Below are 69,450 nucleotides of genomic sequence, written 5' to 3'. Positions count from 1 at the left end.
CTTTGCACACTCTTGGCATTCTCTCAACCAGCTTCACGGGGAATGCTTTTCCAACAGTCTTGAAGGAGTTCCCACTTATGCTGAGCAAATAGGGCTATCTTCTGTATACCACCCCTCCCTTGTCATAACACAACTGATAAGCTCAAACACATTTATGAAGAAAATAAATTCCACAAATTAACTTTAAACCAAGCACACCTGTTCATTTAAATGCATTCCAGGTGACTACCTAATGAAGCTATTTGAGAGAATACCGAGAGTGTGCAAAGCTGTCATCAAGGCAAAGCACCCTACTTTGAAGAATCTCAAATATTACATATATTTTGATTTGTTTATCACTTTTTGGTTATTACATGATTCCATAGGTGTTATTTCATAGTTTTGATGACTTCACTATTATTCTACAAGTAAAGAAAAACCCTTGAATGAGTAGGTGTGTTCAAACTTTTGACTGGTACTGTACATTTTTTTATCCAGTTGGAAAAACACTCCAAACAGCCTACCCGACCTCTCTGAGGCGTCCGCATGGTCCTAAAGCACACTCTCACCCCGTTTTGGCAGCGCTAAACCCGAATCAGTTTTCTTTCCCGGCTGTTTAACTCCTATATCATCTCCACATTGAATCGAAATATGAAATGACAAATTCTGAAAAGTTTATGGAAGTATTGCTGGCTATTTTCAATGCAGAAGGCCTTATTGCATGTCATTTTGAATATGGTTGTGATTCATGTTGCTGCTACTCTAATGCATTACTAATCAAAGCCATGCATTACTAATCAACACTTTCAACCAATGGTTGAGACGGGCTTTGCTTGTGCTGCGCTTGTGCATATTCATGTGGTTTCTGTATATTCATGTGCTACTGCTTGCTAAACTGCAGATAGGTCTAGGGCTCAGACACAGTATCTGGTCTTAAATGTTTACCTTCTATGTGTTTACGTTGCATGAAGGGAGACGATATTTAAACCCAACGCTCCTACAGTGATGACACATCTGTCATTCACACATGGCCATTGTCAATTCAAATCTGGATAACCACATTATACAGTAAAGTCACCTCCAGGGCCACGGAGCCAAACATTGTTCAACACTGCAGATAGAAATGTCACGAAGAGCCAACATTTTTCATTATTCTACATGTCAGAGAGGCAAGTTTTTTTCTACATAGCATGTTTCTATCCGAACATTCCAAATCATTGAGTCCTGCTGTACGTGCCCCAGATTATAGTTTAAAAAGAGTCAGCTGTCTATATCTATTGGCCAGAGTTCACATCCTAGGCTTAATTGTGTGACTAATACTGACAAATTAGCCCATCCCTAGTCCCATAGAAACGTACCAGAACGGCTATGTCTCCCCAGAAATGTTCACTTTACTTTATGTCATACACTGGTTCTCCAGCTGAGGATGGAGTGAGTAGGCACACATCAGAAACTGGATTTTACATGAGTGTCTTGCATAATAGTAAACATGATAAACTAGCAGTGGGGGAAAAATGCCTATAATCAATTATATTTCCTGCATAGTATAATGTCACATTTGATCCGTACAAGTGTATAATTAGGTTGAAATGATAAATTAGCGTCACTGTGAAATATTCAATATGCTGCTGATTAAATTCCTATCTTTTTCTCGCTGCATGCTACATTACTACTATTGTTATGCAGCACCATATCCCACACTATTTGTAATGAGCACAAATTGCACACAGTAAATGAGGCAAGCACTACTGATTATGTTAATGACAAAGTAAATGGGTGAATAGGTAAATAAATATACTTAACAACTCTCAACTAGAGACCTTAAGTTAACCTTAAATACCAGAGGGGAAGAATTGACCTTTAGCATTTCCTATGTCCTTCCCTTGGGAATGTCTGTAGTACTCAAGCGAAAATTACCCACTCTAAAATCTGATAAATATCTGCTTGTATTTTTTTTTATTAGTCTCACAGAAAATGACTGTGTCCGGAATTCACCACGGCAGATTTGAGGGTAGTATGTTCTCAGGGTGGTGTGCACTTGTATACTTGAGCTTCCCATAACTTTACACAATCTTGTTTACAAAAACGTACCAATGGGAATTGTAGTAAACCTCAAAGAATTTATGGTCCGAGTCTCAGACCCCCATTGTTAGTCTCGCTTGTATTGCAAAAGGGCGATGGATGACTATACAAGAAAGTATTTTGAGACGATTTCTGCCATGCTTGGTGAGACAGTTCCCCAAGCGGAGTAATGGGACTACAGCTTGGACAGTGTCCAACTGGGGCTGTACTCTACATTAGAGATGCATTAAACAGCCCAAATGCTTGTGGGCTTGTGGGCACCACAGTTTAGAGTTTTCCAGTTTTCCATGTAAGGGGAGTAATCTAATTGGTCTGAAATATTCAGCTTGGCTGTAAAGTTGACTGGTATCGTCGGGCAGAAAATTACATGACAAACATAACACTGTGAAGTGTGGTTAACCTTGACATTCAGTAAGTATTTTTCCAAGTAAGAAATAAGATATTATTGGTAAAACACATACCACAGCTTGATACATCTCCCAACATGCACTCCTTTATGTCTGGGAAAGCAGAATGGTTGACACGGTGGATCCGATTTACTGCGAGGATCGCGGTTGCAAAAGAATTAGCCAAACCAAGACCTACGGAATAAAATGTGTTTGAGCTAGGCATTGACACTAATACCTTGTTCAGATATTACAAATATTCATCCAGAAATCATTTTTCTACCACTTTCAAAAGTCTCTCAATGCTGGGATAACATTGCCCCATTGATGTAGCAGAGCATACTGACTGGCACCTAATTAAATGACTTCTAAATTGACTTTGGATTCTTGTTTGAGTAGTCTATATCTGTGCCTTCCTTCCTGTTTTCAGGGGCCCGTACCTTTGCTGTATGGAAACCCTTGTCCTGTTGATCCCCATACTCCACTAACTCATATCATGTTGATCCCCCCCCCTACTTCACTAACCCATATCATGTTGGTCCCCCAACTCCACTAACTAATTTCCTGTTGATCCCCCTACAAGTTCTGCCCCTGAACAGGCAGTTAACCCACTGTTCCCTGGCCGTCATTGAAAATAAGAATTTGTTCTTAACTGACTTGCCTGGTTAAATAAAGGTCAAATAAATAAAAATACAAATAAAAACTCCACTAACTAATTTCCTGTTGATCCCTACTCCACTAACTCATATCCTGTTGATCCCCTACTCCACTAACCCACATCCTGTTGATTCCCCTACTCTACTAACTAATTTCCTGTTGATCCCTACTCCACTAACTAATTTCCTGTTGATCCCTACTTCACTAACTCATATCCTGTTGATCCCCCTACTCCACTAACCCACATCCTGTTGATCCCCATACTCCACTAACCCACATCCTGTTGATCCCTACTCCACTAACTCATATACTGTTGATCCCCCTACTCCACTAACTAATTTCCTGTTGATCCCTACTCCACTAACTCATATCCTGTTGATCCCTACTCCACTAACTCATATCCTGTTGATCCCCCTACTCCACTAACCCACATCCTGTTGATCCCCATACTCCACTAACCCACATCCTGTTGATCCCTACTCCACTAACTCATATACTGTTGATCCCCCTACTCCACTAACTAATTTCCTGTTGATCCCCCTACTCCACTAACCCACATCCTGTTGATCCCCATACTCCACTAACCACACCCTGTTGACCCCCCTACTCCACTAACCCATATCCTGTTGATCCCCCTACTCCACTAACCCACATCCTGTTGATCCCCATACTCCACTAACCACACCCTGTTGACCCCCCTACTCCACTAACCCATGTCCTGTTGATCCCCCTACTCCACTAACCCGCATCCTGTTGATCCCCATACTCCACTAACCCACATCCTGTTGATCCCCATACTCCACTAACTCTTGTCCTGTTGATCCCCATACTCCACTAACCCACATCCTGTTGATCCCTACTCCACTAACTCATATCCTGTTGATCCCCCTTCTCCACTAACCCACATCCTGTTGATCCCCATACTCCACTAACCCACATCCTGTTGACCCCCCTACTCCACTAACCCATGTCCTGTTGATCCCCCTACTCCACTAACCCACATCCTGTTGATCCCCATACTCCACTAACCACATCCTGTTGATCCCTACTCCACTAAATCATATCCTGTTGATCCCCCTACTCCACTAACTAATGTCCTGTTGATCCCTACTCCACTAACTCATATCCTGTTGATCCCCCTACTCCACTAACCCACATCCTGTTGATCCCCCTACTCCACTAACCCACATCCTGTTGATCCCCATACTCCACTAACCCATATTCTGTTGATCCCCCTACTCCACCAACCCATATCCTGTTGATCCCTACTCCACTAACCCATATCCTTTTGATCCCCCTACTCCACTAACCCATATCCTGTTGATCCCCATACTCCACTAACCCATATCCTGTTGATCCCCATACTCCACTAACCCATATCATGTTGATCCCCATACTCCACTAACCCATATCCTGTTGATCCCCCTACTCCACTAACCTACATCCTGTTGATCCCCATACTCCACTAGCCCATATCCAATTGATCCCCCTATTCCACTAACCCACATGCTGTTGATCCCCATACTCCACTAACCCATATCCTGTTGATCCCCATACTCCACTAACCCATATCCTTTTGATCCCCCTCCTCCACTAACCCATATCCTGTTGATCCCCATACTCCACTAACCCATATCCTGTTGATCTCCCTACTCCACTAACCCATAACCTGTTGATCCCCATACTCCACTAACCCATATCCTGTTGATCTCCCTACTCCACTAACCCATAACCTGTTGATCCCCATACTCCACTAACCCATATCCTGTTGATCCCCCTACTCCACTAACCCATATCCTGTTGATCCCCATACTCCACTAACCCATATCCTGTTGATCCCCCTACTCCACTAACCCACTAACCCATATCCTGTTGATCCCCCTACTCTACTAACCCATAGCCTGTTCATCCTCATACTCCACTAACCCATAGCCTGTTCATCCTCATACTCCGCTAACCCATATCCTGCTGATCCCCACTAACCCATATCTTGTGTGTCCAGTGTGTCACTTGGTGACAGTTTCCCATATACCACATGCACAATACCGTGTCTAATTCGCTAAAGTATCTCCTCTGGAAGCCCCTTTTCTTAGACATATGTCGGTGTTATTAATTGCTCCGGAGGAAAGTAATTGGGACTGCGCAAACTTAAATGAATAAATAATTATATTGGACTTGTATGATCTTTTTGACTTGGGAAATGGCTAGGCCATTGTGTTTCCTTCCCATGCGTATCTTTCACGTTCGGATGTAGTTCAGACAATGGCATGACTTTGCTCTTATGGGTTCATTCCATGTGAAACTGGAACTGGAATGCCCTATGAAATTGTGTATTTTTCTTCAGTACAAATATGTCTTTTGGAGGAAGGATCTTTGACATATACTTGGCATTTCAATTCAAAATTATTATGGAGACATACACTACCGGTCAAAAGTTGTAGAACACCTACTCATTCAAGGGTTTTGCTTTATTACATACTATTTAATATATTATAGAATATTAGTGAAGACATCAAAACTATGAAATAACACATATGGAATCATGTAGTAATCAAGAAAGTGTTAAACAAATAGAAAAATCTATTTTATATTTGAAATTCCCTTCCCTTCCCTTTGCCTTGATGACAGCTTTGCACACTATTAGTGATCTAAGTTAGGATATCCCAGAAAAAGTGGCCTTACCAAAGCCTTAACAAAATGAATACGGAATGATTCTTTGCCAAACAGGTCCGATTTATGACTTGTAGCATCCAAAACAATACTAATTTATCTGCGATCTGACAGACCACATGGTAATCATACCATTGTATGGCATGAAGAGGAAAAACAGTACATAATACAACAGTCATGACATGACAGCACTGAAGGGAGATGATTATTAAGATAGTCTATTCAACCCCCTGGCTAGTTATAATGTGGTTCTTTAAGAACTCTGGCCTACAGTTTGAGCTGAATAACACATTATTGATAGAACAAAATACTCAAGATTACAGAGCAGAGGTGCCAAGAAAAAAGGTTCTGCACTTTTCAGTCGTTCTTAGCTCAAGGTTCGAGGGGAATTTATTAAGGAAGCCTTCATAAACCATATTCAGTACTGACTTTCTTGAAATATAAATTCATTCTGTGTTTACAATCTTTAAAACAATCTTTTTTTATCCTACAGGCCTTTTTACACAAACACAATATAGCAAGTAAGATATGCCTTTCTTTGACATCAACTTTTCTGTTCACATTAAGTTTTGCTCAAATAGAAGGGGCATATGTCCCTTGTGATTCATTGGGTTGGCGCGCCTCTGCTGAAGGTGTATACTTAATTAACAAACTGTATATAAACTGCCACGCCCCACTCTGTGTCAAAGAAAGCCCTCTGTCTTTGCATTGTTTACATGAGCAACCAAGACGATGTTTAGCTGAGTCAGTATTTAAAGAGAGACTTGACTTGGTGAATGATTACGTAAAAGAGAGAGGTTTAGAATATTTTGTCACAAAGGTGCTTAAGGAATATGAGCACATGGAGAGAAAGTAAGCCTTTAATCTTCGTCTTGGAAAGAAAAAATAGCAATGACTGTACATGGGTATTATACCCTGTCCCTTTTCTCAGAAAATCCAACACATAGAAGGGTTATTAGCAAATCAACCTGTTCTTGTTTATTGAAATCTTTCAATTACTTTATGGGCCAATAGGTCTAGTCATTTATTTTTCCTGAAGGGGATTGTCAAAGAATTGCCAATGGCGACACAGTTAAGCTTGTTCGACAGGAAATGATGAGCAAATGATATCTGTTTTAATGGAAGATAGTCAACCAGAAGTCACACTGTCATTCAACACTGTCATTCAAGGCTTTCTGGCTTTCTGGGGTGGTTATTTTGGCTTTGTTTAGTCTTGACAGGTGGTTTAAATGTGCCAAAGGCACTAAGAAGGTGAATTATACCTAATTCACATAGGATATTTGGTGTGTTGCCTGAAAAGATTATTGGGCATAATTGGTCCCCTTAGAGATTTTTTTTTCACCACAATCTTGTCAGCATTCATCTTTTATATCGCCATTGCTTGCCACAACTGATCAAGAGACCTTTAAAGATGCACTAAATCACTCTGCCATTTTTTGATTGCTAAAATTCTACGACAAAACAAGCAGTCATTGTGTCATTTATTCCTCTTATGGTGAATAAAAAGTTGGCTACAGTTAAAGTCAAACTGTTGTCAGATAGGTTCTGGTAATTTTATTGGGTCTTTTTGTGCAAAAAAAATTGCACGTGATTTTGCTATTTGGACCAGGTTGCTGCGATGTCATACAGACTACCATTTTGTTTATGCTTTTTCATAATGAAAAGGACAAGTTTGATGTCTGACAAAAACAGCAGAATGTTCATGGTTTAATGCATGCCAAAGATGGTAAAATGAAAGGTGATGTTTATACTGAGGGGTTGACATTACCGCAGTCATGACTACAGGCTTTGTTGTCTGCAATACCTTTCAGATTTAAAGAAAAGTTGACAAAAAGCTGGAGGGATGCTAAAGTTGGCGGAAAAACGTCTTGGTTTGAAAGGTATATTAGCTAAGGAAATTAGTTGGAAAATGAGTTAGTTAGGGGAATCAACAGTATTCTCAATTTGACCCTTTCTTAACGCAAGTACAGTGTGGTTTCAGACAATAAGGTGTGAGGCTGAAAATGATGAAAGAGCTATATTAAGTGATAAACAGTATGTGACCAATACGTTTGAAACCCAACAATTTAGTACACAAGGCATTTACTTTACTGCAGCTAAATCAATACAAATCCTTGTGGTATTGACTGAGATATGTAATTCATACACTTTCATCCCAATCCGTATGCAGTGATTAATAACAATTTCCTATTTCAGTTTATATGGTGATTCTCTGCACCTTCAATGCTAAGGAAAACATGTCATTTGAACCAGGAAACGTTATCATGCCCCGTGCAAGGGTATTTGTATTTATTTAGCATGCTAACCATCCTCAGAATCATCTATGACTCAGAGGCATATGTGACTACAATGGCTGGCATTGTAGTTTGTCATTTATGCAAAAATAAAGGGAGAAGTGTCATAGTATGCAGAGTTAAATAGAGTACTGGAGAGGAATGTCCTGGGGCTGCTCATTGTACCACAAGGGCCTCTGCTTTCCAGTCTTGAAATGCACTTAAAAGCAACAAGCCAGTGAGAATAATTAAAATGGACATAAAAAAAGCACTGTGGTTAGCATTCCTTTTCTGTTTCCGTCTTCTCTCTGGCGTACATTTGTTTTGATTTACATAATCCGGCTATAATAATTTGTGATGAATACTCCCAAGGTTTATGTATAGTAACGTGATGCCTCGTCCATGAGAAGTTAAGTCATGTCAATCTTGAGTGTAATCCAAAATGGGTTTCCTTCCACTAATAGTTCAAATGTTTTATAAAAGAAAATGTACTTTAATTTCATGAATTGAGAAGATGTAATAGCCCTCTTTGCTTTGTGTTTTTTCCAAGTAAGGCTTAGATTTAATCAGATCAAGCGTTAACCGGCAACAGCATACACCCGCATAGCTGATGTTTTGACGGTGTCGGAGGTGTTCCTGCGTTGGAGCTATCCAATCGGTGAGCAGCTGCTCTTGTGATCATTGTTACAAAGCCACACCCACCCCACTTGCATTAGAAGTTTAGAACGATAAAGAGTAGGCTATATAGAAATAATGATGCTCAAATTGAAAATCATTCGACGAAATAAGGGTGATTTATATCAGCCTAATCGAGGTGTAGATTATGTCTCACATTCCAGAGTTTAAACTTGTAAACAAGGCTGCATGGGATTTCTCTTAATGCGATTGCGTGCAGCAAAGCTTTAGGTATAATGCTGGGAAACGCTTGTAGCTCTAACACAGTTCCACCTCCGACACGTAAAAGCAACCACTATATGGGTGTCAGCTAGTGCGAATCTGATAGAATCTAGCCCAAACTGAGCACAATTTTCCATTGTACATTTTTCAAACGACCACGTTGGAACTTCACTAGTCTGACAAAAATGGAGCAAGACTGTCTCAGCATAAAAATGTGCATATGAGCGCTTCTGTGGTCTTACTAAATAATCCAAAATGGAGTCAATTTCTCTCCACTAATTGCATGTTACCACAAACAGACTATTAGCTGGCAATCATGAGAACCAGTGTGTGTGTGTGTTAGCGTGTATGTAGATTAAACTAAACTGTACACAGAAACTGAGAAAGAAGAAAATCACAATATATTATTTTCCCCAACAGACTTTTCAACACCAATAAGTTACAATGTTAAAAAAGTAGGCAACATGAAGGGCACAACACACACAGGTCATGTGAAGACACAGAAAGTGGAATTTAAAGCAAAATCATCTTTGTACAGAAATTAATGGCCTTACTTTTGTAATTAACTTTGTCAGTTACCAGTCATTAAAGTTTTGACTAGCTCAAAAATTAAGTTATTAAACGTAATCAAAAAAATACCATATAGTAATTCAATTAATTAAGTGTTGTGAACTTCAAGATTTCCGCTTTGGAACTTCTTTGCAATTAATCTCTTGTGGTAAAACAAAAAAAACAAAAATAGTTGACCTGGGAATGGCAATGTTGACTGCAATCTGTCTAAATAAAAAAAGTAAGAAAGAGCAAAGTACCTGTCCAATGTTTAGCATGTAAGCACATAGCTGTCAAAATCAATTTTTTATTTCAAATTGCACTTGGATGCTATAGCCTGAAGGAAATGTAGTATTTTTGCCCCACTAAACCACTCCAGACGATGTCTCAGCATGGAACCGCTAATGCTCCAAATTACCACTAATTCCTTATATACTACATTACCTTAGTTCTTATGGATGAATGGCTAACCAAAGACATGGTATCTAAGTGAAAAGGGAAACAAGACACTGAGGTATCAGATTCTTCGGAGTACAGTCAGTGTGCACTGAAAGAAAATTGTGAAAAATTCATCTAACTTTTGCCAAGTGAGCTGTGTCAATAAAAATAAAACAAACAGCAAAACTATTATTAAGAAGGTGCAATTCGTAAGTTCGATTTTCTGTTTAAAAAAAAGTGGACTCCAACGCTCTTGGAGAGCACTGCAAGCAACCACCAAGAATGAGGAGGAAGAGGGTGCACTACTTAGCATTATTTTGTATTTGTTTTAGGTTGATTGTGGTTGCAGTTCCTCTTGTTGGGACAGATAACTTACAAATTGCACCTTTAACCTCCTATCAGTATGACAATTCAATCCCTAATTATGTTTAAAGCTCATCCTTACTTGTTTTTGTGAAGGGACAAGCAGCTATGGTTTAGTGAGGTGTACATGCATTAGACAAAAAGGAATTTGGTTTTATGATACAAAATAGCACAACTGTGAATAGTTGCCCTTTGTAAAACCACTTAAATGTCACTGTGACATCACTGTAGAACACTTAGCAGCAGGAAAAGAATGTAGGTCATCAAGGGAACAAATCATAATTTAAAAATGTTATCAAAGTTACCATGCCAACTGTATTTGATTTGATATGAATTTGAAATCTTGACAGCGCTAGGCAAAAATAACCCTCTGGTCTTTGTCTGCGTTTGTATTAGCCTCTTAGCCACACAGAGCTATCCAAAGCAGTAGTACTCATCGGAGTCCACTCTGAGTCGCATTGTTGGCTTGCTGAAAGTCTCGTCCTCTATAACAGGTTTATCAGAGAATAGATCAAGGTCCGTCGGAGAAGTGTGTTCCGAAAGGTCTTCGGCTAACTCATCCAACGTATCCAGATAACTGCCCACGGATATCCCGTCCAATCCATCGCTGTGTCCGTCGTGCAGACTGGTGAAGCTGCCGCGTGAAGAGGTGTCATCTTGGCTGTCCAATAGGCTGTACAGGCTGCCTGTCAGGCTGCTTTCACGACTGGCTAGGCCCTCCTTGTCCTCCATCACCCATTTGATGGATTCGATGCCGTCGTTGATGGACATTAGCTGCTGCATCAGCTTGACATCGATGGCACGGAGGTGGGCCTGCGTTTGGTGTGAGAAGGAGATACATTTAAGGCCTTTATCGTTATAGATTTGGACTAGAAACTGGACAACTTGAAACCCACATGTATTATAAAGTCACACAATAACACACTTCCAACAAGTAGGCCTACAATATTGTTTAAAAATATATATATATTGCTTTCCTATTCCATTTTTGTGAGATGCCAACACCAGCATGTATTTTGGTAATAGTGAAAAGCAAATTGCCCCTGGGGGATAGTAAAGACACCACTCTACTCTTTGGAAATGACATGTAGACAAAGACAAACAGAACAGGATGCCACAGGAAATCCTTCCATCATAGGCATGTAACAGTAGTGGCCTGTGACTGCATAGAAGGACATTCTCGCCCAGATGCCTATACAGTACCACCATTGATTTACCACCGCAGCATGACAATCCCCATAGAGTCGGGGTGGGGGGAAGTTGTCTATGGTCTCATTCTGAAAGATTCTCCCAGGCTACCAGCGACAAATAGCCAGCCATTTACGCCAATGGATAGTTAGTGGCAGCAGTCAAAAAGCATTACGCCTGATGTCTGATACAATGTTCCCGAACAACTGGCTTTATAAAAAAGAGCCATTTCTTGGGAGTGGATCGCGACAGGCCCCGTTCAGCTCATAATTCTGCCAGTGTTTGCTTTGCTGATATAACCCGTCCTCCATGTGTGCACACATGTTGAGCTGGAGCATAGTGGAATTTTACAACAGTATTAGCAGTGTCAATTAAAGTTGGTTCGAATGGGGTATTGAATCACAAGATAGGTTTAGCTAATGTGATTTACTGCTGCTTGCTTTTTAGATGGTAGTCATTACACTGTATTGATTTAGCCACCCTCCAACAATACTTACAAGCGTTACGTTTAAGATATTTTCTGAACTTCGCTTAAAACAAGTTTCATTATTCTGGGCTTTGTCTAAAATGGGGCTATAGGCTATTTTTTTCAACAAAATGTTTTTATACCTATGTTATAACAATATACATCATTTTAATGCAATATTTGTTGAGGAATACACAAGATTTACATGGATACAGACAACTGGTTGAGTACCACCATATGAGTCATAAAACATTTACATTACATTTTACATTTAATATAAAACCCGGAAAAGGTTCCATTCATTTTTTCATGTGGGACTGCTTCATATAAGGAGCAGCCTGATTGGATTAAAGAATAAATTGAGATTGTAAGAGGTGACAACAGCACAAAAGCCTTAGATGGCCCAAATGGGGCATTCCCTATAGTAGGGAGGGAACACAGCAGAGTACTCTTGTTGTCTTACAGTGCAATTAGAAAGTATTCCGAATCTTTTACTTTTTCCACATTTTGTTATGTTACAAACGTATTCTAAAATGGATTAAAATATCACGTTTCTCATCAACCTACACACAATTCCCCATAATGACAAAGCAAAAAGAGGTTTTATTCAATTTTAGCAAAAGAAAACTGAAATATCACATTTACATAAGACCCTTTACTCAGTACTTTGTTGAAGCACCTTTGGCAGCGATTACAGCGTTGAGCCTTCTTGGGTAAGACAGGTGTGTGCCTATAGACAGGTGTGTGCCTTTCCAAATCATGTCCAATCATTTGAATTTACCACTGGTGGACTCCAATCAAGTTGTAGAAACATCTCAAGGATGATCAATGAAAACAGGATGCAGCACGTGAGCTCAATTTTAAGTCTTATGTAAATAAGGTATTTGTTTTTTTATTTTTAATACATTTGCCAATATTTCTAAAAACCTGTTTACATTTGTCATTATGGGGTAGTGTGTCGATTGATGAGGAACATTTTTTTTATTTCATGCATTTTAAATAAGGCTGTAACGTAACAAAATGTGGAAAAAGGGGAAGGGGTCTGCATACTTTTCGAATGCACTGTATATATATATTTCCTGCTGATATGAAAGATATGTTCCTTATGTTTCCAGAACCGTACCGCAAGCGATGCGTGTTAACATTTATAGCAAGTGTCAGGGCTCTTAACAAATCTCCCCCAGCCAGAAGATACTACCGTCAAAAGGTGCTAACGGTAGTTAGCATCTATGAATGGGCTAACATGCGATCACAATTATAAGTAATCCATAAACTTCTGAGAAGACAAAAGTATAGCCTATGAACACAAGGGCAATAAAAGTTGGATTGCCATCAGGCGTCTGGAAGTTATTGCATAACATGCTGAGTGAAGATATCATAGGTCAGTGAACGTTCAATATTGCCTAAAGCATAACCTTGTGGACAACAACCAGACTACTGCAGCTGAAAGCTCTTTTGTTAGCGTGGATAAATTCATATACATTAAAACCAGTAGACAGTGAAAGCCCTGACAAATCCACGTATTCCTCTGGAAAACTCACGATGGCGCATGAAAACCGGTAGTATTTGAATTTGAAGCACGCCATGTTGTTGAATGGCAAACATTTGCAAAGGTGGCTGTAACTAGCAAAGGATCCTGGTCTATGTAGTCATTTTCATCCTGCTTAGAGCTGCTAGATAAAAAATAAAAATTATTAGAGCTGCTAGATGCAGCCCCTGTGTGACGTCACCTGTAGTAGTATAATGGATCACTATTTCATTAAATATCTTGATTTGTTGTGAAATAATTCACTGCGAGGATAGAACTTGATCATAATAAACTAATTTTAGAGCCCAAAGTGGCCATCTATTATTTATTTATTTATATATATATTTTTTTTTCCACCTTTCTAGCGATCCTAATTTACATATTCTTTCTAGGAAGACCAGGGCTTTTGGCACCACTCCGTTGCAACCAATAATTTATATACACACTAGATGACTATCTGGGAGTGCTGTGTTGAAGCCACCATGCCTCCATCTTGGCACTCCCTCACCGATGTTAAAAATATTTTGGAAGCTATAGAAATGCATTTACATTCTACATTTGTTTTTGCCTAATTTGTTTTATTACAGACACCTTAATGCATATTATGTGCGCTAAACATACAATTAAAAAATGAAATAATATATTTTAATAAATGTCCTTAAAGTAGAATTATTTTAAATGACTAATGTTACTCTTTCCACTACACCAACAAAATGCTTAAATACATGTTAATTTAGTCTTTAATTGAAATACTGTTTCATTCATTTAATTTATTCATTCCTATGAAGGACTGCTCCTACTGGGGAGTGCCAATATGGCTGACCAGCGGTTCAAAGCCTCTCAATGGCCAACACATATCCTCCGAAATCCAGGGTTTATATATATCATTGGTTGCTATGCAGTAGCCGATTAGCAGAGACTTCACGCTCCAGACCAGACACTGGGGGGCTGGTGTAAATTGCACTTAATGCAATGCATCACTGAATATAAAGAAAGGTTTTGAAAATGCAGTGAACAGACTTGAAAAAGCCTGGTCGAATTGCAACAGTACCTGTTTTGGATGTCTGCTTCGGTAGTCAAAAAACGTTATCAAAGGCTTACTGTATGAAGCACAGGAGGCTGGTGAGGGGAGGATGTTTCATAATAAATGCTGGAACGGAGACAATGGAATGGCACATGAAAAATATGTGTTTGAAACCATTCCACTAATTCCGCTCCAGCTATTACCACGAGCCAGTCCTCCTCAATTAAGGTGCCACCAACCTCCTGTGGTATGAAGAAACTCAGTGATCCAAACCGACAGGGACAGACTGAATTAAATATATTTGTAAATATAGACGCATCTTTGGGACAATCACTTACCATTTCCTGTCTCAAAAATAACATCTTGCTCTCCAGTCGTTTCAAATCAGCAGAGTTCGACTGGTTTTTCGGTGTCGCCAATTTTGTATCCTCATGTTTGTCATGATGATTATTTCCTCCTGCAAGGGAACGAATGAGACTTTCAGGAACTTTGCGACCCAACTTTGTCTCGATATCTTTAAAATCGCGTAAGACGTGTTCCCCGTCCATTGTAGAATTACAGTAAGACTAGGCCTATAAACAAAAAAAAATATATATATGCTACGTTTTTCAAAATGTGCAATAGGAACAACCGAGAGAGCAAATTATAGGGTTCAGTGGCTTGAGGACTCGCGCTGACTTCACGTTCAAAGAAAATAAAAGGTTATAGCCTTGATGGTTTTAAACTTTCGAAAAGCCTTCTTATCCGTATGCGTCTATGAATGTTTTAGGATGGTCTGAGATCCGAGGTTGAAAGCGACTTCTATAATTCTATCTATAGGCACACAGTTGCAGAGAAAAGTAATTCAAAAACAAAGTTGCCCCATTCGATTATTCTCACCAATTCAAAATATAGTGTGCAATCCACAACAAAATAGATACATATCCCGTTATGGTGCCTACTGCAAAGCCACTACACTCATCCGTGAAAAATTGTCGTTTTGGAAGTCCCGTCCGCCGGTGTCAGTCGTGTCCACTGAAACAATACTCGAACAGCACAGTTGGATAACAGCCACAGAGACACCCATATGGAGCTTATGAACCCAGACAGGTGGGACTTTGAAACCACGCCTGTTTGCTGTAATCGTAAGGCAACTGTCACAGCATATGTTTTGGTTAATTGTGCACAAAATACATCCATATGGTAACCTACAGTAATTTACTAATCATCAGTTCAATCATACAAACGACTAAATTTACATTTTATGCTAGCAAAGTAGGTTACAATAAGCGGTCTTTCGTGCTGAATGTATATTAATTCAAACCAATAGGCCTGTAGCCTATTTGCATAGTTGTAGGCTACATCGTTATTAGGCTACAGTTTTATTATACCAGCATAATGAAATCAATACATTTTAAAAGCTATATTTTAAAAGCTAATTAACCTAACTTTTTTCGTAGATCAAGCTATTAAAATGTCTGCACTCACTACTGTAAGTCACTCTGCATAACAGCGTCTGCTAACTGACTAAAATGTTAATGTACAATCTAATTAATGATCATATATGTATTCAAAGCAACACATTTAGCCTTGATTGACACTGTCCTCTCCCTCACTACTCTGTTCACGTTGTATTCAACTTCACTTCTACCACCTTGTGGCAATTCATGGAAATGTACATTTACTTACACCAGAGTGTGAAACTAGGCTATTCAACTTTTTAGATATGACCCCGTTGTTTTTCTATTCTTTAAATTATATTTAAGGAGAGTGCTTATGTATGAATTATGACATTACACTCCACATGTGTTGCAGAAATTATAATAATACAAGAACAATTCTTAATCTTTTATTTTCTTTAATCAACTCATATTTTCAATGGAATTAAAAATGTTCCATTTTGAACCAAAATGATTCAAATAAAATTAAATATGTTTACACATTTACAGAAAATCATTGTTATCCTCAGAATCTATAGTTATACAGGTCAAAGCATTCCGTAATAGTAACAGTAGAATGAGTGACAGGGTCGATTAGATTCCATATTATGAGTAATACAGTCAATTAGATTCTATTTTATGGACTACAGCAGTTGTGGTCAAACTTGGCCATGAGAGGACGGGCCGCTGTGTGCAGGTTTTTGTTCCCGACCAGCATTAACGCACCTAATTCTACCCACACTGCCACCCTCCATTGCCAACATTTGACCACTCCCGGAATATAGTTTGTGACGCATATTATACGGCATTTGAAATGATAAAAACATGAATTTGTAATCTAATTACATAACTGCAAACATGTGACACTCAGCTAAGCCTGAATCAAGTTCATTAGTCAATAAACAAAAGAAAACGGACAAAAACAGGGAACGACTACACATTTTCTGTTGTGCCCTAATGAGCATGACCCTGTAGTTTCACATTCAGCTCAGACCACGGATTGGCTTTTGTCGTCGTCATAGCGTTGGTACTGTTCACCCAGCAGGGGCTGGCGGCCGTCCAGTTTGCTGTAGGAGCGGGCGCGCACAACACATGTGGTGGCAGCAAAGATTACAGCCACGATGACCAGGGCCGCCACCATGGCAATGGTGATGATCTCGGTCAAAGTGAAAGGAGCAGCTATAGTGAGGAGACAAGATTTATAACAGTTACATTTGTAATTGTATGGAATGTGACACTGGCAAAGAGTCACACACAGACAGACTGTAACCATGGTAAAAAAAAATATATATATATATATATATATATATATATGTACCAGTCAAAATTTTGGACACACCTACTCATTCAAGGGTTTTTCTTTATTTGTACTATTTTCTACATTGTAGAATAATAGTGAAGACATCAAAACTATGAAATAACACATGGAATCATGTAGTAACCAAAAAGTGTTAGACAAATCTAAATATATTTTAGATTTTAGATTCTTCAAAGTAGCCACCTTTTGCCTTGATGACAGCTTTAGACATTCTTGGCATTCTCTCAATCAGCTTCACCTAGAATGCTTTTCCAACAGTTTTGAAAGAGTTCCCACATATGCTGAGCACTTGTTGGCTGCTTTTCCTTCACTCTGCGGTCCAACTCATCCCAAACCATCTCAATTGAGTTGAGGTCGGGTGATTGTGTTGGCCAGGTCATCTGATGCAGCACTCCATCACTCTCCTTCTTGATCAAAAAGCCCTTACATAGCCTGGGGGTGTGTTGGGTCATTGTCCTGTTGAAAAACAAACAACTGTCCCACTAAGCACAAACCAGATGGGATGGTGTGTCGTGTAGAATGCTGTGGTAGCCATGCTGGTTAAGTGTGCCTTGAATTCTAAATAAATCAGTGTCACCAGCAAAGCACCCCCACACCATCACACCTCTTCCTTCAAGTTGGGAACCACACATGCAGAGATCATCCGTTCACCTAATCTGCGTCTCACAAAGACACGGCGGTTGGAACCAAAAATATCCCATTTGGACCAAAGGATAGATTTCCACCGCTATAATGTCCATTGCTCACTTTTCTTGGCCCAAGCAAGTCTCTTCTTCCTATCGGTGTCCTTCAGTAGTGGTTTATTTTCAGCAATTCACCCTGAAGGCCTGATTCACATCGTCTCCTCTGAAAAGTTGATGTTGAGATGTGTCTGTTTCTTGAACTCTGTGAAGCATGTATTTGGGCTGCAATTTCTGAGGCTGGTAACTCTAATGAACTTATCCTCTGCAGCAGAGGTAACTCTGGGTCCTCCTTTCCTGTGGCAGTCATCATGAGAGCCAGTTTCATCATGGCGCTTGATGGTTTTTGCGGCTGCACTTGAAGAAACTTTCAAAGTTCTTGAAATGTCCGCATTGATTGACCTTCATGTCTTAAAGTAATCATGAACTGTCGTTTCTCTTTGCTTATTTGAGCTGTTCTTGCCATAATATGAACTTAGTATTTTACCAAATAGGACTATCTTCTGTATACCACCCCTACCTTGCAACACAACTGATTGGCTCAAACGCATTAACAAAAAAATGGTCATCAAGGCAAAGGGTGGCTACTTTTAAGAATCACAAATATAAAATATTGTTTAACAGTTTTTTGGTTACTACATGATTCCATATGTGTTGTTTGATACTTTTGATGTTTTCTACAATGTAGGAAATAGTACAAATAAAGAAAAATCCTGGAATGGTGGACCATCCTGGAGGTGTCCAAACTTTTGTCTGGTACTGTTTAACACGTGGACCACATTGTTATATACATAGTAGATAAGACAAATATCCATAATGAATTTATATTGGCAATACACATCTGGCCATCCAGCCTGTATTTATATTGGCAATACACATCTGGCCATTCAGCATGTATTTATATTGGCAATACACATCTGGCCATTCAGCATGTATTTATATTGGCAATACACATCTGGCCATTCAGCCTGTATTTATATTGGCAATACACATCTGGCCATTCAGCATGTATTTATATTGGCAATACACATCTGGCCATTCAGCCTGTATTTATATTGGCAATACATGGCGCTTGTAACGCCAGGGTAGTGGGTTCGATTCCCGGGACCACCCAAACGTAGAATGTATGCACACATGACTGTAAGTCGCTTTGGATAAAAGCGCCTGCTAAATGGCATATATTATTATTATTATTATTACACATCTGGCCATCCAGCCTGTATTTATATTGGCAATACACATCTGGCCATTCAGCCTGTATGTATATTGAAAATACACACCTGGCCATTCAGCCTGTAGTTATCTTGACAATACACACCTGGCCATTCGGCCTCGTAGGAGTAGCCAAGGTTCTCAGGGGCTGTAAGAAACATCTCAGCGTTGGTCACTGGAGGCCAGAAGGGAACCATGTTGTACCCCCTGTTGTGACCAATGGGGGCATTCTCTGAAGGATAGACTGCAGAATCTGCAAAATATATCAGCTAAGAGTCAGCCTCTGAACAAATGGCCCTGACATACAACAAAAAAAGCCTCCCAGAGCTAAACAAATTTGTTTTTAATTTTTTATTTATTTCACCTTTATTTAAACAGGTAGGCTAGTTGAGAACAAGTTCTCATTTGCAACTGCGACCTGGCCAAGATAAAGCATAGCAGTGTGAACAGACAACACAGAGTTACACATGGAGTAAACAATTAACAAGTCAATAACACAGTAGAAAAAAGGGGAGTCTATATACAATGTGTGCAAAAGGCATGAGGAGGTAGGCGAATAATTACAATATTGCAGATTAACACTGGAGTGATAAATGATCAGATTATGATGTGCAAGTAGACATACTGGTGTGCAAAAGAGCAGAAAAGTAAATAAATAAAAACTGTGGGGATGAGGTAGGTGAAAATGGGTGGGCTATTTACCAATAGATTATGTACAGCTGCAGCGATCGGTTAGCTGCTCAGATAGCTGATGTTTGAAGTTGGTGAGGGAGATAAAAGTCTCCAACTTCAGCGATTTTTGCAATTCGTTCCAGTCACAGGCAGCAGAGTACTGGAATGAAAGGCGGCCGAATGAGGTGTTGGCTTTAGGGATGATCAGTGAGATACACCTGCTGGAGCGCGTGCTACGGATGGGTGTTGCCATCGTGACCAGTGAACTGAGATAAGGTGGAGCTTTACCTAGCCAGTGGGTCTGGCGACGAATATGTAGCGAGGGCCAGCCGACTAGAGCATACAAGTCGCAGTGGTGGGTAGTATAAGGTGCTTTAGTGACAAAACGGATGGCACTGTGATAAACTGCATCCAGTTTGCTGAGTAGAGTGTTGGAAGCGATTTTGTAGATGACATCGCCGAAGTCGAGGATCGGTAGGATAGTCAGTTTTACTAGGGTAAGCTTGGCAGCGTGAGTGAAGGAGGCTTTGTTGCGGAATAGAAAGCCGACTCTTGATTTGATTTTCGATTGGAGATGTTTGATATGGGTCTGGAAGGAGAGTTTGCAGTCTAGCCAGACACCTAGGTACTTATAGGTGTCCACATATTCAAGGTCGGAACCATCCAGTGTGGTGATGCTAGTCGGGCATGCGGGTGCAGGCAGCGATCGGTTGAAAAGCATGCATTTGGTTTTACTAGCGTTTAAGAGCAGTTGGAGGCCACGGAAGGAGTGTTGTATGGCATTGAAGCTCGTTTGGAGGTTAGATAGCACAGTGTCCAATGACGGGCCGAAAGTATATAGAATGGTGTCGTCTGCGTAGAGGTGGATCAGGGAATCGCCCGCAGCAAGAGCAACATCATTGATATATACAGAGAAAAGAGTCGGCCCGAGAATTGAACCCTGTGGCACCCCCATCGAGACTGCCAGAGGACCGGACAGCATGCCTTCCGATTTGACACACTGAACTCTGTCTGCAAAGTAATTGGTGAACCAGGCAAGGCAGTCATCCGAAAAACCGAGGCTACTGAGTCTGCCGATAAGAATCTGGTGATTGACAGAGTCAAAAGCCTTTGCAAGGTCGATAAAGATGGCTGCACAGTACTGTCTTTTATTGATGGCGGTTATGATGTCGTTTAGTACCTTGAGTGTGGCTGAGGTGCACCCGTGACCGGCTCGGAAACCAGATTGCATAGCGGAGAAGATACGGTGGGATTTGAGATGGTCAGTGACCTGTTTGTTGACCTGGCTTTCGAAGACCTTAGATAGGCAGGGCAGAATGGATATAGGTCTGTAACAGTTTGGGTCCAGGGTGTCTCCCCCTTTGAAGAGGGGGATGACTGCAGCAGCTTTCCAATCCTTGGGGATCTCAGACGATATGAAAGAGAGTTTGAACAGGCTGGTAATAGGGGTTGCGACAATGGCGGCGGATAGTTTCAGAAATAGAGGGTCCAGATTGTCAAGCCCAGCTGATTTATACGGGTCCAGGTTTTGCAGCTCTTTCAGAACATCTGTTATCTGGATTTGGGTAAGGAGAACCTGGAGAGGCTTTGGCGAGGAGCTGCGGGGGGGGCGGGGCGGAGCTGTTGGCCGAAGTAGGAGTAGCCAGGCGGAAGGCATGGCCAGCCGTTGAGAAATGCTTGTTGAAGTTTTCGATAATCATGGATTTGTCGGTGGTGACCGTGTTCCCTAGCCTCAGTGCAGTGGGCAGCTGGGAGGAGGTGCTCTTGTTCTCCATGGACTTCACAGTGTCCCAGAACTTTTTGGAGTTGGAGCTACAGGATGCAAACTTCTGCCTGAAGAAGCTGGCCTTAGCTTTCCTGACGCTGACTGCGTGTATTGGTTCCTGACTTCCTTGAACAGTTGCATATCGCGGGGACTGTTCGATGCTATTGCAGTCCGCCACAGGATGTTTTTGTGCTGGTCGAGGGCAGTCAGGTCTGGAGTGAACCAAGGGCTGTATCTGTTCTTAGTTCAGCATTTTTTGAACGGAGCATGCTTATCTAAAATGGTGAGGAAGTTACTCTTAAAGAATGACCAGGCATCCTCAACTGACGGGATGAGGTCAATGTCCTTCCAGGATACCCGGGCCAGGTCGATTAGAAAGGCCTGCTCACAGAAGTGTTTTAGGGAGCGTTTGACAGTGATGAGGGGTGGTCGTTTGACTGCGGCACCGTTGTGGATACAGGCAATGAGGCAGTGGTCGCTGAGATCCTGGTTGAAGACAGCGGAGGTGTATTTGGAGGGCCAGTTGGTCAGGATGACGTCTATGAGGGTGCCCTTGCTTACAGAGTTAGGGTTGTACCTGGTGGGTTCCTTGATGATTTGTGTGAGATTGAGGGCATCTAGCTTAGATTGTAGGACTGCCGGGGTGTTAAGCATATTCCAGTTTAGGTCACCTAACAGAACAAACTCTGAAGCTAGATGGGGGGCAATCAATTCACAAATGGTGTCCAGGGCACAGCTGGGAGCTGAGGGGTGTCGGTAGCAGGCGGCAACAGTGAGAGACTTATTTCTGGAGAGAGTCATTTTCAGAATTAGTAGTTCGAACTGTTTGGGTATGGACCTGGAAAGTATGACATTACTTTGCAGGATATCTCTGCAGTAGACTGCAACTCCTCCCCCTTTGGCAGTTCTATCTTGACGGAAGATGTTATAGTTGGGTATGGAAATCTCAGAATTTTTGGTGGCCTTCCTGAGCCAGGATTCAGACACGGCTAGGACATCAGGGTTAGCAGAGTGTGCTAAAGCAGTGAGTAAAACAAACTTAGGGAGGAGGCTTCTGATGTTGACATGCATGAAACCAAGGCTTTTTCGATCACAGAAGTCAACAAATGAGGGTGCCTGGGGACATGCAGGGCCTGGGTTTACCTCCACATCACCCGCGGAACAGAGAAGGAGTAGTATGAGGGTGCGGCTAAAGGCTATCAAAACTGGTCGCCTAGAGCGTTGGGGACAGAGAATAAGAGGAGCAGGTTTCTGGGCATGGTAGAATACATTCAGGGCATAATGCGCCAACAGGGGTATGGTGGGGTGCGGGTACGGCGGAGGTAAGCCCAGGCGCTGGGTGATGATGAGAGAGGTTTTATCTCTGGACATGCTGGTTGTAATGGGTGAGGTCACTGCATATGTGGGAATGGGGAACAAAGGAGGTTTCAGGGGTATGAGGAGTGGGACTAGGGGCTCCATTGTGAACTAAAACAATGATAACTAACCTGAGCAACAGTATACAAGGCATATTGACATTTGAGAGAGACATACAGCGAGGCATACAGTAATCACGGGTGTTGAATTGGGAAAGCTAGCTAAAACAGTGGGTGAGACAACAGCTAATCAGCTAGCATAACAACAGCATGTAAAATGGCATTGACTAGGCAACGGGGCCGACAGATAAAACAAACAAGCAGAATGGAGTACCGTGATTAATGGACAGTCCAGCGTGCATCAGCTATGTAGCCAAGTGATCAGAGTCCAGGGGCAGCGGTGGATGGGGCAGGGGGGCTGGACTGGCGAGTGTTATCCAGGTTAAAAAAACTAACAATGACTAAATAGCTTGTAGCTAGTTAGCTGGTTAGCTTCTGGAGGTTCTTGAGTGTGTTCTAAAAATTTAAAATAATAGCGACGATTCCGTATCACATTGGGTGAGGCAGGTTTCCGGAAGGTATAAACAAATTTTAAAAATCGGGAAGAGATAGAAAGTACATATGGGCCACTGCGATGCAGACGGTTAGCAGGCCTGTGCTAACAAGCTAACAGATTAGCAGGCCGGGGTAAACAAGGTAGTAGTTAGCGGACCTGGGCTAAACAAGCTAGCAGTTAGCATGCCGAATTAGCAAGCAAGGAGATAGCGAGGGCTAGAGAGTTAGCCTTTGGAGGACGTCGCGATGGGGTGAGTCTGTTTATTCCTCTTCATGCAGTGACATCGATAGACCGGTCGTGGGTCCGGGTATAGAAGCCCAGGAGTATGCTAGGAACACAGGAGCTCTGGCCGGGCTAGCTTCAAGCTACGTGGGTGGAAACGCTAGCCAGGAGTAATCAACCAGGGTTGCGGTTTAGCTCGATAGCTAGTTGTGAAGTTAGCGTTGCGTGATTAGCGTTGCGTTGTTCGAACTGGCGAGAGCTTTCCGAGCTAAAGGTTAGCTGATGACCGGTTAGCTGAAGACCGCTAGCATAGCTGGTGGTTAGCTGGCTAGCTTCAGTTGAGGGGTTCCGGTTCCGAAGTAAATATAAATACTTTAGGAAAAGTAGCTACATTGGGTGAGGCGGATTGCAGGAGAGTATTTGGAAGCTTAGGTTAGCAAAATGTTTTTAAAGATATCCGAAGAAAAATATCTAAAACGAAAAAGAGACGATATTTACAGATATTTACAGAGAGACGATACGACAGGACGACTTACTGCTACGCCCTTGCTTACAGAGTTAGGGTTGTACCTGGTGGGTTCCTACACACACCACTTGCATAGTGGTGTGTGTATTATGAATCTTAGTTTACAAAGTAATCATGTAATTGATGTGTTATTACAATTTTACCATGTCATTTATAAGTAACTACAAGGTAAAAAGCAACCTGTAAAATACAGCATATTCAACAAACACATACAGTGAGTGTACAAAACATTAGGAAATCCTGCTCTTTCTATGACATAGACTTTCCAGGTGAATCCAGGTGAAAGCTATGATCCCTTATTGATGTCACTTCACTTCAAATTCACTTCAATCAGTGTAAATGAAGGGGAGGAGACCAGTTACAGAAGGATTTTTAAGCCTTGAGACAATTGAGGCATGGATTGTGTAAGTGTGCAATTCAGAAGGTGAATGGGCAAGACAAAATATTGAAGTGCCTTTTAACAGGGTATAATAGTAGGTGCCAGGTGCACCAGTTTGTGTTAAGAAATGCAAAGCTGCTGGGGTTTTCATGCTCAACAGTTTACGGTGTGTATCAAGAATGGTCCACCACCCAAAGAACATCAAGCCAACTTGACACAACTGTGGGAAGCATTGGAGTCAACATGGGCCAGCATAAACGTGGAATGCTTTCGACACATTGTAGAATCCATGCCCCGACAAATTGAGGCTGTTCTGAGGTCTAAAGAGGGGGGCTGCAACTCAACTCAATATTAGGAAGATGTTCTTAATGTTTTCTACACTCACTAGTTGGCAAAAGGATGGAAGAGCATCATATTTTCAGACAAGCAAGCATAGACAAAGATACTAGCACAGGAAGACAATGATCAGGTCTTGAACATGACATCAGTCGTAGGATGGGATCTATTACCTGGGGCGTGCCTCCTGAGCCACTCGTCAAAGATGGCATCGGTGAAAGTGTGGATCAGCACGAAGATGGGGTCGTTAGGCGAGAGGTGGGTCTGTCCGCCTGTTCCATTCAGAAACAGGTGGGCCAGGTTGTGAAGGCTCCGTACCACAGGGTCGTAGTTTCCCTGGGGGGCACTATAGCCTGCGCACACAACACAGTAGTTTGAGATTAAATACAGGAAATCATGCTTCATGGATGTGAAACTCGCCCATAGCATTTTGGCTGGAGTACATCAGCGACATCACACCTTCCCGGAGATGTAAAGCTCACGGAGTGACAGATTTCCCTCTTTCTCTGTTGGCTAAGACGGTTGTGTATGTCAGCATTCACAACAACCCTCAATGTTCAGTTGAGGGTTGTAAGCATATGTACAGTATGTGTAGGTGTCTGTGATATCTGTGCATCAATGTGAATGACTGCATATATTGGTGTAGACCAGCAATAGCCACTCACCCTCGATGGTGTTCCTGAAGCTCTCTGAGGAGGTGGAGTAGTAGGGAGGGGTGTCAAAGGTGTTCACCTGCAGGCAGTCTGCCACATCCTGGGGCTCAGGGAGACGCTGCACCATGGGGCGGGCCACGTTACCTGCTGGGTTCCTCCTGATGGGGGTGGTCTCAGTGTCTGGGGGGGAGAGAGGGTTAAGAGGGTTAAGAGGGTTCTCAGTAACCTGGGCTAATAGAGGCGATAGTAAATAGGCTTGGGAAGTTTGCAAGTGCTAAAGGACACACCCGGGCCCAGTTTAAATACTATTTAGATGCTCCTTTCTTTCAGTCTTCCTTCTATTCTTTCTTCCTTCTTTCCTTTCTTCCTACTTCCAACCTTCCTTCCAGGAATCACCCTATTGGAGAAGAAGGTCCAAGGCCCCCTCCGCTTTGAAACCCTAGTTTCAAGTTTTACTGTCACATTCACAAGTACAGTGAAATGCATTCTTTGAAAACTCATAACCCATCAACGCAATAATCAATAACAATGTAATACTCGGAAGACCACACAAGAAAGAAGAAATATGAAGAACACAATAAGAAAGTAAACATAATATATACAGTTCCTGTACCATATTTACAATGTGCTGGGATACTGGTGTGATGGAGGTAGATATGTATAGGTGTAAGGTGACTATGCATCAGGATGTAAGATGAGCAGAGTAGCAGAAGCTTGTATGTGAGTGGGTGTGTGTGTAGAGTCAGTATAAATGTACGTTAATATTATGTGTGAGTGAGCAGATGATGGAGTGAGTGAGTGTGTAGGGCTCTGTGAGTGTGCATAGAGAGTGCAGAAATGTACATAAAAGGTTAATAAAGACACAAGGTTTACTCAGTCCGTGTAGCTATTTTGTTTGCTATTTATCAGTCTTATTGCTTGGGGATAGAAGTTGTTCAAGAGCAAGTTTGTGTCAGACTTGATGCACCGGTACCGCTTGCCGTGTGTAAGCAGAGAGAAGTCTTTGGCGTGGGTGGTTGGAGTCTTTAACGATTTTCCGGGCCTTCCTATCACACTGCCTGATATAGATGTCCTGGATGTCAGGGAGCTCGGCCCCAATGATGTACAGTACTGTAGCGCTATTCAATTGAAGGTGGTGCTATTGCCATACCAGGCAGTGATGCAGCCAGTCAAGATTCTCTCAATGGTACAGTTGTAGAACACTTTGAGGATTTGAGGGTCCTTGCCAAACTTTTTCAACCTCCTGAGGGGAATAGGCGAGCGTGTTTGGACCATTTTAAGTCTTAAGTCTAAGTGATTTGGATATGGAGGAACTTGAAGCTCTCGACCTGGTCCACTGCAGACCCGTCGATGTACCCGTTTCCGGTAGTCCACGATCAGCGCCTTGGTCTTACTGATGTTGAGAGAGAGGTTGTTGTTCTGGCACCCCACTGCCAGGTCTCTGACCTCCTCCCTGTAGGCTGACTCATCGTCGCCGGTGATCAGGCCTTTCAAACAATTGTGTTGTCAGCATACTTGATGCAGTCGTGGGGGAACAGGGAGTACAGCCTGGCGGTGATCAGGGAGTAGTGTGGCGGAGGTGATGTTGCCTACCCACACCACCTGGGGTCGGCCTGTCAGGAAGTCCAGCATCCAGTTGCAGAAAGAGGTATTCCTCTTATCCGGGTGGGTGAGGGCAGGGGAGGGGAGGGTGGAGAACAATTGAGATTGCGTCATCTATGGATCTGTTGGGGTGGTATGCAAATTGGAGTGGGTCTAGGGTGAATGGGATGGTGGAGTTAATGTATGCCATAATAAGCCTCTCAAAGCACTTCATGATTATAGAAGTGAGTGCTACAGGGCAGTAGTCATTGTGGCATGAAGCCTTAGAGTTCTTGGGGACAGGAATGATGGTGGTCATCTTAAAACATGTGAGGATTACTGACTGAGACAAGGAGAATTTGAAAATTACAGTGAATATGCCTGCCAGCTGTTCTGCGAACGCGCCCTGGAATAACGTCGGGCCGCACCGGCCTTGCGGGTGTTGACCTTATTAAAGACCTTTCTCACGTTGGCCTTGGAGAGCGAGATCACCCAATCCTCTGGGTCGGTCACAGCCCTCACACCCGGCACAGTGTTGTTGTTGTCAAAGCGTGCAAAAACTGAGTTTGTCTGGTAGAGAAGCATCGTCGGGCAGATGACAGTTGGGTCTTCCTTTGTAATCTGTAATGGACTGTAGCCCCTGCCACATGTCTGTGTAATATGATTCCACCTTATTCCTATTTTGTCCTGTTGCTCATTTGATGACTCTGTGGCAGTCATAGCGAGACTTGTACTTGTTCATGTCCTCAGCCATAGCCTCAGGGTTGTCTACAATAGCTCTGTGTGCGGTAGCCCTGTCCTTTGGTTTAGCTTCAACCTTGGTGTTAATCCAGGTCTTTTGATTGGGGAAGCAGCAAACCCTCACCGTGGGGACAATGTCGCTGATGCATTTCCTAATGAAGCCAGGGATAAAGGTGGTTAGCTCGTCAATGTTATCGGCGGAGTCTTGAAACCTATTCCTATCAGCGCTAGCAAAGCAGTCCTGTAGCTTAATCTCTGATTCTGGTGACCATTTCTCAACAGAGCGAGTTACGGGTACTTCCTGTTTGAGTTTTTGATTGTAAACAGGAAGCAGGAGTATGGAGTCATGATCTGATTTTCCGAATAGCGGACAAGGGAGGGCCTTGTATGCTTGCTTGTGGGTAGAATAACAGTGGTCTTTATCACCCCTAGTGGTGTTGGAGAAGTGTTGATGGAAGCTGGGTGTAGATTTTCTTGCTTTTTTCTTGCTTTGTACAGTTCGTTAAATGCCAGCTTGTTATTTTTCTTGTCCTGAGGTGGAATGTAAACAACAGTCACAATAATAGCTGAAAACTCCATTGGGAGGTAGAATGGTCGGCATTTGACCATCAGGTATTCCAAGGTGGGTGAACAGTGGGTTGAGACTTCCACCGAGCTGGAGTTAGCACTCCAGTTGGTGTTGATATAGAGGCACCCCCCTCAATTTCCCCGACTCCACTGTCCTGTCTGCCAGGTGAATGGAGAATCCATCGAGTAGGATAGCCATGGGGGGTATCTTGTCCGACAGCCATATTTCCGAAAAGCAAATAATATTGCAGTTTCGAGATTCCTGTTGTTAGCAAATCCTTGATGGGAAAATAAAGTAAAAATAAAGTACACAATAATCACAAAATAGCTAAATTGGGTCGGAGCTTGCCAAAGGGTGGCCATCCAGTACGGCTCCATTTTTGTCTCGTTGTCAGACAATAGCACCAAAGTATGAATAGTGAACCGGGCGTAAGCAATGATAGTAATGATAGCAAACAAGTATCACAATATGGAATGGTGACACAGGTGTCCCTGTGAGCATGTTTCTATCATTTCAATGACTTTTACATATTTTAACATTTCAGGAGGGTGAGCTGATCCTAGATCTGTGCCTACAGGCAACTTCTACCCACCATATAGGGTGTTTTCTTTAAAACTTGGAAGGATATAAGCGCACTACTGAATGCTTACTGTTGCAGATGGTTCCCAGTGTGTCATAGTCCTCCACACTCTCACAGATCACCCTCCAGTTGGAGAAGATGGAGTTGGTGCTGATGGAATTCATATTGAGGTTGCTCCTCGCTCCCAATAGGTCATCTGTGCAGATGTCACAGGTGCTTCCACCAATGGCAAAGTTCCAGTAGGGCAGGGCAAAGGAAGGGTCTTGCAGCATATCCTAAATTGAGAGTAGGGTTAGAATGAATTACATAAAGGGCACACAATAACAATCATTAGTTTGTGCAATTAGAAACCACAATAATGAACTGCAAATAAAATGGTGACAAATGGTCACGGAGAAGTATATCGTGCCTGCGTTATTTTAATCCAGCAACATACAGCTGTATCACAATCTCAATATTTAGCTGCACCTTATTCAACTTTTTCCATTGTATGAAATAATGATTTGTCTTTATTGCTGAGGCCTAATATAGCTGGCCAACTGACATCCAAGATAAAGATCTTTGAAAACAATAAACAGTCGTTTGTCAGTAATGCCAATTAGTAATGCATAATTCAAGAAATAACTTGGGCAACAGATGCTCTTTTGTGCCCTATTAGATGGGAAATCTAGGCTCAGACTAGTAAACGCTTAAGCACATTTTCTGCAAAGCTTGCTTGATTATGGTACAACATTGCTTCATCTCTAAAGATATCCTCACGCTTAATGCGGCACTAATTCAGGCAAACAATAGGGAAAGTGAAATGACTATTGATGGGTAATAAATAGGCCCAGCCTACAGATTAAAATGGATTTTGCTGGTGGTGAAAATCCATTATACCATGAGATAACAGACTATTATATTGTGATATCCAATTGAATATCAGGCACACTAAAAAAGTAGTTAATTGCATTATTATTGACTATTTCAGTTCATATTACATGCAGGGACATGCATGTAATTGCTGGTACCCCATCTCACCTGCATGTCGCGCTCAAGTTGGAGCAGGTGAAACCTGTGCCAGGTCACAAAACCGGGACCTTCGTGAGAGAAGTCAACTCCGCCAAAGCTCGGCTGGCCGGCCCCCAAGAAGGTCTTGCTGACCGAATAGTAGTGGGTCCACACAAAGTAATTGTAGATGGTGATGTTCTCAAACTGCGGGGTGTTTCCATCGGGTCCGAAGACATCCTGGTATCGCCGCGTAGCTATCACAATGTCAGGATGTACTGTGCGCTTGGCCTGGTCTAGTGCGGTCACGAAAGCTCGCTTCTGATCCGCACTTAGCTGCATCACGTTTCTCCGGACTGAAGAATTAAAGAGAAAAATAACATTTGATCAACTTAGTCATTCATACGTTAATGAGTACCTTCTTTTGAGGAAAGAAATTAAGAAATTATTGGGCATGTAACCTATCCGCAGTCACCGTTAATCTTTACGCATACACCATTGCCTGAATATGAGGCAAAAAGTGAATTATATCAAACATAAAATGCAGCTATATGTAACGACATTCGTGTCCTTTCAAAAAAAAAAAATATTGTATGCTTTCCATAGTCTGTGTAGAAATGTGGCTTTCAACCAGTTGACTGGCAGTGCATAAAGTCAACCTTCACTCAATGACATAGTAAACGGCAATCTGGGACTCAAATTAGTGTGATATGTTACCTTATGGTATAATATTAATTTGTGTATTCCCATCATCATATGATATGCTCCGAATTACAATTAATTTAATATGTTACGAATTACAATTCGTACAAAATGTTATTAATTAGCTATACATATATGTTTCAAATTCCAATTTGTTGTGGCTATGTTAGCTAGGTGGCTAACGTTAGGGGTCAGGGGCAGGGTGGGAAATTAACACCCATCACCAGCCAAATATGGGTAGATTTTGTTATTAGCTGGTAAGAATGTCTATTTCACCAGCCACGTTGGCGTGGCACACAGTATTTGGGAACCGTTTTTTTTTCAACCCAAATGTAGAAGTTGGTCAAATTGACCTGAAAGGCTACTAAAGTGTGACTTTGTCCTCCTGTTTCTTGGCTAGTTACATGGCTTTATTCAAACGCTAAATTGTTTTTCAATATTAATTTTGAGTTTGCTGCAAATGTATGCTGGTAGAGCAGACATGAGATTATCATCTCTGACAGACAGGGAGTGCCGTTACCATGGTAATGGCCACCCCTTAAAGGGGTAGCTGAACATTTTTATCAAACATAATGACTGAAATATTTGGGGGTAAATTGTGCTTGATTGAACATGGAACATTCCAAAAATGTTTTATTCCAGTTGTCATTTCTTATCGTTAAAACACTCAAATAATCGTATTGTGGACCTACATTTTTGGTTGTACTCCTAAATATCAATGTATGTACTCCTAATAAAATAAAATCAGCGTTAAAGCCCTGAACTAATACTAATAAATAAGTCGTATCACTCAGCATTTTGTAGCAGGGCAGGCACTTTGTTGATTCTTGATGTTCATTTGTAGAACTGTTTACATGTTTTACTTTTTACTATTGTATCTAAATGATTTATTTTAACATACATTGGTTGAAAGACTCAGGTCACAAAAATAAAATTTAATTGAGCAATATACCACATTACTTCTTACGACTAATACATTTCTTGTTTTAAAGCATGATCATTTGTTATTTTTCCACCCTGGTTAGGGGTTAAGGTTAGGGGTAGGAGTTAGGTTAAAGGGTTAAGGTTAATTTTGGGGGATGGGTTAGCTAACATGCTAAGTAGTTGCCAAGTAGCTAAAAGGTAGTAAGTAGTTGTAAACTTGATAATTAGCTAAAATGCTAAAGTCGTCCGTGATGAGATTCGAACACGCAAACTTTGGATTTAGACATTCGCATCACCCTTCTTTCGTTTTTGCCTTAAGTAACCTTCTGTCATATACAACCATACCATACATCCAGGCCTACTAATTTTAGCGTCCCGGATTTTCGTCTACTGTGTTACGTCTAGTCTATGACAACAGCCTGGTAAAGTACGGCGCATTGGTGCGGTGTATAGAGGTTTGTTTGTGATAGGCTATCATTTACTTATTTTCAGTAGTGGAAAAAGTACCCAATTGTCATACTTGAGTACAAGTAAAGTTACCTTAATAGAAAATGACTCCAAGTAAAAGTGAAAGTCACCCAGTAAAACACTACTTGAGTAAAAGTCTAAAAGTATTTGGTTTTAAATATACTTAAGTATAACAAGTAATTATAATTACTCAAATATACTTATGTATCAAAAGTAAAAGTATAAATTGTTTCAAATTCCTTATAGTAAGCAAACCAGACGGCACCATGTTTTATTTATTTAGGATAGCCAGGAGCACACTCCAACACTCAGACGTAATTTACAAACGAAGCATGTGTTTAGTGGGTCTGCCAGATCAGTGGCAGTAGGGATGATCAGGAATGTTATCTTGATAAGTGTGTGAATTAGACAATTTTCCTGTCCTGCCTAGCATTCAAAATGTAACGAGTTCTTTTGGCTGTCAGGAAAAATGTGTGGAGTAAAAAGTACATTATTTTCTTTAAGAATGTAGTAAGGTTAAAGTAAAAGTAGTCAAAAATATAATTGGTAAAGTAAAGTACAGATAACCCCAAAAACTACTTAAGTAGTACTTTCAAGTATTTATACTTAAGGACTTTACACCATAGCTTATTTTATTCAACAGATATGTGGACTGGTGATTTCAATTAAATTAAACTGCAACATTTGATTATTTGTTTTAAAGTGGGATAAAACAAAACGTACCGATAGCGACGGGTTGGTCACAGTTTAACCCCGCCAATCCATGCATACAACGGCCACAATCATAACCGGTGAAATTCCCGTTGCACTGGCAGGTTCGGTTGAAGTAGCGAATGGGCCAACGTTCACGGTCATCCCGTCCATCGTGGGTGTACTGGGGGCCGTGTGGACTTGCGTCTGCCGCTATCGAAATACACTGTCCACGTCTTGTGGCGGACCCGCAGGCGTCATTCGCGACCCCAAACGGGGATGGACAACACTGACCACTCCGAAGTCCCTCCAGAGTCACACATTCCCTTGGAAACTGCCCGCGCACAAACAGGGCGCCGAAAAGCACCAACAAACCGTACTTCCACATAGGCAATGAATAGGCAAAAAGACGCACACCAGAAAGTTAGCTAAATGGAACAGTGGATCAACGAATTCTCTTTCTTCAATCACACTCTAATAGAAGTCAGTACCTTACTCGAAACCACATCACTTCATAGTTGATATTCTGTGCGCACTTGTGTCCTCTCAGTGCGCACTTGTGTCCTCTTGTAGGCAGCTAATTGCCCACACACCATCCAAATAAACCTCTGTCCTTTAAATACCACATTAGCGCATGACTGGATGCCAGGATTTCTGATCCCCTCGTGATCACAGCACATTTCCTACCGGATTGAGAGGGATAGAGGCTAGGCAGTCATGCACACGATTTTACTACTAAGCAGTCATGCACACTATTTTACTACTACGCAGTCATGCACACTGTTTTACTACTACGAGATACACCAACATTCTGAGGAGGATATTCTCAGGATATTTGAGAAGGATGTGATTTAACATGGTTAGAAAGTACATAACATAGACCTAAGACAGAATTTAAGCACACGTCACCTGTGCAAGCTATTGAGTTAATGCTGTCATCCAGTTTTCACCACATCAATTAATGTTCATGAACTTCTAGACCAATTTCACCACATTTTGTCAAAAGGTATTGCACTTAAAATTACATGGCCCCTGGCGGGTTCATTGAAATCCACAAATTGGTATGGCAGGTGGTCTCTAATGGTATCCTAGGCCTGCCACTTTATGAAGTGATAAAGTACGCTGCAATAAAACTGTTGCCTGCTACTTGGTTAAGTGTCACTTCGAATAAAATGGAACCATATTTACGTTATTATGCCTGCATATATTTATGTGGATCTTATCACTAATAAGACCGACTCATCTTCATGTTATTTTCTAAGATATAGCCCACCTAGCTAGGCCTGACTATCATTGAAATAGTGTTAATATCATTACGATAACGATTTTCTCAAAAAATAAATAAAATAATTATTTATTTCAACAGATAAAACGTTTTATACAAAGTTAAAGGTAATACAAGGTAAGGTAAAACAAAAAAAATGTTTACAGTGTAGGAAGGAAGGAAGGGGTGCTGCGTGAGAAGTCAAAAGACTTTGGTAACATGTTCACATTCTAACATGAACTCATGATCCTGTGTAAACTATTAGGAATTATCCAAAGGAGAGGCCTGTTAATTTGTACATATTTTTCTATATTTATGAATAATGGTAGAATACTGTGAAATGACAGGGATACACTTATATTTAACTTTCGTCGTGTAGAATAGGAAATGTCAGTAAATGCGAAATACATGAAACTTCCTGTATTTTTACAGACATGCATCCCTTTTCCACAATAATAAGCTGTAGAAATAAAGTAATATACATTATAAAGAAACAACTCAATTTACCATTGTTTTATGGATAGTTTAGTTTTACATTCTAAATGCAGATAATTCGTTAAAAAAATACTATTTCCGATGTTTATAAACAGTATAAAACTATACAAGAGAATGTAAAAAGAATGCTGTCGTCTGTGATTGTACTGATATTGATCACTACATTACAAACATTAACTGTAAAATGATGAGTATTTACAATACCGCAATGAAAGTGAATGCATATAATTTAACAGATAGTGACTTATCTAACTGATTAAGCCAGTTCATTTACTATTTATGAATGCTCAAGTACAGTTTAAGGATTTTAAAAAATGCATAAAGCTATGAAAGATAAATGTAAAAATAATGATATTGTCTGTCATGTTACACATGTTGATCACTCTATTACAAACATAGACTGTGCAGCAGCTTGGCACATGCAGTGATAGGAGAGCAGATATTTATCATACCAAGGTGAGCATTACCACCAAACGATAGTTTAACATAACGTTTTAAATAGTTGACGAAATTGCTAGATGTGCAGTTCGTTAACTTTGTGATGTATTTGCTTGTTAATATCGTGGAGTTTGTGGTTGGCAGCTCAGACGCGTGAGCAAGATAGCTAGCTAACGTTAATACTACCCGAACTAGTTACCAACCAGACTTTGGCTAGCTAGCAGCAAGCCAGCTATGATAAGCAACCGTTTTTTGTTACATATGTTGACAGTTAAATATTTATTAATTCTGAATTTTGAAACATTGACATTCAGCTATTTAGCTAGATTGCCAGCTGCATTTCATAACCTAGCTACTGCGCTAACTTACTAGCTAACGTTAGGTAGTTTGCTGTAAACCAATCCCACCTTTATAACATATTTTCTTTCTCCTTCAACAGTTACTTGAATTGGAAGTGAGGAAATTCCCTGCAATCCGCAAACGTAAGTAATATTCATAGCTAGTTTAGTTAAGCAAACTGAGTCGTTTAGCATGGAAGTGTCACGAATACCACCGAAGGTGGCTCCCCTTCCTGCTCGGGTGGCGCTCGGCGGTCCTCGTCGCCGGTCTATTAGCTGCCACCGATCCCTTTTTCCTTTTCGTTTGTTTTTGTCTAATTGTTTTCACCTGTTCCTTGTTGGGGTTTTGGGATGGGTGTTATTCAAGTTCGTTTTGCCCGCTGGTGTTTGTGCGGGCTTGTTGGTTTGGTGATGTATCGTGTTTGTTTTGAGTTTTCGTTGTCCAGTGTTTGTAACTAGGTTTTGGGTTTGTTTAGCGCCAGTGTTTTAGGGCATTCACCCATGTTTGGACCTGTTACGTTTTGAAGGACATTAAAGCCTTTTTCCCGTTCACTTCGCTCTCTGCATTTGACTCCTCACTCATCATTCACCCGACGTTACAGGAAGTACAAATACATACTCGTTATTGTCCCCTTTTGAAAGTCCATTGTCATTAATCAAGCAAATCAGAAAGATACACTTCTGTAGTTAATTGGAACCAAGATTAAAATCTACAAGGTACTTTTTTTTCTTTGTTACAAGTAAGTTAATAAGTATAGAGAAATTGGGAACATGTCAGGTCTTTCCAAATAATTGGCATGTGGCCAATATGTATGCTGCATGCTTAGCTGCAAATCTCAGTTCACAAAATATAATGCTTTTAAAAGGCATATTCGTCATCATCTTAGAGAGTCTGCTGTATCACAATGTGACACAATGCAAGGGCCGTTTGCATGTTAAAACTAACTGGTCTGGTGTTGTCATCGAGGATGCCTTACTGTTAACTACAACTTTCAATTTCAAAACAGAACCACACCAGTCCCTTGTTGGCCAATAGAAATGTAGCATTTCAGAATACACTTTCTAGGCACCCAATATACTTTCTGGTGAAAAAAACATTGTCGTTCCACTGTTTAACTGTATCATAGACTTTTTCTAATATTACATAGCAAACATCCTTAATGTAGCCCCCTTTAAATTAGATGAATTGAGTTTTGCAGGTACATTTTTGTTAGTCAACAACATACAGGTACTTAAATCCTTAAATGCACGCACACATACAGGTACTTAAATCCACCGACTGCAGCACGCAGTCAAGAAACAGGCAGATGATCAACACTTGGCCAAAATGACAGAACTGAATGTTTTTACATTAGCATGTTGTAAGTTGCTTTTAAGTGAATGTTTGACACGGTATATGTAAAGTTTGACTAGTGTTTTTGCACTAGGATCGATATACCTTGTCCTACCCCCAGATAGTTGTGGGTTTGGATGACAGAATAATAACTTGACATACGTTTTATAACCAAAATGTCAAAATACTGATACAGTACCTTTTGCGAAAGTATTCAGCCCCCTTGAACTTTGCGACCTTTTGCCACATTTCAGGCTTCAAACATAAAGATATAAAACTGTATTTTTTTTGTGAAGAATCAACAAGAAGTGGCACACAATCATGAAGTGGAACGACATTTATTGGATATTTCAAGCTTTTTTAACAAATCAAAAACTGAAAAATTGGGCGTGCAAAATTATTCAGCCCCCTTAAGTTAATACTTTGTAGCGCCACCTTTTGCTGCGATTACAGCTGTAAGTCGCTTGGGGTATGTCTCTATCAGTTTTGCACATCGAGAGACTGAAATGTTTTACCATTCCTCCTTGCAAAACAGCTCGAGCTCAGTGAGGTTGGATGGAGAGCATTTGTGAACAGCAGTTTTCAGTTCTTTCCACAGATTCTCGATTGGATTCAGCTCTGGACTTTGACTTGGCCATTCTAACACCTGGATATGTTTATTTTTGAACCATTCCATTGTAGATTTTGCTTTATGTTTTGGATCATTGTCTTGTTGGAAGACAAATCTTCGTCCCAGTCTCAGGTCTTTTGCAGACTGAATCAGGTTTTCTTCCAGAATGGTCCTGTATTTGACTCCATCCATCTTCCCATCAATTTTAACCATCTTCCCTGTCCCTGCTGAAGAAAAGCAGGCCCAAACCATGATGCTGCCACCACCATGTTTGACAGTGGAGATTGTGTGTTCAGGGTGATGAGCTGTGTTGCTTTTATGCCAAACATAACGTTTTGCATTGTTGCCAAAAAGTTCAATTTTGGTTTCATCTGACCAGAGCACCTTCTTCCACATGTTTGGTGTGTCTCCCAGGTGGCTTGTGGCAAACTTTAAACAACACTTTTTATGGATATCTTTAAGAAATGGCTTTCTTCTTGCCACTCTTCCATAAAGGCCAGATTTGTGCAATATACGACTGATTGTTGTTCTATGGACAGAGTCTCCCACCTCAGCTGTAGATCTCTGCAGTTCATCCAGAGTGATCATGGGCCTCTTGGCTGCATCTCTGATCAGTCTTCTCCTTGTATGAGCTGAAAGTTTATAGGGACGGCCAGGTCTTGGTAGATTTGCAGTGTTCTGATACTACTTCCATTTCAATATTATCGCTTGCACAGTGCCCCTTGGGATGTTTAAAGCTTGGGAAATCTTTTTGTATCCAAATCCGGCTTTAAACTTCTTCACAACAGTATCTCGGACCTGCCTGGTGTGTTCCTTGTTCTTCATGATGCTCTCTGCGCTTTTAACGGACCTCTGAGACTATCACAGTGCAGGTGCATTTATACGGAGACTTGATTACACACAGGTGGATTGTATTTATCATCATTAGTCATTTAGGTCAACATTGGATCATTCAGAGATCCTCACTGAACTTCTGGAGAGAGTTTGCTGCACTGAAAGTAAAGGGGCTGAATAATTTTGCACGCCCAATTTTTCAGTTTTTGATTTGTTAAAAAAGTTTGAAATATCCAATAAATGTCGTTCCACTTCATGATTGTGTCCCACTTGTTGTTGATTCTTCACAAAAAATACAGATTTATATCTTTATGTTTGAAGCCTGAAATGTGGCAAAAGGTCGCAAAGTTCAAGGGGGCCGAATACTTTCGCAAGGCACTGTATGTTAAAAAAAAAATATATATATATTTAATTGAATTTCTTATGTTTGACACCGTAACTATCAAGTGTATAGTTCCAGAAATGTTTGTACACTGAGATTATCTTCTTAACACACCCCTCCCGTCCCTCTCTGTCTACCCCTTTACCTCTCTGTCATGCCACTGCACGCACAGGTTAAGGTTTGAACATGTATTGAATAACTCATAAATCTTGGAATACATTTATAAGGAAATCCCTGTGTCATGTCTTATTTATGTTTTTGCTGGAGAATACTTTATTTTCACAACCAATAATAGTTACATTGAGAGTAGTTTTTTGTAATATACAATTATCTGTGTTCTAGCTATATTTTGGCATCAATTAAGGAGTAATGTCTGTTTTTTTTTCACTTAACAATTCTCTAGTTTCACAACTGATGCCAGTTAGATCAAGTTTTTGTAATATTATGTCAATTATCTGTATTTTTGTGTAACTTTGGCATCAATTAAGGAATTATTTAAGTTTCTTAGCTGACCAATTCTCTATTTTCACAACTGATACCAGTTATATTGGGGGTAGGTTTTTGTAATATTATGACATTCATGCCACCCTGATCTGTTTCACCTGTCTTTGTGATTGTCACCACCCCTCTCCAGGTGTTGCCCATCTTCTTCATTACACCCTGTGTATGTATACCTGTGTTCTCTGTTTGTCTGTTGCCAATTCATTTTGTTTCGGCAAGCCTACCAGCAGTTTTCCCTCTGCTCCTGTCGCGATTGTTCCTGTTGTCCCGGTGTTGACCATTCTGCCAGTCTGCTGTCCTGTGCCTTTGCCCCACCTTTCTAGATTACTGACCTTTGCCTGCCTTGAGCCTGCCGGCCGTCCTGTACCTTTGCCCTACCTATCTGGATTACTGACCTCTGCCTGCCCTTGACCTGCATGCCCCTGTTAGATTAATAAACTGTTGTTACTTCGATGTTGTCTGCATCTAGGTCTTACCTGAAAAGTAATAAATTATCTGTGTTCTAGCTATATTTTGGCATCAATTCATGAGTCATTTCTGGGTTTACGCGGTCGGATTCTCTATTTTCACAACTGATAACAGTTACATTTAACAGGTTTTTGTAATATTATGATTATAATCTGTGTTCTAGCTATATTTTTTAATCAATTAAGGAGTTATTTATGCTTTTTAGCTGGCCAGTTCATTTTCACAACCAATGCCAGCAAAAAAAAAAGAAGAGGATTCCAGGTTAAAATAGGAGTTAATGTCATAAAATCATTGTTTTTATATGGATTATGTATGTACATTTTGTCTGCAGTTTTCTGTCTTATTTCTGGCACTTGTGCTGCCAGAATTTTACCGTAAATTAACAGGATTTTTTTTTACAGTGTACTTTAAACCTCCACCCTACCTCCTTTCCTTCCTCGTTCCAATCCTTCCCTCCTCGTGTGAGCCAAGAACTCTTGGAGGCCCTTGTGATTTTGGCAGCATGGTATAGTGAGAGTGTTATATCTCTTACAGACCACAGCTTTACTTTCACCTCTAGGAATGGAGAGAATATCCTGTAGGACCTTTTTATCCAAACCCTCAGCTGGTGGTTTCAAATGACAGGTAGCATTTAAGTATTTTTAATGATCTTTTAGTTGGGACTACATCGTCATTCCCTTATCAAGCTCTGTTGGGTTCCATGAATTTTGAGCACATTGCAAAACAGCAGAATTTAGTTTGATATTAACCTAATGCAACACCAGAATAAATTAATCACAAAAGGGCAAAACATAACCTGCAAGGCAGATAATTAAATATTCCTTTAGAGCATTCAACGTCACAGTAAGCGCAACTTCATCAATCCCACATTACCAATTGAAATGATGTGGAAACAACATTGATTCAACCAGTGTGTTCCCAATGGGTATACTATTTGCTTGGCAGTGGGTTATTCTGAGGGCATCTCCGAATACAGACAATAGTTGTTCAGTTGCACTAATTAGTAGTCATTATTTCACAATAACTAGGACATGCACGATATCGACGTCCTCAGGAGGGTGAACACCTCCTAATTAGAGAACGGCCATTTTCTCGGTGCTACGGTTTGAGAGATGGGAGAAAACATCAGATGAGTGTTTTGAAAAAAAAAAAAAAAGTTCAATGGCAGGTTCTTAGCTTTCAATTACCATATGTTTGTTTCCCACTTCAAAGCACAGACAGCACTTTAAGAAATAACTTGACAGAAAGCCAACATTCCTTAAAAATTCTTAACAATTACAAAGGTATAGAGAGCCACCTCATTTTGAAAGGCAGAAGAAGGGTGTAGGCTGGCAAGGAAGTAGAAATAATTAAACAAGTACATTTAGGGAAAGAAAAAATAATAAGTCCTCAATTTACTTCTAACTCTCTCTGTAAGATCTGAGTTAGATTGTTTGCCAATGGTAAAGATTAATTATGAATCCGCCACATTATTTTCTTCATGTAGGCCTACAAAAGAAAGCCTACCATTTTTCCAATTTAGCTAAAGTAGAAATGATTAACAAATACATTTAGGGGCGGAAAAATAACAACCAAAAATAACAAGTCCTTGATTTACTTCTAAAATTATCTGTACTATTGGAGTTGAATTGTTTGCCAATGGAAAAAGTTCATTAAGAATCTATATTACATATGTGCGTGGGAATAATTAGATGATATCTTAAATGAAAAGAGACACTTGCACACTGCCCTTCCCAGTATCACTTCAATGTATTAATCTTACAAATCAGCCTTCATGTAGGCCTACAAGAAAGAACCTTTCTCATCTGGCTGCCAGCACACATAGTGGAAGAGATTCAAAAAAAAGATTCAAACCAATCACATGCATTTCACATTGTTGGAGCCATATTACCAGCCAGTGTAATGTTTCTTAATTGGGTTGTAAAGATAACTATGATGTTATCCCATTCTTATGAAATACCTATGAACATACATTCCTTAGGGGTTGTAGATTCACAGGTTACTGTTGAGGGAAATAGTGAATTACATAGATTAATTACAGTCCTTTCCTTTTATAATTTAAACAGGCACGTGTACAGATAGGTCTAAGGGTACCTGAGCACTTGGCCTTTTGCCCTCCTAGGAGAAAAGTGCCCTTTCAGATTGGCAGGCGTTTTTTTTATTACATTTTAATTTCACTTTTATTTTCTCTTTTATTGAAGTTAATTGCCCATCACTAGCTAAGATTTTGTTTTTATAATCTTGGAAAATTCACCTTCCCCGGTTCTCTGTCCCAACATGAGCGCGCACACTGCACTACCCCTGCAGCTAGCTAACTAGTTGATTAACATAATCTACATTCGCAATGACCATAACCCTCTTGCCTTCTTTTTGATGGGGTCACTTTGAGCAACTGCCCCTCTAAAAGTCTGTGCATAGCCCCAAATTGAATCATCACTAAACCTCAATGTGAATTGGTTTTGAACTGTTATTCCTTTCTTTAACTGAAATGCAAGTACATTGTCATGGTTAAAAATATTTGATAATGTAATAATTTGACAAAATAAATATTTTCTCAAACAATCCTTAACTGTAATAATTTATTGATGCAATTGTATTTCATAGTAATATACATACATTTCATAATTAAACAAGCAATTGTCCTGGAAGATAATGTTCTCATGCATTTAAGCCATTATTATCACGTTCCAGGTAAGACCCAGATGCAGACAGTGTCGTAGTAACAAAAGTTTATTACTAATACAGGGGTAGGCAAAACGACAGGTCAGGCAGAGGTCAAAGGCTCCTGGAAACAGGAGACAAAGGGCTGTTGAGACATGAGACACTTAATTCTGGACACATGAAAAGTGGGATGTATATGGAGGGTACGGGACAACAGAAGGCGAACAGCAGAGGGGCGGGGGGGTTGCAGGATTCCACACTGTGGGGCAGAACCCTGGTGGATAGCCGTACCTTCTGCCCGGTACCGGGGAGCCTGGGTCCGGTGGTGACCCGCTTGTCGTCGATACCTGGAGGTGGTCTTGAGAAGGGCTGACCGTGCTCTCTTCCAGGTACGATGACAGAGGAGGACAAACATCAAGGCCGATGGTATGCTGACCTCATCTTCCTGCTCAGGGAAGAACGGGGGCTAATACCCCAGGGAACACTCAATAGACCCGTAGCAGAGCAAGGAAGGGTGCTGTGGGCGTATTCGACCCACACTAGTTGTCGATACCTGGAGGTGGTCTTGAGAAGGGCTGACCGGGCTCTCTTCCAGGTATGACGACAGTGGCGGACAAACATCTGGGCCGAAGTTATGCCGACCTTTTCTTCCTGCTCAGGGAAAAGCGGGGGCTGATACCCCAGGGATCACTCAAATGGCGATAGACCCGTGGCAGAGCAAGGAAGGGTGCTGCGGGCGTATTCGACCCACACTAGTTGCTGACTCCAGGTGGTGGGGTTGGACCTGGTTGGCTCGCTCCGACTGGCCGTTGGACTGGGGGTGGAACCCGGAGGACAGGCTGGCTGACGACCCAATGAGTGTGTAGAACGCCTTCCAGAACTGGGACGAGAACTGAGGACCCTGGTCGGAGACCATGTCCACTGGCAGTCCATGGATCCGGAAGAAGTGCTGTACAATGAACTCATCTCTTTGGCAGAGGGTAGCTTGGGGAGAGGAATGAAGTGGGTGGCTTTGGAAAACCGATCCACTCCAGTCAGCACGGAGGTGTTGCCATCAGATGGGGGGAGACCCATGACAAAGTCCAGGGATATGTGAGACCAGGGACGTGAGGGACAGATAGAGATTGAAGGAGACCAGCCGGAGCTAGCCGAGGAGTCTTGTTCTGTGCACAGATCGTGCATGTGGCGACGAACGCAGAGAGTAGGCCACCAGAAGTGTTGTCGCACAAAGGCCAGGGTCCGACTGGAGCCCGGGTGGCAGGCAAACCTGGAGAAGTGGGCTCACTCCAGCACAGAGGAGCAGACTGCATCAGAAATGAACATCCGGTTCTCTGGGCACCCTGCTTCCCTATTCCCCAGCTGAGTGCCATTGCCAGGCATGAGGTGGGAAGGATGGTCTCACATTCCGGGGTTGTAGGCGTGGGGCTATAGCAGTGTGACAGTGCATCCGGCTTACCATTATTGGATCCTGGTCGGTATGAGAGAGAGAAGTTGAACCGGGTGAACAGCAGGGTCCACCTATCGTGTCTGGAATTGAGGCGCTTGGCGGTGCAAAGATATTGCAGGATGGGAGCTGTGGTGAAGCAGTGTTTGAGATCCTGGAACGCCCGGTCAGCAGCTGGGGACCATGTGAATGAAACCTTGGGAGAGGTGAGTGCAGACTGGGGGGAAGCCAGGGTGTTGTAACGCCAGATAAAGTGGCAATAAAAATAGCAGAATCCTAGGAAACGTTGCAGCTGCACCCTGGACGTAGGCTGGGGCCAATTCACCACCGCTCTCATCTTCCCGGGATCCATCTGTACACAACCCTGCAGCGATGATGTAACCCAGAAAGGGAATGGTGGAGCGATGCAATTCGCACATCTCTGCTTTTATCAAAAGCTGGATCTCAAGGAGGCGTTGGAGAACCTGTCGAACTTGGATCATGTGTTCTTGGACGGAGCGGGAAAAGACAAGGATGTTATCGAGGTAGACAAAGACGAACCGGTTGATCATGTTGCGTAGAACATCATTAACAAGAGCCTGGAACACAGCAGGGGTGTTGGTAAGGCCAAATGGCATGACCAGATATTCGTAGTGACCGCTGGCCGTGTTGAAGGCAATCTTACACTCTTCCCCTTCCTGTATCCGCACCAGGTGTTAGGCATTCCATGGACCAGCTTGGAGAACACGGTGGCCCCCTGGAGCCACCGTGTGGCCGAGGAGATGAGTGGTAGAGGGTAGCGGTTATTCACCATGATGTCGTTGAGACCCCGGTAGTCGATGCACGGATGCAGGGTTTTGTCCGTCTTCTCCAAAAAGAAGAACCCTGTGCCGGCGGGGGAGGCAGAAGGACGGATGAACCCAGCAGCTATGGAGTCCTCAATGTAGGTCTTCATAACCTTTGTCTCCGGACACGACAGAGAGTACAGTTGTCCCCAGGGTGGAGTGGTGCCTGGGAGAATGTAAATCCCGCCTCCATATGGCTGGTGCAACAGAATCGAAGTAGCCCGGGCCTTACTGAACACCTTCTGGAGGTCTTGGTACTCGGAATGGCGGAGAAGTCCAGGGCAACTTCCGAGCCCCCAGGAAGACATCCCGGAGCAGGCTCTACTGACTTCAGGCAATGGGTGTGGCAGAACGGGCTCCAGCCCATGATGGCACCAGCAGACCAGTCGATGCGGGGATTGTGTCGCTGGAGCCAGGAGAATCCCAATACCACGGGAACCTGACTGAGGAGACTTAACGAGCAGGAATTGAATCGTCTCACTGTGGTTCCCTGACACACGTAGGATGATGGGGATGGTTTTGTGGGTGACCCAGCCTATAGAGCGCCCGTTCAGCGCCCATGGGAATGGAGAGGGGCTGAGTATGGAAGTCCAGCTCGGAAGCCAGGATAGCGTGTAGCATCCATAAAGCTATCAGATGAGTACCCGGAGAGATTGACTCGTTCCCCCACAGCAAAATGGCATGCAAAGCGGGGAGAGTAAGTGGAGAGGAAAAGTTATCCGTAGGGCCCACCAGAGTACTCGCTCCTGCCAGTGAGCCTGGTCTTTTAGTGGACTGGTGGAGACGAAATGACCAGTACTCCTGCAATACAGGCAACTCTTAGTGTGAAGCTTGTATAGCCATTCAGCTGGAGACAGCCTAGCTCTGCCTAGTTGCATAGGCTCTGGAAAAGGTTAATCGGCAGTCTTCGGAGGCTCTCAGAGGAAATCAGTTAGCCTAAGCAACGGAGTCGTCATGGACTTCCGGGATGCCTCGGAAGTGAGGTGGAATCGACACTCCTCTCCTTACTTTGTTCCTGTGGTCGCCCATTGATCTCAATGGTCAAGGTGATGAGCCAGTTAATATCTGTTGGTGGTTCCCGGGTTACAATCTCGTTCTTTACTTCCTCCGATACTCCATGCAGGAACATGTCAAACAGTGCTTCTGGGTTCCAGGCACTCTCAGCTGCCAACGTGCAGAAATCCACTGCATAGTCTGCCACACTTCGGGAATCTTGCCGAAGCTGGAGTAACTTCTGGGCAGCCACTCTCCCGGACAATGGAGCCTCAAAAACCTTCTTAACGTCCGCCACAAACTCCTCCAGACTGAAGCATACAACCAACTGTTGTTCCCGTACTGCCGTAGCCCAGGCGAGAGCCCTCTTGGACATCAGCGTGATGAGGTATGCTATCTTAGAGTGGTCCGAGGGGAAGGAGGAGGGCTGCAGCTCGATGATGAGTGGGCGAGAAACGCCCGACAGGTGCCTGCCTCTCCATCGAAGCATTCCGGGGGAGGTAAGCGGGGTTCCTGGGAAACCGGGGTGACTAGGGAGGCGATGCTGCTAACAGCCGGGTTGCTGAGGGGGTGGGAGGTTACCATCATGGTATGCTGCCTAACAGACTACCTGCGGAATTGCTCCAGCAATGTGTTCAATGCTTTGTCATGGCATTCGGCCAAGGTCTGGAACCCTTCCATAAGACCATGAAGTAACTCCTCGTACCTTCCAATGGTGGCTTCTTGGGAGGAGATGGCGTTGCAGAGCTGGTCTGAGTCTGCTGGGTCAGTAATGGCCAGTTCGTACTGTCACGTTTCAGGTAAGACCCAGATGCAGACAGTGTTGAAGTAACAAAAGCTTATTACTAATACAGGGGCAGGCAAAATGACAGGTCAAGGGCAGGCAGAGGTCAGTAATTTAGATAGGGTTCAAAATGTCCAGAACGGAGGGCAGTCTCAGGGTCAGAGCAGGCAGGGGTCAATAATCCAGTGTGGTGTGGCAAGGTACAGAACGGCAGTCAGGGTCAGGGCAGGCAGAAAGGTAAAACTAGAAAACACTGGTAGGCTGGCAGGTTTCACGAAGCAAAATGAACTGTCAACAGAAGATGGGGAAGATTGGCAACACCTGGAGAGGGGTGGAGACAAGCACAAAGACAGGTGAATCAGATCAGAGAGTGACAATTATGAGGTAATATATATAGGTCAGTGAACCTTAATTCTGGTCCTTTGGTATCCATTCTGATAATTGTTTTAGTTGCAAAAAGACCTTCATTTGTATATCATTGATTAACTCAAGCAGGTCATCTGTACAATAATGAAAGGTTATATATTACAGTACCAGCCAAACGTTTGGACACACTTACTCATTCAAAGGTTTTTCTTTATTTGGACTATTTTCTACTTTGTAGAATAATAGTGAAGACATCAAAACTATGAAATAACACATGGAATCATGTAGAAACCAAAAAAGTGTTAAACAAATCCACATTTATTTTATATTTGAGATTCTTCAAAGTAGCCACCCTTTGCCTTGATGACAGTTTTGCGCACTCTTGGCATTCTCTTAACCAGCTTCATGAGGTAGTCACCTGGAATTCATTTCAATTAACAGAGTTACCTTTGCTGCAGAGGATACGTTCATTATAATTACCAGCCTCAGAAATTGCAGCCCAAATAAATGCTTCACGGAGTTCAAGTAACAGACACATCTCAACGTCAACTGTTCAGAGGAGACTGGTTGAATTTCTGCAAAGCAACCACTGCTAAAGGACACCAATAATAAGAATGGACATTAGACCGGTGGAAATCTGTCCTTTGGCCTGATGGCCCTCCAAATGTGAGATGTTTGGTTCCAACCGCCGTGTTTTTGTGAGACGCACAGTAGGTGAGTGGATGATCTCTTTATGTGTGGTTCCACCGTGAAGCATGGAGGAGGAGGTGTGATGGTGCTTTGCTAATGACATTGTCTGTGATTTATTAAGATTTCAAGTCACACTTAACCAGCATGGCTACCACAGCATTCTGCAGCGATACGCCATGCCATCTGGTTTGTGCTTAGTGGGACTATCATTTGTTTTTCAATGGGACAATGACCCAACACACCTCCAGGCTGTGTAAGGAGAGTGATGGAGTGCTGTATCAGATGATCTATCATCCACAATCACCCGACCTAAACCTAATTGAGAAATTTTGGGATGTGTTGGACATCAAAGTGAAGGAAAAGCAGCCAACAAGTGCTCAGTATATATGTGAACTTCTTTAAGGCTGGTGGAAAATAATTCCTCATGAAGCTGGTTGAGAGAATGCCAAGATTGTGCAAAGCTGTCATCAAGGCCAAGGATCTCAAATGTAAAATATATATATACACTTTTTTGGTTACTACATTCCATAGGTGTTATTTCATAGTTGTGATGTCTCCACTATTATTCTACATTGTAGAAAATAGTAAAAATAAAGAAAAACCCTTGGATGAGTAGATGTGTTCAAGCTTTTGACTGATACTCTACATATATATTAGACATTCTCTATATATTTGGCTATTGTTAGCCAATAATTTAAAAAGACTACACACACACACGCACACACACACACACACACACACACACACACACACACACACACACACACACACACACACACACACACACACACACACACACACACACAAAATGTCCCCACTTGTCAGAATTGTGTGTTCTTGTTTTACTATCCTTGTGAGGACCTCTGGTCCCCAAAATAGTCAAACCAAAAACACACACCATTTTACAAACATACCCACAACCTTGGAATCCTCATGCATGTTCATAGTTTAAAGTATCATCTTACATTATATATGAATATAAGAATGCATATCGGAAGTTGATACGTGGTTAAAATTAAGGCAATGCTGCCCACTCCCATTACAAAATAGGGCAACCTCTTACTATACATGTCAAAAATAATAACAGATACCCCCATAAGTATTGAGTAAATATCACCACAGGTGCAAGAGAGTCAACATGAAATTAAAACTATAGTTTTTTTCTAGATGGGTGCACATTAAAACCCAAACGGCATACACATGCATGTGCACATCTCTTGACCAACCAGTCTCCCTCATTATCCCTCCTCTTAACTACTATTCTGTCTATGTGAAGTGTGTGAAGCAGCCTACAACGGTTGCAACCTCTTTGATCAAGTGAGATGTGACTGGAGCTTAATGGTAATCCTTGCCCTTGGTCAAAAAGGCACAGTGGGAGTCATTAACACTGCAACTAGGAGCTGTTCAACCTCTTGGTTGGCGCCCACTATCCCCCTCCCCTCTCTTCCTTCTTCTCCTTTTCCTGTCTCATCTCGTGATTAAGAGAATCATTCCTTCATATATCCAAGTTCACATGAATTCACAGTAGTTAAAGAGGCTATATGGAACCTTTGCGTCTGAGGGGTCACCTAAATGAAGAGAAATATTGGATAGAAAAATGTACTAATGGGGCACACCTTCCCACACAGTTGAGTAAGCACATGAATTGTTTGGCTAAAAATGAGCATTTGTATGGTTTTGAGATAATAAATGGATTAATATTAAGTCATTAATATTATAGCACATATGTACATTCTTCATACAAATGGGAAACCGTTGAGTGTGAAAAACCCCAACAGCGTTGCAGTTCTTGACCTAAACCGCTGGGCCTGGCACCTACTACAGTAACATACCCTGTTCAAAGGCACTCAGATATGTTGTATTTACCAGTCACCCTCTGAATGACACATATAAACAATCCATGTCTCAATTGTCTCAAGGCTTAGAAATCCTTCTTTAACCTGTCCTCCTCCCCTTTATCTAGACTGATTGAAGTGGATTTAACAAGTGACATCAATAAGGGATCATAGCTTTCACCTGGATTCACCGGGCCAGTCTATGTCATGAACCACCACAAAGTAAACATGCATGCCAACATTTTGCAATTAACCAAACTTCCATAGTGTATGTAGCTGCATAAAACAATGGCTTATTGCTACAGTAAACACATGATTGCATCGGCCCATATTACATAATGTCTAGCCTAGTTGGCTTCAGAGAAAAAAACGGTCAGATTTTGTAGACCGCCTAATGGCCACATTCTTATATTTTGAACAAACACAGGAATGCCCTTATGGTAATAGTGGGACTGGCTTACAACATGCCTCCTTGTGATGCACTGCTGATGGGAGCTCGTCGGTGCCTCCTGCAAATTACACCACATTGTATCAGAGCTCTGCACTCTTCAAAAAAGGGGATCCCATAGGAGAAACCTTTCAGGTTCCAAGTAGAACCCTTTTGGGTTCCATGTAGAACCCTCTATGGAAAGGATTCTACATGCAACCCAAAATGGTTTTTACCTTGTACCAAAAAGGGTTCTTCAAAGGGTTCTCTTATTTGGACAGCTGATAGTTCTAGATAGCACATTTTTCTTCTAAGAGTGTACTGTGGTTCTGAAGGACTGCTCCTAGTCCTCTGTGTAGGCAGGTTTTCATGAAATTCAAAGATACCCACATCAGTTCAAGTGAACTGATGTGGATACAACCTTATCAATATTTAGTGGTTGTTTTGCTCATAAACATGTTCTCTAATCTATTATCCTTCATAAATCCAGGGAAGTCACGTTGATATTGACAAGTCTTTTCCAAGTGAGCCTTCGCTAAGCAAGCAGATATTTTAGTATGTCATGCCTCATAACAGAGTTTTGGACATAGTATATGTAAAGTGACAGAAATGGTCATAAACTGCCATGAACCTCTAAAAGTCTAAGGGGGGGGGTTCTACTAAGCTGTCACGCCCTGATCTCTCCACTCCCCCAGGTGTCGCTTATTTTCCCCAGTGTATTTATCCCTGTGTTTCCTGTCTCTCTGTGCCAGTTTGTCTTGTCTGTTTAGTCAAGTCAACCCGCGTGTTTTCCTGTACTCCTTTTGCTATTCTCCTTTTTCTAGTCCTCCCAGTTTTGACCTTTGCCTATTTCTGGACTCTGTACCCGCCTGCCTTACCATTCTGCCTGCCTTGACCACGAGCCTGTCTGCCACTCTGTACCTCCTGGACTCTGATCTGGTTTTGACCTTTTAGCCTGTCCACGACCATTCTCTTGCCTACCCTTTGGATTATTAAACATTGTAAGACTCCAACCATCTGCTGCCTGTGTCTGCATCTGGGTCTCGCCTTGATACTAAGATAACATATGGAATTGTTTTAAGATGGTCATAACATGGATCAGTTTGCTATTTGATTTGGAACTTTAGGAATAAATAAATAAAATATTGATTTTGACCTTTAGTACTATAGACCTTAGAAACACATTTAATAACACATTTATAAATGGCCAAAAAGACAGTCAAAAAGTGAATCATAAGGAATAAGGTTTTGACTGTCCTGTATCTGGGATATATAAGAAAGCTTAGGAAATATATACAGTATGAGTTAAGTTTGCACACACCTACTCATTCAAGGGTTTTTCTTTCTTATGTACTATGTTCTACATTGTTAGAATAATAGTGAAGAAATCAGAATTATGAAATAACACATATGGAATCATGTAGTAACCAAAAAAGTGTGAAACAAATCAAAATATATTTTATATTTGAGATTCTTCAAAGTAGCCACCCTTTGCCTTGACAGCTTTGCATACTCTTGGCATTCTCTCAAACAGCTTCATTAGGTTCACCTGGAATGCATTTCAATTAACAGGTGTGGCTTGGTTTAAAGTTAATTTGTGGAATTTATTTCCTTCTTAATGCGTTTGAAACAATCAGTTGTGTTGTGACAAGGTATGCGTGGTATACAGAAGATAGCCCTATTTGGTAAAATACCATATTATGGCACGAACAGCTCAAATAAGCAAAGAGAAATGACAGTCCATCATTAATTTAAGACATGAAGGTCAGTTAATGTGGAACATTTCAAGAAAATGTATTCATGTGAAGTCGCAAAAACCATCAAGCCCTGTGATGAAACTGGCTCTCACGAGGACCGCCATGAGAAGACCCAGAGTTACCTTTGCTGCAGAGGATAAGTTCATTAGAGTTACCAGCCTCAGAAATTGCAGCCCAAATAAATGCTTCACAGAGTTCAGGTAACAGACACATCCACTGTTCAGAGGAGACTGTGTGAATCAGGCCTTCATGGTTGAATTGCTGCAAAGAAACCACTACTAAAGGACACCAATAAGAAGAACAGACTTGCTTGGGACAAGAAACACGAGCAATGGACATTAGACCTGTGGAAATCTGTCCTTTGGTCTGATGAGTCCAAATTAGAGATGTTTGGTTACATCCGCTGTGTCTTTGTGAGACACAGAGTAGGTGAATGGATGATCTCTACATGTGTGGTTCCCACCGTGATGCATGGAGGAGGTGTGATGGTGTGGGAGTTCTTTGCTGGTGACACTGTCAGTGATTTGTTCAGAATTCAAGGCTCACTTAACCAGCATGGCTACCACAGCATTCTGCAGCGATACGCCATCCCATCTGGTTTGCGCTTAGTGGGACTATCATTAGCTTTTAACAGGACAATGATCCAACACACCTCAAGGCTATGTAAGGGCAATTTGACCAAGAAGGAGAGTGATGCATCAGATGACCTGACCTCCACAATCACCCAACCTCAACCCAATTGAAATAATTTGCGATGAGTTGGACAACAGAGTGAAGGAAAAGCAGCCAACAAGTGCTCAGCATATGTGGGAACTCCTTCAAACATGCCAGGTGACTACCTCATTAAGCTGGTTGAGAGAATGCCAAAAGTGTGCAAATGCTGTCATCAAGGCAAAGGGTGGCAAAGGATTTGTTTGACACTTTTTTTGGTTACTACATGTTTCCATGTGTTGTTTCATAGTTTTGACGTCTTCACTATTATTCTACAATGTAGAAAATAGTAGAAATAAAGGAAAACCCTTGAATGAGTATGTGTGTCCAAACCTTTTTGACTGGTACTGTATATACAGTATATACAGTTGGGAGAACAAGTATTTGATGCACTGACGATTTTGCAGGTTTTCCTACTTACAAAGCATGTAGAGGTCTATCATTTTTATTATAGGTACACTTCAACTGTGAGAGACGGAATCTAAAACAAAAATCCAGAAAATGCTTTTTAAGTAATTAATTTGCATTTTATAAGTGCATGACATAAGTATTTGATCACCTACCAACCAGTAAGAACTCCGGCTCTCACAGACCTGTTAGTTTTTCTTTAAGAATCCCTCCTGTTCTCCACTCATTACCTGTATTAACTGCACTTGTTTGAACTCGTTACCTGTATAAAAGACACCTGTCCACACACTCAATCAAACAGACTCCAACCTCTACACAATGGCCAAGACCAGAGAGATGTGTGAGGACATTAGGGATAAATTGTAGACCTGCACAAGGCTCGGATGGGCTACAGGATAATAGGCAAGCAGCTTGGTGAGAAGGCAACAACGCAATTATTAGAAAATGGAAGAAGTTCAAGATGACGGTCAATCACCCTCAGTCTGGGGCTCCATGCAAGATCTCACCTCGTGGGCCATCAATGATCATGACGAAGGTGAGGGATCAGCCCAGAACTACACGGCAGGACCTGGTCAATGACCTGAAGAGAGCTGGGACCACAATCTCAAAGAAAACCATTAGTAACACACTACGCCGTCATGGATTAAAATCCTGCAGCGCACGCAAGGTCCCCCTGCACAAGCCAGCCCATGTCCAGGCCCATCTGAAGTTTGCCAATGACCATCTGGATGATCCAGAGGAGGAATGGGAGAAGGTCATGTGGTCTGATGAGACAAAAATAGAGCTTTTTGTTTTAAACTCCACTCGCCGTGTTTGGAGGAAGAAGAAGGATGAGTACAACCCCAAGAACACCATCCCAACCGTGAAGCCTGGAGGTAGAAACATCATTCTTTGTGGATGCTTTTCTGCAAAGGGGACAGGACAACTGCACCGTATTGAGGGGAGGATGAATGGGGCCATGTATCGCGAGATCTTGGCCAACAATCTCCTTCCCTCTGTAAGAGCATTGAAGATGGGTCGTGGCTGGGTCTTCCAGCATGACAACGTCCCGAAACACACAGCCAGGGCAACTAAAGAGTGGCTCCGTAAGAAGCATCTCATGGTCCTGGAGTGGCCTAGCCAGTCTCCAGACCTGAACCCAATAGAAAATCTTTGGAGGGAGCTGAAAGTCCGTATTGCTCAGCGACAGCCCCGAAACCTGAAGAATCTGGAGAAGGTCTGTATGGAGGAGTGGGCCAAAATCCCTGCTGCAGTGTGTGCAAACCTGGTCAAGGACTACAGGAAACGTATGATCTCTGTAATTGCAAACAAAGTTTTCTGTACCAAGTTTCTGTGTTAAGTTTTGCTTTTCTGATGTATCAAATACTTATGTCATGCAATAAAATGCAAATTAATTACTTAAAAATCATACAATGTGATTTTCTGGATTTTTGTTTTAGATTCCATCTCGCACAGTTGAAGTGTACCTATGATAAAAATGACAGACCTCTACATGCTTTGTAAAAACCTGCAAAATCGGCAGTGTATCAAATACTTGTTCTCCCCACTGTATATATACAGTATATAGCCCTTATTTTGACAAACAGCCCTGATTTGACAAACAGTGCTGTAGCTCTGCCACTTTCCACGGCAGATCTGGAAGGTCGACACAGCCGGATGTGGTGGATTGAGATGCAGCCCAAGCTTAAACTGACAGGCGCTTGATGACAACCTTATGAAGGCAATATGCTGCAACTGCATACTGATTCCTGTAATCCCTGCAATTTGACTGTGTTGAAAGAAAAGGATATAAAATATCCCTGACCTTTTCTCTACCAATACTACTTCACACAAAATATTTGGCAAGGGATAGAGGCAGCACAGTGAAAATATGTAGGGTTGGAGGGCAATACGTCAAGATATGCAGGCCTAGACAACAGCTACTTTGTTACAGTGCAACAATCAAGTCTCACAAAGCTCTGTAGTGATAATCGTGCTAAGCAGTCACAAGTTACGCTAACAAATTGTTCCGCTGATAATCATAGTTTAGGTTGGCATTTCATAGCATTTCATTTGACCACCTAAATCCAGTTGGCAAAACAGTCTTGCACCTTGAGGGCAAGTGATAACCAGACCTGGGTTCAAACACTATTTGAAATCTTTCAGATACGTTGAGCGTTTGTTTTAACCTGCCATGTTGACAGGGTTTAGACTTTTGGGACTTTTCTATTGGTTCCATTGCCACAGGCAAGCTCCATCAAGCTAACAGCTAAAATATTTGAAATAATTTAAAATAGTATTTGAACCCAGGTCTGGTGGAAGATTCATGTTGGTTATGGCCAAGTCTAAGTTGTCTAGTCAGTGAAGAAAATCACAATGGACAAAAGATGTGTTCAAGTTTATGTCCCGCCCCTTTCTGAAATTCAACTGATTATTTATTTTATTTATTTGGTTGCCGGTTTTAATTGGTGTTGTTGATTGTTTGTGTAATTCCAATCTAAGCTTGCATCATCTCCATCAGATACAAATGAGTAATATCACCCATTCACCAGCAGATGTCCCTATTACCCCATATAAAGGGCTGTGTTAATTTGGCACATCTCGAGACCAAAGTATTTCTCATTATTGATCCCACTTTGAGAGTTACATTTCACAACAGTTGGGCATCATTAAGAAACTAAGTAGTGTATCTACTTGAAGAAGGGGAAGCACTTACTTCAAGTTCATTGGCATACACATCTCAGAGGAGCTAAAATGGTCAAACCACACGGACACTGTGTTGAAGGCAGAACAGTGACTCGTCAACCTTAGGAGGCTGAAGAAATTTTGTCTGTCCCTGAGGGCCCTCACAGTGTTCTACAGTAGCACCATTGAGAGCATACTGTCGGGCTACATCACAGCCTGGTACAGCAACTCCATCGTCACAGACCACAAGGCGCTACAGAGGGTGGTACGCTCAGCCGAATGCACAATTGAGTGCACACTGCCTGACCTACAGGACACCTACAACACCAGGTGTCGCAGGAAGGTCAAGTCGATCATCAGGGACCCCAGCCACCAGAGCCACGGACTGTTCTCCCCGTTTCCATCACTTAGACGTGGGCAGTGTTTATTATTATTCTTTTATTTGTATTGTTTGATTAGCTTCCCCTTGACCTTCACTGTACCCTGCATTTACATCTGCAACCCTGTGCATGTGACTAATAAACTATGAATCTAAATCTAAATACACAGAATCCCCCGTCTTAGGAATAGTGTCATATATGCATGATACAGTATATAAAAACACACCTTTATATTTGCAGTATATAGGCTTCTAAATATATAAATGCACAGATGGCACAATTTTCTTGTTTTTTTTTTAAATATACGGGTAGGCAGGGGCACACTCCATCACTCAGACATAATTTACAAACGAGGCAGATGTGTTTCGTGGGTCCACAAGATCAGAGGCAGTAGGGATGACCAGGGATGTTCTGTTGATAAGTGTGTGAATTGGACCATTTTCTGTCCTGCTAAGCATTCAAAATGTAAGAAGTACTTTTGGCTGTCAGGGAAATGTATGAAGTAAAAGTACATCAGTTTCTTTAGGAAAGTTGTGAAGTAAAAGTACAAGTAGAAATAATAAAGTAGAGTACAGATAACCCACAAAAAAGCACTTTCCACCACTGCTAAAGACAAGGCCTACTCTCAATGAGTTATAATATGCCCTTAAAACCCTGCTCAAAGACTTTTGAATGAAGACTAGAGTTGAGCAGGCCAGTTCTTTATAAAACCCTGACCTTACTCATGGCTTATATCAGTCTGCTGGGGGGATTTAGCGTCTAATGATTCGAATAGGCGTCAGTGAGACAGTGAGACAGAAAGTGATATCACAAACCAGATACTGCTTCACAATTCTCCACACTTTTCTCAAAGTGTGCGCTTGCAACTTAATCAAATGAAATTGTATTTGTCACATGAGCCGAATACAAAACAATGCAGTTCAAGAAATAGAGTTGAGAAAATATTGACTAAATAAACTAAAGTTTAAAAAATCTTATAAGTCAAAAAGTAACACAATACATTTACATAACATTAATGAGGCTACATACAGGGGGTACCGGTACCGAGCTAATGTGTGGGGGGTACAGGTTAGTCGAGGTCATTTGTAAAGTGACTATATGCATAGATAATAAACAGCGAGTAGCATTAGTGTAAAAACAAATGTACAACTTAATGTACAACTTAAGATAAGGTTATACAAAGTAAAAAAGGGTCATATGTGTAACGGTTCTCTTTAGTTGAAGGAGAGTCAGACCAAAATGCGGCATGGCTATTGCGATCCATGTTTAATGAAACAAAGTAAACACGAATCAAATACAAAAACCGAAACAGCCTAATACTGGTGCAAAGCAACACAGAGACAGTAACAAGGACAATCACCCACAAAACCCAACACCAAACAGGCTACCTAAATATGGTTCCCAATCAGAGACAATGACTAACACCTGCCTCTGATTGAGAACCATATCAGGCCAAACATAGAACTAGACAAACTAGACATGTAACATAGAATGCCCACTCAGCTCACACCCTGACCAACCAAAACATAGAAACATACAAAGCAAACTATGGTCAGGGTGTGACAATATGTAAACTCTTTAAGTACTTGAAAGTAACAGTGCTTCTGCAACACAGTCAAAACTTTGATTACAGGGCCCCATTTCAACACAGTAAGCAGAAACCACCATGTACATAAAGTATGGGAAGAGGGCTTCGTTTGTTTCAACTTCTTAGAACATGGCGTCCACACACGCTAGACAGACACACTGATAAATGAGCAGAGTAGGGCCCTCTCCAAAGCCCCCTCAAGTATCGGGTTCCTGTCCACTTAGTCTCAGCGCCTCCACCAGCACCTTAAATCTGCTGCTTTCCAATACGAAAGCATTTCAGGTGATTTACATAGCAATCATTTAAACAGTGCTGGAGCCATGACATGGCGTTAGCCGTAAAACACGGAGATATACTGCCCACGACCGCTGCTATCACCTGATTGCTTTTTAACCCTCATTAGTCTTGAAGGACAGGGTTCTCGAAGCTGTAGCGCCGTGTGTGAGAAGTTACCTCACCGATATCTGGGCAAACGTGGACACGGAAAAGGATTTAGGGGAGAGTGGGGTAAGTTGAGCCATTCTTTGCATTCCGTATTTATTCTGTCAAGGGAAACGTAGTATTTTTTTCTAACAAAGATATCTACATATATTTCAGGATGTTGTGTATCCCTGGAAATGAGCAGAATTGATAAACGTTACTGTTGTGAAAACATTAAGTACATAGCTTGTCCAGAAAAGCGGTATCTTTTTTTGGTTAGGGTAAGTTAAGCCGCCGACACATTTATGTAGTGAATGAAATATTACCACTAGTTCTTAACAACCATGCCTATCTTTATTTTCCAAACACAATTCAATACAATCACAATCACTTTTTTGTCTTCTAATAATCTTAAGCATATTTTAACACAGGCTTAACACTTTTTACTTTTTTAAACATGTTTAACATAGGCAAGGCCCGGTATTAAGCCTTGCATTATGCCTGGGAAGAAAACACTTCAATTTGCTGAACTTGCCATTGGCTTAACTCACCCATGGCCATTGGCTCAACTCACTATTTTAGCCCACACAGCTAAAAGGATGCACTTCCATGCTAGGTTTAGGACCTCATATTGCAGCGTATAGAGTCCCCAACTGATGTATATAACAATCTTAAAATTATCTACTTTGGTTTAGATACAAGCAGCATGAAACCTCTAAGACAATACATTCATTTGACTTGGTGAACAACATGCTTACCACTTTTCCCATGTGGTTTCTTCCTTCACAGACTGAAATGATGACCTCTTCCTAAATATTTGGTCATATGATTAATTTTGTGTATGGTTCCCCAGAAACAAGGGTGGCTCAACATACCCCTTTGGCTCAACTTACACCAATAGGAGAGTCACACACACACAAAATTATATCATTTTAAGATTGTTCTACACATGAGTTAGGGTCTCTATAAGCTGCAATATGAGGTACAGCGAGAGTGGGATAAGTTGAGCCAAAAGGGTAAAGTGGAGAGAGAGAGAGAGAGAAAGAAAGAAAGAAAATGAGAGAATGAGAAGTATAAGAAGGGATAAATCAGCAGGAGGGAGGCTCGTTATGAAGCAGATTATTGCAGGCTGTGTTGGTAATTAGCGTGGAATAATGCTTAGCGCCAGGATGTGCTAGGAACCGACTGGGTTGGAAGGTTGAATCAGTCTGAGCCAATTAAAACGCAGGAGACAAAGGGAGGAGGATAAACGGGAGGAAGATTATGCAACAGTGTGCTCAGCCATGCTTTTACGCCCCATAAGTCTAGTATAGAGATCACATAATAGGCTTTGATTGCAAGTATATCGGCATTATTAGCAATTTCTCTTACTCTTACTCACGCTGTAAGAAAAAAACACAAATCTAGTTGTTTCAGTGAATTATTATTAAGTAACTGGTTCCACAGCCAGTTGTGTCATACGTTCATTCAACTCTAAATTATTATTTGAGCATCATAACTAAAAAAGTCTTTGCAACTGGTTACACACACACAAACAGTGTTTTCAACATACAATGTTTTCAACTTAAATATTTAACACGTCGACATTGTGCATGTTCATTCATAAAGCACTAATTATTCAACATTTCCCCAACTGGGAATATATCTGTGTCAATTATCAGTTAATCGGACTATTCTGTCATCATTGATTTGATTGACTTATTTTAGCAAATGTAGGTTTTTCTGTAAAGCTGTTTAATGTTAGTGGGGTATATTACTCTGCTTTAATGTTACTCCTTAATTACTATGATAAATTAGAGGTTTTCTTGAGTATACTTTTAACAGAGCAGAGATTTACTTTGAAGTGCAAAGTGAAGCAATGCAGGTGAAATCAGTTATTGATACAGACATGGTGGTGTAGCAGGTTGAGTATTAATTACTGTATAAATGAACACGCACAGTGTTAATGTGTGTCAAATATGTCAGTTGAAAACATTGTTGTTAAAAGCAGTGTGTAACTAGCTTCACAGCTCTTTATTAAGCTCAGGGCCCTGGGTCTGAACGCATCCTAATGCAACTGCAGTAGCGAGGGTCAACAGAGGACCTGACATGGACCAATCACACCGACACCATGGAGAAGGCGGCGCAACAAACCTTCTTTAACCGCAGGCGACTGCAGAAATTTTGGCCCTTAGATCCTCAATAAGTTCTACAGCTGTACCGTCGAGAGCATTTTGTGGTGTCGGATCGACAGGCTCCGAGACAGCTTCCTCCAAAACAGCTATCCCTAGCTGTCTTCCTGCTTGGATCTGCACCTTAGAGACTCTTTGCACCTTAGATAGTGTTTGCACTGAATCTCTGCACGCACACACACGCACACACACACACACACACACACACACACACACACACACACACACACACACACACACACACACACACACACACACACACACACACACACACACACACACACACACACACACACACACACACACACACACACACACACACACACTAATAATACATAATTTAAAAAATGGTGAAGTTTCACAGTGCTCGTTAATGGATAGAGTACCAGAGGCCTTTGAGTTGGAAAGACCAAGACCAACTAAGACCGCACAACACTGTTATCAGGGATTGATTTATAAGGCGCTGTCCATTGTCCTGACCAGGCTGACCAGGCTATTTGTGGTGCTGAATGGACAGCTCCACCAAAACTTCTATATGGACCACACCTTCTCCAATGGCTACAATAATGTAAATACAGATCAATAACCATAAAGTATATGACCAAATAAATGAATCATGACACATGGGCCTTAGAATAACTAATGGTGGAACTGCCTATAATTACACTGTAACCTTTTCAACCAAACAGTGACAAAAATGACATTTTCAATACGCCAGCAATGATTTGAGATTAATGTACCACATGCTACTATATCCAACTATGCAGTGCTCTGATAGGATACCTTACCTGTGCAATCTATCGCTATCCTCACACAAGCTTTAAGTCGTGATTCCCTCATTAGGTGTCCGCTCACACGATGACACACACGACTGCCATCTGAAGCATGCCGACAGCATGAACAAAGGGATCGGTGAAAAGAGAGAGCAGATCATGGGTTTGGATGAGGCTTTGTGAATTGCCTGACCTGGATTCCACAGTGAAAGATAGTGTCCATTTTGTTGGTCAGAACACAACGGCCATAGAGTGCGAGCGTAGAAGACCTAGAAATGTCATTTTGAATCCACCCTTTCAAAGTTGTATGAAAGAGGATGGTTGTTTCTTTTCAAAGGGGCAATTTGGGTTCGGTACATCAACTTTTAGATTTTTTAATTTGCATAGCTCTATGGCTTTAAAATGATTATTTTCATCAAATAGATGGTTAGTCCTTGCATCCATAGCTCAGTCTTTGAATTTGAGAGTGGTTTCATTTCTCCAGCTCCATCCCTCATTTGTTAACCCAAAATGGCGGGGTGCCCACTATTGTTTAAATCCCAGATTACCACTTTAATGATATATGCAGTATCTTTCAGGAATATAGAGCAGAGTGGACAGTATCAGACGGTGATGTGTGCCGACTGGAGAGCATGTGGTGAAGGAATGGAAGTTTCTACTGTGTAAGGGAAGTGTGTGTGCACGTAATGCATTTGAAATGAGCTGTCGTCTTTTTGTTCATCCGAGCATAGATAGTGTGACTTTTGAGGATCGCATGACAAAGTCGTATTCTGTTTGTGCCGCATCACATCGGAGGGAATGAGAGTAGCCTACGTTGGATGACTGTAACAGTTCTAAGAGTTCCAGAGACATAGGATGTGTCACAAATAACACCCTATTCCCCGTATAGTGCACGACTTAAGTAAGTAGCGCACTATCTAGGGAATAAGGTGTGGGCCCTGGTCAAAAGTAGAGCACTGCGTAGGGGATAAGGTGTTATTTGGGACACACCCGTTCCACATGTCTTTTCTCTTTGCAGACATTACTTTGGTGTTCCCAGTGGATTTAATACTTAATCAACACTACTATCAATCCGTGTGACAAATAAATCAAAAAGAAAAAACATGACTTTGAATACGTTATTCTAAATGCAGCAAACACTCACATGTGCCAATAATAGCATGTGTTGTATACATAAATGAAATCAATTTACACAAATCAAATTCAGAGTCAGACGAGCAACATTTGAAAAAACTCCCGTTTTGGTCTGGATGCATCAATGTGTAGTTCATACATGCATAATCTATGAGCAGTATTACTGTTTTACCTCAATTAGCCACGAAACGCCCTGGTTTGAAAGCAACAGTTGTTTTTAGCTGTGCCATTCCATTTTCCCTACATTTCTCCCCATATGGGCCAGCCCCCTAGCAATTCGAGTTTTAGCCAATGAGTTTCAGCCCTTCCTGGTGTGGCTCTGTTTTTCGGCTTGATCATTAATGCAGCGGCCATGACTGAAGCCAAACGAAAGTAGTCTTGGGGGAGTGGTTTAATGTGGGCATCTCTTGTGTGTATGTGTTCACACATGGCAAGCGTTTATACATTCACTCTGCCAATACAGTACACAGGTTACGGTCAGTCACCCTTCTAGATAACTTGATACAGTCTAACTAGGCCTTGTGTCTTGAAGCCGCCTAGGCTAGCTAGCCTATTTCTTTTGCCAATTAGCTTCAGCCAGCTGGTGTGCAGCTATGGCAAAGTTGGTTTGACATTGGATAGCTTATCTCTGGGGCTGGGGACCGTCAATAAATTACACAATGTACTGTAAATGAGACAATATTTTCATTTTTCACATCTTTTAATTATCTCATTAAAGGCTTTCAATATGTGTATATGCATTTCCACAATTTATAGTTGTTTTGAGGTTTTTAGGTAATTGAAATTTGGAGGTATTGACATTTTAAAATATTGACCCATGTACATTGTGTAATTTACTGATGGTTCCTCTCTAACTGGTCCTATAGGGATATTGAATGTCAAACCAAATTGACCAAATTGATTGGGTTGTGTGCAGCTGTGCTCTGAATTGATGATTACTTGGGTGCTACCAGCTGTGGGCATGTGGGCAGGATTTAAATAAACCCAAACCAAATAAAACTGTTACGGTACCCTTCATTCTGTGACACACCACCTTTTATTTACACTTTGTAGTCAATTTTGACACTAGAATAAATGTTTCGGACTCATATCGATGCCACATAGTTCGTTTTCAAATCAAGAAGCTGCTTTTTGGGGTGGTCACTCTTTAAGCTTGGCAGTCAGCCAGAACATTACACTGTAGTTGAGGCAGTCATAATCGAAAAAGGTAAAACACACCATTACTTCAGAACATCCATGGGTACGAGCCCAGAAAGAGTCCATTAATATATGCCATTTAGCTGACGCTTTTATCCAAAGCGACTTACAGTCATGTGTGCATACATTCTACGTATGGGTGGTCCCGGGAATCGAACCCACTACTCTGGCGTTACAAGCGCCATGCTCTACCAACTGAGCCACAGAAGAACCACAACGTCCATTGACGTTCTGTAAAAGCAAACATGATATCACTGTCCTGGAAGATATCCACATGAATCCACAGAGAGCAGAAAGTCTCCCCATTCCATTCCACATCCCCAAATCTGCCTTTCTGCACATTTCGAACTCCTAAGCGACTACATGACAGAGCGCCCAAGGTAGTGATTCACCTGCTCTGTCTCCCTCCCAACGTCCACGCAAGCGAGTCATTTGTTAGCGCTCCATTATGTCACGTCGCCAAATGTATTCCATTTGTTATATGCGCAGGGGTGACGACGGTGGAAATGTTCTTGCTAATTTAATGCCTATTGAGACAGAAAATTGGATGTACTTCAGGGGCCCGTGATGTGTGTCGCCGAGCTGCCGATTTCTGCCAGAGATTAATTAAAATGAAATTTCGTAGGGAAGGTGAGGGAGATGGGGGGGGGACCTGTGACAGTTGCTGTCTCCCTTCCATATTTCTTCATAATTGGAAAGGAGCATGTCTCGAGGAGGAAGGCCTGCAATAGCTTTCTATATGCATCCCAAATGGCACCCTATTCCTTATAGGTCCTGGTCAAAAGTAGTGCACTATATAGGGAATAGGGTGCCATTTGGGATGCAGCGTAAGCAGGGGGATTTCATTTGGACGCTGAGGTGTTCAATGGGCAATGGAGGCTTTCACCAGAACCCACTCATGGTCCTTTGAACACTAAACATAGTGACAAAAGGACATGGATGCTTATGTTAGAGATGGGGTTTCATTCAGGGATTAGTGCTTACATGACTACATCATCGTCCAATTCATTTAGAGCGGTTCTACTTCGCAGTCGCATAATTGCCAAGCTAAACTCCCTGACTTGGTTTGGTCTCCAAAAATGTACATTGCAGCTAACATTGTGAAGTAATAGCATTGCAACATGTGGTTTTGCAGAATATAAATAGTGATGGGCCCAGGAATGGACCACACCAACTGACTCTGGTCCTGCGATAGACTAGCGCCCTGTCTAGGGGGTGTATTTGTACATCAAGCTGCCTCATGCTACAGAAACAGGAGATGGGCTCCTACCCTATGGACCGTTCTGGTTCAGAAAAAGCTACTTACTTCTAACAAGTTGACACAACTGTGTTGCTGTTATAAATCTCATTTACTTATGATAGGTTACATCACTTCCTGACTAACTAAGCTGAGGCATAATAGAGTGGGGATGTAACTGGCATTTTCTATTCTCATTACAACTGATATGGCAACAAATGTTATTGTAAAATGTCATTTAGATCTGTGCTGGGTAATGTAAGGCGTAATGGCTCAAGAAAAGTGTCCTCTTATTCAAGGAGAGACTACACCAAATGTATAGAGCTCCTTTTACCTATGTCTCCCATTCGTTCCATAATCCTCAGTCAAAAGATCAAACAGGTTTCTTACCTTTCTTTCAAGATAGAAGATTACAGGCTGTCACTGCAAGGATTTGGGTCGAACCAACGCTGTCTGCCTTCCCAGTGTCTTATATCCTCTCTGCATGAGTACTGGTGAATGGTAAAAATAACAGCTATTCATGACGCAATTGCATGCATCTGTGAGCCTAGGTGCCCCATTTTGACAGCTCAAGTAATTGGATGCTATAGTATAGGGACACTTACGTAACCTAAGCAAAACGGTGGAACAACTGTCAATCATGGTAGGTCTTAGCACTGATGCGTCAATCATGGTAGGTCTTAGCACTGATGCTTCAATCATGGTAGGTCTTAGCACTGATGCTTCAATCATGGTAGGTCTTAGCACTGATGCTTCAATCATGGTAGGTCTTAGCACTGATGCTTCAATCATGGTAGGTCTTAGCACTGATGCTTCAATCATGGTAGGTCTTAGCACTGATGCTTCAATCATGGTAGGTCTTAGCACTGATGCTTCAATCATGGTAGGTCTTAGCACTGATGCTTCAATCATGGTAGGTCTTAGCACTGATGCTTCAATCATGATTTGATCCTGGCTCAGTTAGTAGAGTATGGCGCTTGCAACGATAGGATAGTGGGTTTGATTCCTGCTGGGGCCACCCATATGCACGTATGACTGTAAATCGCTTTGGATAAAAGCGTCTGTTAAATGGCATAGATTACATGGCATATCAAGAAGCCTCCACTCGTACTTCATGCTAATTATCTCTAACAAAGCAACACAGAAGCAAGATAATAAACCCCATTTTGACACTTCCATCCACTCTGTATTGTGCTGAAGAGACTTAAAGCTATTGCAGGTTGTTTATCTTGCAGGAATAGGAGCCGTGATGGAGACTCATGCCCCCTGGGATACGCATGATTTGTGTTATTGTCATGACTCATTGCTTGGGCTATCAACAGCAGCACAATAGCACAGAGGTATCCCTATTGGGGACATGACAAAAGGGTATATATGCAAGCCTGGAGACCTTGGCAAGTTATTCAACTGATGCATTATTGTAGCGCTATATGTGTGAAATAAGGGGTTCAGCAGTGAAGGCTTACAATAAAAAACATATTTTACATGGGCTCATAGGCATCATGTCCCAAGTAAAAATGCATGGATGTTCAATATAATCAAACAGTGTATAGCTTTTTTTTTTGTGTATAGTTATGTTATACTCTATGCCATCTTATACAACAGAAAATAACACCTCTCTCTTACTAGACAACTGACCACAAATCATACTTCAAACTATGTATTTCAGATCATGTTCAATGATTTCCCGAGGTCCAAGCTCGGAATGGCTTTCCCCTTGATAGTTAAACCATGTCAATTTGATCAGATTGGGTGAAATGGATGACCAAGTTTCCCACAGATGACAACGGCGCATAAATAGTAAATCAAATCAGTTTGCTCTATAATCATTCCCAACGCGAGTCAGAAAATACCCATAATGTGACCATCTGAAACTCAGATTCTGATGCCGCCACAGTGTCTGCGACCAACCTGGTATATTGCAATGATATAACAAGCTGCGAGGAGTCCTTATCTGTTAATGTAATATATCATGAATAAGCAGTAGAAAACCTGTTCATTTCATTTCAATCAGATTTAAACCAATTTGTGCCACCAAAGACTAATAAAAAATGACACAGGCATGCAGCTATTATTGATTCATTTCATGGCTCGGGGCAAGTGTTTTCCCTGTTGCTCCTAATATTAATATTGAAGTGACTTCAGTGTTCTGTAATATTCATAGTTTGTCTTGAGCAAATTGACCATTAATTCACTATTCCTTCACTCTTCAACGTCATGAATAAGAACTCCTCACTTCCTCTGAGGATACGATGGTAACCTATCTCTTCTTTTAGATGCTCTTCTTTTTGGAGTAACGACAGCTAGTGGAAGGGACAGACCTAATTCTCTGTGAATATGCAAATCCCATAGACCACACAAGCTAGCCTGCATTACATCATGTCTCTTGATAATGCCCTTCAGCTAACGCCAACTAGCTAATGATTCCCATCACCCGCTCCTGTTATCTCTATGTTATATTTGGGTTCTGTGGGATGTTATACAGTATATTGATCCTTAGTCAGACATAGTGCAGAATAACATATTTTATTCTCACCCTGTTTTCACATTTCCCCCATTTCTGTGTCCACAGACATTATGCTATAGCTGAAATGAGGCTTGTAGTAGTGCACAGGATATGCACCGTGTCGTCCTGGGATGAGACGTTTCTTGGTGGAAATGCTCAAAAGTCTGCAGCCTTGAAGTTGAATTGAGGTAACGAGTCGACGTCAGAGTGCATTGGGTTGACAACTTGAGGGAGGAGCTACTTTGAGGTCTTTGAAAGAGTGGTGTGTTGTCTTCACAATGCTTAGTCCCTCTTGTGCCCCCCCCCATCCCTCCACCCCCTTTTTGCTCTCAACGAAAACAAAACCCCTGTCTGTTCTCTTTATTTAGGCCACTTACATAACCTAGCCATTGTGGAATACTTGATGCCTCCCCGTTATTAATTTTTTATTGTGTCTCTCTTTGAAGCTACTGTAATTGGGCATTTATATGTTTTGCGCGTTTGTCTCTGAGGCCTCCGTGCATTTTGACGTTAGCTCAGCGGCAAGACTCTGAAAGTCTCCAAAGTAGAACACAAGTTTCCCTTTATTTGCGTGTGCCCCGGGGGGTATGTTATAGATCAGCTGGATTAAAGCAGAAATGAATAGAGAAAGAAAGGTTTCATCATTTCCGAGTAAATATTTTGCTGGTAGGGGAAGATGTCATAGCTTGTTTTCTCCCCCAAAAGTTTGATAACTCAGCTCGCTTGCAGTTTCTCAAGAAAACTGTTACAGCTATGACAGGTATTGAGTAAAGACAGCTTCATAGAATGAAGTGCTTTTGCTCCGTAATCTGTATTGTGTGTTTTGATGGCTGGGCATGTTTTAAATGAGGCGTTTTAGCACCAGTTCTACAGGTAACTGACACAACACTGGAGTTAAGCTGACAATGGTTGACTGTCACAAACTCCAGAGTCAAGATACAAGTTATATATCAACCTGTCTTCTGGATAAATCAAGATGTTACATACAATAACAGGTGAAGCCACTTGCATTGAAAGAATTTATTATTGCAGTGAATTCAGCGGGGAGCCCTGACTGAGACTCAAACCCGGGACCAGCACCAGTCAAGACAACACCTTAATCGTTACGCAATAAGGATTCAAACCTTTTCATAAGGTCACTAAGTGTTGCGTTAAGGTCTCTCGAATGGCCTCATAGGCACCATCCCACACAAATGTAGTGAATTTGGAGGGTAACCCCGACCGGGACTCGAACCCCGATCCCGCGACCATCAAGACAACACCTTAGCCATGACTCCAAGAGATTTGAACTTCTTGACAAGGTCGCTTGGTGCAGGTTGTCCATGTATGAACACACCTGTCCACATCTTTTTCAGAGGTACTCTTGCCATGATTGAATAATGTGCATTGAATAATGTGAATAATGTGCAGCACCTCTGTCTGACCAGTGATTTTGGTGAAGACACATTGAGAGTGCAACGAACAAAAGATGTACAGTACAACAGCACACAGCTAAAAGAGACCTCAGTTGGAAGAATGGGGTTGATGTGATAATAGCAATAGCAACATATTGGATGGTACCTATAAAAAATGTCCCTTGTTGGACTTGAGTAAGAAAATCATATCTACACAAGAAAATAATTTATACAAACATAGATGTTCACAGGCAACCCAATCAAATACACATTCCAAAATGCATCCAGCAATCATATTGTATTTGCTTGATGAGGAAGTATTCTGTCCAATGGCCTCTGTTCTTTGCAAGTAAACGGCACCTAAAGGGGAAGTTATGCCTCTTTCCTATGTGGCTGACGTTGAAGGAAGGCTACTCAGTCATCTCATTGATCAACAGCGTCCTGGTTATTGCTGGATGCCCTTATACCTAATTAAATAGTAAACCTTTTATTGGCCTCCACAAGGTATTTGTAAATGCATTTCACGTGAGGAAAAATCATCAAAGATTCCCACTCCCTTACCAACACAAAGATATGGTTATAGCCGCTTATTCTTTCCCCAGACCCATTTAGATGCATTTAGAATGATGAAAGAGTTGGGAAATTGGGTGTGATGGGAAAAGGTAGTAAAGTGAGTCCTACACCTCAGTCTATCTGGGTGAAATCTAAAACAAAGGCCCAGCAGACATCAATGAGATAATGAAAAACAATGATGTCAGAGGAGAGAAACCAAAGAACAGTTGCTGCTTATGGTACTGCAATAACGGCGGTTGAATACACTTCTTGAAAGATTTAAGTCATATTTGGGGTCAATTCGGGAAGTATAAATTTTAATGCTGAAAATTGGAATTGAAATGTACATCTTGAGTTGACTGCGCTGAAATGGAATTACCCCGAATCATGATACAAGTGCACAGATAAATGGTCTGATGAAACACTTTGAACACATTTTATACATTAAACTTGCTCTTTGACATCTACTCCGTAATACATGAAGAAGAAAAAAACATGTACAAATGATCATCGAGTGATGCATGTGTCTGAAGATACACTTTGCTTTACGACCGGGTGTTGGGAAGTAATCGGGCGTGAGGCGGAATGGGTCAAAAACCGTCTGTTTCCACAGGCAGTGAAATGTGTGACCTCATTGCGTCGTAAACAACGGGTGACAGTGCATTCTACTGTCTGTACCGGGCAGTCACCTTTATGGATAGGCTGAGGTGGCATTAGCAGATAAATCAGGGACTCCATCATTAATAGAGCCGAGAGCGATCAAGTAATAGCCTCCAGCAAAAATAAACTGATACAGTTGGCCTTAACTTGGCAGGTATATTCATTATTCAACTGTGTAAATTATCTGGTTGGTTGCCATCTTGCCACCTTTTGGGATTCTAAACCTTTAAAGGTGCACTATGCAGAAATCGCTCTGCCATTTCCTGGTTGCTAAAATTCGAATAGTTCACCTAATTTCAGTTTGTGACGAAACAAGCAAGTACAGTGTAGAGAATCATTGTACCCTCTTAACCACTGTGAAATATATTTTCCATAACC

General features: G+C 41.6%; 2 protein-coding genes and 1 pseudogene across 2 annotated transcripts; all 3 read right to left on the bottom strand.

Moving 5' to 3' along the window:
• Positions 1–9,323: 9,323 nt before the first annotated feature.
• On the bottom strand, positions 9,324–15,576 carry LOC118368773 (leucine rich adaptor protein 1-like). Its single transcript, XM_035753161.2, has 2 exons — positions 14,839–15,576; positions 9,324–11,107 (listed from the first exon to the last, which is right to left on the bottom strand). Exons 1-2 carry the CDS (start codon positions 15,046–15,048, stop codon positions 10,709–10,711), a joined length of 609 nt encoding a protein of 202 aa, XP_035609054.1. The 5' UTR covers positions 15,049–15,576; the 3' UTR covers positions 9,324–10,708.
• A 741-nt stretch (positions 15,577–16,317) lies between these two features.
• LOC118368772 (5,6-dihydroxyindole-2-carboxylic acid oxidase-like) lies at positions 16,318–33,576 on the bottom strand. The gene is made up of 7 exons (XM_052497221.1): positions 32,867–33,576; positions 30,083–30,405; positions 29,133–29,337; positions 25,605–25,772; positions 25,113–25,292; positions 19,235–19,381; positions 16,318–17,097 (listed from the first exon to the last, which is right to left on the bottom strand). Exons 1-7 carry the CDS (start codon positions 33,219–33,221, stop codon positions 16,907–16,909), a joined length of 1,569 nt encoding a protein of 522 aa, XP_052353181.1. The 5' UTR covers positions 33,222–33,576; the 3' UTR covers positions 16,318–16,906.
• An 8,557-nt stretch (positions 33,577–42,133) lies between these two features.
• Positions 42,134–45,908, bottom strand: LOC127915511 (uncharacterized; annotated as a pseudogene).
• Between the last annotated feature and the right edge of the window lie 23,542 nt (positions 45,909–69,450).

The sequence above is a fragment of the Oncorhynchus keta genome, chromosome 35 (assembly GCF_023373465.1).
Source record: "Oncorhynchus keta strain PuntledgeMale-10-30-2019 chromosome 35, Oket_V2, whole genome shotgun sequence".
In the NCBI taxonomy this organism is placed as follows: Eukaryota; Metazoa; Chordata; class Actinopteri; order Salmoniformes; family Salmonidae; genus Oncorhynchus; species Oncorhynchus keta.
Note: the sequence above shows the minus strand (reverse complement) of the source record. Positions and strands in the feature narration are given on the sequence as shown.

What these genes read in the sequence shown, in the direction of transcription:
- LOC118368773 (XM_035753161.2), bottom strand. Translation starts at nt 15,048, where the DNA reads ATGGACGGGGAACACGTCTTACGCGATTTTAAAGATATCGAGACAAAG. An exon ending in TATTTTTGAGACAGGAAATG is followed by an intron (nt 11,108 to 14,838) that starts GTAAGTGATTGT and finishes CACCAAACGCAG; the next exon opens with GCCCACCTCCGTGCCATCGA.
- LOC118368772 (XM_052497221.1), bottom strand. Translation starts at nt 33,221, where the DNA reads ATGTGGAAGTACGGTTTGTTGGTGCTTTTCGGCGCCCTGTTTGTGCGC. An exon ending in CTTCAGGAACACCATCGAGG is followed by an intron (nt 25,293 to 25,604) that starts GTGAGTGGCTAT and finishes TTGTGTGCGCAG; the next exon opens with GCTATAGTGCCCCCCAGGGA. An exon ending in CTACGAGGCCGAATGGCCAG is followed by an intron (nt 17,098 to 19,234) that starts GTGTGTATTGTC and finishes TCCTCACTATAG; the next exon opens with CTGCTCCTTTCACTTTGACC.